We start from the raw sequence: 72,089 nt of genomic DNA, 5'->3' as shown, positions 1-72,089 counted from the left end.
CATAGCGCTTCCAACTGCCTACCAACGTCACCAAATATACTGGGGAGACAAATCCCGGTATATGGCTCAAAGACTTTTGGCTCACCTACTGAGCCAGAGGAATGGACGATGACCACTTCATCATTCAATATGTCCCCATCTACGTGGGGGAGCATGTTTGAGCATGGCTCAAATTCCTCCCGCCTGACAGCATCCGTGACTGGGCGGACCTCAAGAGGGTCTTCATTAGGAACTTCCAGGGGACGTATGTCCACCCTGGGAATTCCTGGGACCTCAAGAGCTGCCAATAGGAGCCAACGAGTCTTTACGGGATTACATTCGTAGGTTCTCAAAATAATGCAACTCTCTTCCTGATGTCGTCGATGTAGACATCATTAGAGCATTCCTCTTTGGGACAACCTGCAAGTCCCTAATCCACAAGCTTGGCTGCATGAAGCCCCGTATCACCCGTGACCTACTCGATGTCACCATGAACCATGCCTTCGACAAGGAGGCGATCAAAGCAGTCTTCAATGGAGACTGGGACAAGGGCAAGGCCAAGCGTGAGGACCAAGACATGGCCCCCTCCACACAAAGGGGCAAAAAGAACAAGAAGGATCGGCGTCGATCGGCCAACTCCACGTTGGTCACCACAACTGATCGCACGGGCAAGCAGCCCTAGCAGGGCCTACCTGACCACTTCGACAAGCTCATGAAGAGCCCATGCACCAACCATGACTACCCCATCAAGCACCTCTACAAGGACTGTGAACTCCTCAATCGCTTTCTATGATAGGCTGGTGGGTCAAAAGTGGGAAAGGGCAAGGAGGCAGCAGCCAAGAAAGGAGGCACGGCGGGCAAGGATGGGGATGGCTTTCCTAATCCTGAGGAATGTCTCATGATCTTTGGGGGATCTGATGCCATCTACTCCAAGTGCTAGCACAAAGTGCGCTATAGAGAAGCATGCATCGTAGAAACGGCTGTCCCCTCCTTCCTTAGCTGGTCAGAATCTCTGATCACTTTTGATCAAAGGGACCATCCTTCCCACGTTGCTAGACTGGGTTGCTACCCGGTCATCGTTGACCCCATTGTCCACAAGAAGCGCCTCACCAAGGTGTTGATTGATGGAGGAAGCGGCCTCAACATCCTCTACATCGACACCCTCGATGCCATGCGCATCCCCCGGTCAGAGCTCCGCCCAGTGAGCTCTCCCTTCCATGGCGTGATCCTAGGAATGTAGGAGTACCCGCTCGGGCAGATCGACCTTCCTATCACGTTTGGTGATCGAGCCAACTTCCGCTCAGAGGTCCTTACCTTCGAGGTGGCAGACTTCCCGAGGTCCTACCATGCCATCTTGGGGTGGCCATGCTACGCCAAGTTCATGGTGATCTCCAACTACACCTACCTCAAGCTAAAGATGCCAGGACCGAACAACGTCATCACCGTGGGTAGCACATTTTTGCATGCCTACACATGCGACCGTGAGCATTTCAAGCTCGCCATTGCCATCATCAACTCAGCCAAGCTCCCTCAGCTTAGAGAATCATCAACTCCTATAGTCCCGGACTACAACAAGCCAACCTCCTTGACTGCCTTCAGCCCACTCGAGGAGAGTAAGGCAGTGGGAATCGACCACACCGACCCAACCAAGACAGTACGGATCAGGATCTAGCTCCCGGCCAAATAGGAATGCGAGCTTGCCGACTTTCTATGCGCCAATCGTGATGTCTTCGTATGGAAACCTTTTGACATGCTAGGCATACCACAGGAGGTCATTGAGTACGCATTACACCTCGTCCTGGGCTCCAAGCCCACCAAGCAACTCCTACATTGTTTTGACAACGAGAGACATAGGGCCATAGGCGAGGAGGTCACCAAACTCCTAGCAGACGGATTCATCAAGGAGGTATACCACTCTGACTGGCTTGCCAATCCTATTATTGTTAAAAAGAAGACTGAGAAATGGAGAATGTGCGTTGATTATACCAGCCTCAATAAGGCATGTCTAAAGGACCATTTTCCTTTGCCATGCATAGACCAGATAGTCGACTCCACCTCAAGATAAGAGATCCTCTTCTTTCTAGATGCCTACTCAAGCTATCACCAGATCACGATGAAAGAGTTCGACCAGCTCACAACCTCATTCATCACCCCATATGGTTCGTACTATTATGTAACCATGCCTTTTGGTCTAAAGAACACTGGCGCCACCTATCAACGGTGCATGCAGCAATGCTTCGCTGATCAAATCGACCCACTCGATCAGTCTAACCAAGATGAGCGGCCAAAACTAACAATTGTCATCTATATTGATGACATAGTGGTCAAAATGGCTCAAGCTTGTGACCTGATCGTAAACTTGGCCGCAACGTTCATGAACCTCCGAAGGTTCAACATCAAATTGAATCCCGAAAAGAGTGTTTTTGGGGTTCCAAAGGGGAAGCTGCTTGGATACATTGTGGCCGAACGTGGTATCAAGGCCAACCCTAAAAAAATCATGGCCATCTCCAACATGGACCCTATACACAATGTCAAGGGCGTACAAAGGCTCACCGGCTGCTTGGCCGCCCTGAGCCGGTTCATCTCCTAGCTAGGCGAGCGGGGGATGCCTCTCTACAAGCTTCTCAAAAAGATGGATGCTTTCATTTGGACTAAGGAAGTACAACACACTTTGGAGAGCCTCAAAGCATCATTGACGTCAGCCCCAATCCTTGTCACTCCTAAACAGGGAGAACCCCTCATCCTCTACATTGTGGCAAGAAACCACGTGGTGAGCGCCACCCTAGTCGTCGAAAGGGAGGAGCTAGGACACCACCTTAAGGTTCAACGACCATGTACTTCATCGAAGAGGTACTCACCGATGCTAAGGTTTGGTACCCCTAGGTGCAGAAACTTCTATACGCCGTGCTGATGGTGACCCGGAAGCTCCTACACTACTTCACCGACCATGAAGTCTCGATCGTCACTTCATACCCACTGGGAGACATCGTCCACAACCACGACGCCATGGGATGGATCTTCAAGTGGGCACTTGAACTAATGGGCCATGACATTAGGTATATCCCCCACACCGCTATTAAGCCTCAGGCTCTCGCAAATTTTGTCACCAAATGGACGGAGGTCCAGCTACCGACTCCGGATGTCACCCATGAGTACTAGACGATGTACTTCGACGGGTCCGTAATGGCGCCAGGCTTAGGGGCTAGAGTGGTTCTGATCTCCCTAGATGGGAGCAGGCTTTGCTACATGATCCGCCTCCACTTTTTGGCCTCAAACAATGCCGCGGAATATGAGGCCCTCATCAATGGACTGTGCATCACCATTGAGCTCGGCGCAATGTGGCTCTACATTTGCAGTGACTCGGAGTTGGTCATAGATCAAGCCACGAAGGAGTCCTCTTGCAAAAGCCCCCTCGTGGCAACATACTGCCTAGAGGTGCGCAAGCTCAAGGACAAATTCTAGGGGATCAAGCTACACCATGTCCCCCGAAAGGACAATGATGCCACCGATTTTTCTCATAAAATTGGCTGCCAGATTGGTTCCATCTCCGAACGGGGTCTTCATCAATGACCTTCATGAACTATCTGCCCGCATCCTAGAAAGTCTGATCTAGACACACCCCAATGCCAACCTGGCACTCGGGAGCTCCGAACCTGGTGCCTCCATAACGACGGCACCCACCGACGTCAACATGGTAGCACTCGATCAAGTCGACTGGCGAGCACCGCTACTCGCCTACCTCTTCAAGGAGGTTCTCCCACCCGAAAGGACTGCAGCGCGATGAATCGCTCGACGCGCCAAGACATTCATCGCACTTGGTAATGAACTTTACAAGTGAAGTCCGTTGGGAGTACTCATGAAGTGTGTCCCTACCGACCAAGGCAAGCAGCTCCTCCTTGAGGTCCATGCTAGAATCTGCAGACACCACGCGGCCCCGAGGTCGCTGGTCAGAAAAGCCTTCTGCCAAGGTTTTTACTGGCCCATTGGGCTACAAGATGATGAGGAGGTCATCCGTAGGTGTGAGGGATGCTAGTTCTACACTCGGCAAACTCATTTGTCAGCACAAGAGCTCCAAACCATCCCCATCACCTGGCCGTTCACGGTCTGGGGTCTCAACATGGTAGGACCCCTCAAAAAGGGCCCAGGTGGCTTCACTCACCTACTCGTAGCCGTGGACAAATTCACCAAGTGGATAGAGGTGAAGCCCATCACCAACATTCATTCAGAAGAGGCAGTCAAGTTCTTCCTTGACATCATCTACTGGTTCGGCATTCCTAACTATATCATCACTGATCATGGAACTAACTTTATCGGGAAGAAGTTCCTAGACTTCTGTGATGAATATGGCATCAGATTGACTAGGCCTTAGTTGGACATCCTCGTACTAATGGTCAAGTTGAGAGAGCTAATGGCATGGTCCTCTAAGGACACCAGCCATGCATCTTTGACCGACTCAATAGGTACACCAGGCAATGGGTTGTAGAGGTCCCAGCGATCCTTTGGAGCCTAAGAACGACCCCGAACTAATCCACAGGGTTCACACCCTTCTTCCTAGCCTACGGAGCTAAAGCAGTGCTACCCTCTAACCTCGACCACGGTGCCCCAAGAGTGAAGGCCTTTGACCATGACTGAGCCACGGAGGCTTAGCAAGATGCAGTTGACCTACTCGAGGAGGCCCGCGAGACGACCATCATCTGCTTTGCTCGCTACCAGCAAACTCTCCATAGGTACCACGAAAGGAAAATCAGAGGGAGGATCTTTGAGGTCGGAGACCTCGTGCTTCAAAGGACCCAATCGACCAAGGAGAAACACAAACTCTCTCCACCATGGGAAGGACCCTATACAGTGACCGAGGTGATCCGACCAAGTGCCTACCAACTAAAGGATGATAATGGCGACGTTCTCACCAACACTTGGAACATCGAACAGTTACGTCATTTCTTCCCTTAAAATTTGGTCTTAACTGCTTTCTTTCATTCAACATTTGCTCCTACAAAGCACCCTAGCCCGAACCCTTTCACCCCGAGACGCTCGGGGGCTCCATGAGGGTGCGATACCACCTCTCTTTTTTACTATCATAAGTAAATACTTTTTACCAAAATGAAAGGGTAGTCTATTCCTTTAATTACCCTACATAACTTATGCTTTAAACATTCTAACCAATCACACCCCGCCATGATCTATGGTTATGAGCAGCTGAGCCTCGCAAGGCTATGCCCAGGTTCTTAAGGTTGTAGCCTACGGTTCAAATGGGCAGGTGCGAAAAAGAAAGAATAAGAAACAAAGCTATGCTAGGGTAAAAATAAGGAACGAATGGGACAAGCTTCCCCGTACGAAGTGATTCGTCACAAAACAAAATTAATGTATTCATCAATACAAACTATCCACATGGGGGCTTCCCCCAAGAACTTATCATTTACATATGCTAATTACTTTTACTCTAAATACTATTGTGGCCGCCCGGTGGCATCGGCTGATGGCGTGACCGATGAAGATAAAGGCTACTCGTTCTCCAATGGGGCGATGTTCGGTTCGGTCAGAGGTAGGACGACGTTTGCTTCTGACTTAGGCTCCACTCCACCCGCTGGCTAGGCGACATCTTATTAACGCATGCCTTCAGCCATGCTCACACAGCGAGCCTCCATCACCCACTACACGGAGACTTGCTCGGCCAGCAACTGTGCGTGTGGCAGCAAGCTATCCCTGAGCACATGGATGGCATACGTGCTCCATCCGTCGGCATACCGCTGCAGATGGCGGTGAAGTCTAGGTCCAGGTGGTGCATTGCCACTGAAGTCAGCACCACCAGCGTCCCATAGAACATCCCATCAGAGATAAGCGCCCAAACTTCATCCAGGACCTCCGCCAGTCGAATGGCGAGCATGCTAGTGCTCGGTGCTAACCCGAACACCTTCAAGATGATGACTAGGGCAACATTGCGGATCTGGTCAAGCTCCCCCTCAAGAGCACGTCGCTCTTCAAGGGACTTGGATAGCGCCTCTATGCTCTGACCAATCATCGCCTTGGCCGTCTCCAGGTCCTACTCCAAGGAACCAACCCTTCCACCCAGTTCTAGAAGAAGCATGACAAGCTCAGAAGCAAGGGAAAGGAAAAACCAAGACATCAACCAAAAGAGGAACAGGTACATATCAAGGTGGGTGTTCTCAAGGATGGAGAGTCCTTCCTCCTGCTGGGTCACCTGCTCGCGTAGTCAGGCGTTCGACTCCTCTAGCCCAAGCGCCCGCCCCCAGAGCACAAGCACTTCCTGGTCAACCTTCGACCGGGCCTTCCGCTCTGTCTCTAGTGCCTCCAAAGACTCCAAGAGCACCACCTCAGTCTCCACCAGCTAGACCTCTGTCACCTCAGTCTCTGCCAGCCGGACCTCCGCTGCGTCGAGTCCCTGCTCAGCGGTGGTTGCTCGTTCTACCTACGCTACCATTGCCTCAGCCGCTCGGTCTTGAGACTCATAGAGGGTGGACTCCAGCTGGTCCTCGAGCTTGGTGACCCGCTGCGACATTATGGCCTCCCGCTCCATCTGAGCGTGCTCCTCCTGAAGGAAACAGGACTTACGGCTCGACATCTCCTCTAAACTCTGCAAAGCAAGAAGCAAGCATGCTGAGACAACCAGTAAAAAACTAAGGAGTCATGGACAAACGCAAAATACTTACCTCTACGACACAAGGCAGGTCGACCATAACTACCTATTGGATGAGCTTGACCTGCTCTAAGGCCTCCTCGAGCCTCGCCTTGGTTTGGGCGAGATCGGACTCCATCATGAGTCCTCTCCTCCCAAGCACGGCCTAGAGCTGCACCTCCTCCTCATCCCAAAGGATGAACCAAACCTTCCTCGAGTCACTGGGGTGGGGCCACGCTAGGTCATCGGTCGCACCCAACCTGCTAGAAGGCCTAGCCGATGACTAGACCACCACTAGCTCCTCCAATGGTGGGATCGCCAGTGGCTCCACCTTGGTACCTATCTTGCTGGAGGGGGGATCTCCATTGCCTAGACCACATGGCCCACTAATGGAAGTTCTACCTCTGGCATGGCCACGTCACCCCCCGACACCTCCAACTCCAACCAGGAGGGCAAGCCATGTGTCCCTTCATCGGGCGAGGCAGGGAGCCCGGTCTCCCTCCTCTCTTCCACCATGATGATTAGGGGAGGGACCGCGAGGGTCACCTCTAACCCAACCTTTGTCGTTGCCACTAGGATTGCTGCCATCACCGCCGCCGCCACTATCGCCACACTCGTGACTGGCTGAGAAAGCTCAACCCTCGAAAGGGAAGGTTACACCGCCACTAGCCTGCTCTCCTTGTCGCTCATCGTGGCTCGTTGTATGCTGGGCCTCCACTCCTCCCACACGGGAGGCGATGCTCAATCCCGCCACTACCTAGCCATTGTCAAAAAGAGTACATGTTAGTCACGCTCAAAAAACTTAACTATGAGATAAAAGAAACCTAGGTACATACCTAGACACAAGGGGCAAGGCCCTAAAGCCCCAGCCCATTGGCAATAGGCCCGCTAGACAGGGACCACTCATGGGTCGCGACCCGTGCTCCCCTCACATAGACTGAGGGGGGAGTCAATCTGGCTGGTTCCCTATCGGCCCGAGAGCCATCATGACTGTCGGCTCATGACACACCCACCAAAGCAGCTGGCGGGGCATCCCCCCATTGTGGGTCACGCACCAACGCTGGCCCCAAAGATGCGGGGGTGTGAGCCCACTCCTCCGATCGACTGGGCTGCCCTACCACACTTAGAGTAGGGGAGGGCAACGCCGGCGATGCCTCCAAGGGCTGTGGCGACCGCGGCTGCTTCACCCCTCGCTCGGTGGCGGCATCCGAGCTCATAGCGCACTTCCTTGACATGGGAATGTCACCGTGCCTCTTAGCATCCTGCCCGCTATTGGTGGACATGGCCATAGGCTCATGATGCTCTGATGAGGTTGCGACAACGTCCCAGTCTCCATCCTCAGAGGAGCTCGTGAGGCCACCCAAATCTATGGGCTCCTCTAACTTGAGCTCTGTCTCGATGTCGCTCCTATTTTCCCCAGCCCGCACGTGTCAGGCGATGTCCTGCTCCTTCTGGTGCCTCCTCCGAGCCTTCTTAGCTCTATTCTTCTTCCTATCATCCACCGCCTCCTTTAGGGTAGCTTGTCGAGCCACGCCCTCTAGCCCCCTCGGAAGATGCGGCTAGGATTTGTAACTAGCAAGTCCCTACGAAAACAGATGACTCGAAGTCAAAATACGGGAAAGCAAAAGAGAAAAAGGTATAGAATAAGGAGAAGGGAGCATACTAGAGTGGATAGCCTTGAGGCATGGAGGGGTCTGGGCTTTCCTTCAAGGGACTCCTTAGCCTTCAGTTGTAGCACCCAGTCAAGCCGACTCTAGACCTCATCCTTTGCCAACTCCTCCGGCGACGCACGGTCGGGGTCTATCGGGCCCAGGTAGTGCCACATCAGTCACCTCCTCTCTGCCAATGGGGCAACTCGATGGCAGAAGAAGGTGTGGAACACCCACACCCCATCAAGGCCTTGCTGCACTAGCTTCTAGAGCTCTGGCTTGATGACCTCTAGTTTGTTCTGCCAACAGGTGGGCCCCCACAACCAGCAATCCCGCCTCTCCAGCCTCCTTCCACTGAACAGCGGGAATGGCACCTCCGTTGGGCTCCTAATATAGAACCACTCCCCATGCCACCCCCGATTGGAGTCATAGGGTGTATACATGGGGTAGGAGCTCGACGGCCTCAACTTCTTCTATAGGGCAAAACCCCTACTAGCAATCTAGGGTGGCTTCCCCTCTAACAAGGCTCACCCGGTGAAGATCCGCCTGAAGAGGTCCACATGCAGCTCCATCCTGAGGAAGGCCTCATAGACAGTGACAAAGCTAGTGACGTGCAGCACCCTAGTCAGATTGAGGTGCTATAGCTCCAGGCCCCACTCATTGAGGTGCCTGTGCAGGAACTAGTGTGTGGGGTATCCTAGCCCACGCTCATGGAAAGTGAGGAAGGAGACGACCTCGCTGGCCCCAGGATGTAGAAAAGCCTCCCCCATATGAGCCCTCTAGTGTGCCACCTCCTTTGGCAGGAGCATACCTTTCTCATCAAAGGCGGCCAGCACCGACTCATCCACATTGGATGGCCTCTAGCTCGACATTGTGCTTTAGACTCATGAACGGATCTATGAGTTCTCCCCCTCACTTTACCCTCTTTCTCCTAGGAACCACTATGGCGCACGAACATGCTTGGCAAGAAGGAAGAAGAAGGAGAAGCAGTAGTTGGAGAATAGGCGAAGGATTGGGATGAAAACCCTCTCCCTTCCCCTATTTAAGGAGGAGACATGGTGGTTGGAGAAAGGCGAAGAATTAGGGCGAAAAACCCTCTCCCTTCCCCCATTCAACACATATGGGATACGATGGGACATGTCCTAACTAATGGGATGCACCCTGCCTGACGAAACGGTGCCTAGTTAGATGGCACGTGGCTTGGGCATGGCCCACCACTACCACACACCGGGCCCATGAAACAAGGCACAACCGCATGTGGGTGGCCCTCTGCCTTCCCAAGCTAGACTTGGAAGGGCCCAACAACGGGATCTCTACCAAGAAGAAACTAATGGGCTTCCTGAGTCGATCGGATGGCTAAGGTGAATGCCGAGAGATAGGTAAGGAGCTGAGGGACGCCCCATGTGGGCCATGCCGACTCTGTCATGAATGACAAACATGGATCCCTTTCGGACATCAAGGTAACTTTATTTTCTGATGTGTGATCATTCATTCATCCATAACACACACACATGCATTCATACCATCATTCATTCACATAATACATCCAAAGCATCGCATATGCAAATTAATGCATCACAATGCTTCGTGTTGCATCACGAGGCGGTAGTTGCCTCATTCAAACATGAGCAACGACCGACTGAGGTTCAAAGGCCAGCCCATGAAGGGCTCGAGGCCACCTTGCATCAAACAGAGCTAGGGGAGAAAATTCAAATGAGCCCCAGCTGCCCTCACCCAATCTGCTCAGAAGCAGACAAGGTCAACACAACCTTCTCATTTGATCCTAACCTCGAGCCATGCCCATAGAATCTCCATCGAGGGGAGGCCAGTGAGCCACCTGAGTCGGTCTCTAGAATGACTCGGGCATCTACCAGGACATGGGTTAAGGAGCAGTGGAATGCCAAAAGAGGGCTATGTCGACCCTGTCATGAACGACGGACCTGAATTCCACTCGGACGTACCCGTTAGCGAGCTCACCGAGCGCGTCGCTTGAGCCATCGAGGCAAGCAACGTTAGCTCAGCCCCTCTAGTTGTGGAAACCATGGGTGGGGTAATGCATGAAACTAGACCCACCCCTACCAAGCCCAACAGGGCTTAGGGGCTCAGATCGCTTGACACCGACTTGGGAAATCAACCGACCGCGCAGTTTGCGGGTGGGACAAACATGGATAAATGCCCCAAACAACAATCTATGGCCCCAAGAAAGAGTACCAAGATGCTTAGCCTCCAACCAACTCAACAGTCAGATGTAGGCTCGGGGGCTACACCTGCGGGTGCGCTCGCACGCACCTGTTGTCAAAACAAAAAATTCCCCCACTAGCGAAACAAAAAAACCCCTAGACGATTCTACCCAAATCGCACGGGAGCTCAAGGGCTACACCCATGGGTGTGCTCGCATGCACCCGATGTGAAAACAAAAAAATCCTCCGCTGGCAAAATGAAAAAAAAACCCCAGACGATTCTACCCAAATCGCTCGGGGGCTAGTGTCAAAATGAAAAATCCCCTAGACGATTCTACCTAAATCGCCCGAGGGCTCGTGGGCTCCTATCGGGTTCCCTAATGGACCTACTTCCTAGCAAAAGCTCAGCACAACAGACGACATTGTGAATGACGCACAACTCCTGGGCTGGCCCGGATACCTAATGATAGGCTAGAAAGGCGATCCAGTCTCTAACCAGAAGGCCTGGCCAAGGAGGAACAATGCTCGCTTCTGACTCCAACCTGCCTCTCTAACCAAAAAGCCTGGCCAAGGAGGGACGACGCTCGCTTCCAACTCTGACCCACCTCTCTAACCGGAAGGCCTGGCCAAGGAGGGACGACGCTCGCTTCTGACTCCGACCCGCCTCTCCGACTGGTTTTCATAACTATCAAATGTGCCCGTGCATTGCAACAAAACCAAATATACTGATCGATGCAAGTTGTTCTAATTCATGAGTCTAAACCACATACGAGATACAGAGGACTTGACCCAATACGTCTTTGAATCAGACTCCATATAGACGTGAATTATTCTAACTTGTATGAGCATGTGTCTTAAGTCCAGATCACATATGATACGAAACATGGAAGACGTGAGTGCAGTTTGACAAGTAAAAAAATAGGATGGAAAAATCGTTATTATCTGAATAGTTTGGGGAAAGTGGATAAAAGATAGGAGACAAATTTTACCTATTTTAATATAAAAATTAGGTGAGGCTTGCGCTTGCCCCCATAATACATACTAAAGTAATAGGGATTTTAACAGTTGCCCTTGCCTTCCTTGGAGGCATGAGAGAACTGGCTTCAAACAATGCTGGGTATTATGGAGTCTTGTATATATATCTCAAAAAGTATAATAAAATTAAAGTAAAACAAATTTTAGATTAAATCTATACCTAATAATAAAGACACAAAATTTCTATCTCTTTTTTTTGTCTAGGCCTTTTTGGTCTGGCTCGTTCATTAACCTCTCATTCGGCACAACGATACTCTTTGGAGAAGCCCACTCAATGGCGTGTGTGGATGACGGCAGACACACTCGCTCATGTGTGTTCCCCATGACCCGAGCACCCCACCACCTCCCTCGCTCCCTACCGCACACGGAGGGCCTTCTCCCTAGCCACCGCCACATGGCTTCCATCATGGCCGCATCTACAACCTACGAGCGGCATGAGGCTATGGCAACCTATGCGATACGATGAGCGGCGCGGCATGGCAGCGCCAGCATGACTACTACGAGTGAAGCGGGCGAGTGGCGTGCCAACAAGCACTAGGCGACAGCAGCTGCCGCTGGGGCCTCGGCCCTTGGGTGTAGCTGCGCTCACGTAGGTGTGGGGTGTGCCCCATGCAGTCGCTGAGCAGCGAGTGCGATGGTGGATGCCAATGCAAAGACTGCTAGGGTCGTTTATGCCCTGGATTGGGGATTTGGGGCATTATATTGTTGGGCCAGCAGGGATATTGGACCTGTTTTCACCCCTCGACGCCAGAGACAACCCTCCGCATGGAATCTGACGTGACTTCCTGGCCGTCCTACGGAAGGAGAAGGAGTTGAGGGAGGAATTAGAAAGAAATAACATGGTTCCATATGCAAAGATACTAGAGACAAGAAAATAGTGAAAGGGTGAAAGCCCTAGTTTGGTTTTGGATAATTGATGAAACCTAAGACTAACCTTTGATCTAAGTGTGATTTAGATAAGGTAGTCCAATCCAAGTGATGAAGCTAGATGATGGTCATGGTGAAGATGATGGCCACAAAAGAGATAATCAAGTGCTTCATATTTAGAAAAGAAGAAAGAGAAAAACAAAAATGGACTCAAGGCAAAGGTATATTGATAGGAGCAATTTTTGGTTTGCACTCAAGACACCATAGATGGTGTGAGTGATTTACGATCGATAGCCGTTGTCGGGTTCATAAACCCGGGGTCCCTAATGGACCTACTTCCCAGCAAAAGCTTGGCCCAGCAGATGATGTTACGAATGACACACAACTCCTGGGCCGACCTAGATATCTAACAACAGGCCAAAAAGGTGATCTAGTCTCCAACCAGATGGCCTAGCCATGGAGGCATGACGCTCGCTTCTGACTCTAACCCACCTCTCCGATCAAAAGGCCTGGCCAAGGAGGGACGATGCTTGCTTCCGACTCCAACCTTCCTCTCCAACCAGAAGGCCTGGCCAAGGAGGGACGATGCTCGCTTCCAACTCTGACCCGCCTCTCTGACCAGAAGAACCGAGAGTATGCCAAACCTCTGCTTATAGCTCTTCTCCAACCGACATGGTTGGAGACAACTGGGAAACGACCGAATGGGGCGCCCTCTAGGTAAGGACCCAAGAAATCAGGTGGAGCAGATAAGGTAAGATGCACAAGTCAATCGCAATACCGAGGACCGTACCCTTCACACCAGATAGTACTGTTAGGCTATGTCAGAAGGGTACTTTGCAACCTTCTGACTTGACAGGACATGAATAGTGTTGTGGGCACCAACATTTGTCCTACAGTATGGTAGGCGCCGACATTTGCTATACCAGAAGAACACAATGGAACCAACCACATGCATCAGGGCATCAACAGTATTGTAGGCGCTGACTAACCATCTCATACCTGATGGCATGGGCAACAAGACTAGGTAGCACACACTCCCTCTCTCTCACTTGTAAGGCCATCCCCTTCATCTATAAAAGGGGACGTGCCCTCTCCCCAAAGAGGGACCGATTCGACAAACAACAGACACCACATGGATCATTCTGACTCACTCTCTGCTAGCTATAGACATTCTAAAGCTACATAGAGCAGATGCTCGAACACTTAGTGCATGTCAGAGCTCTTGTCACTCTTGGCCCTTTGGTCCAGAGTTCGACCGAACCTTTGATACCCCCCATCTTGCTCCCTCTTGTTTGTAACCCCAAAACAAACTTCGAGCACCTAGGCTCTAGAATAAAATTACTGACCGACTCAAACTGGACATAGGGCATGTTGCTTGAACTAGTATAAACCATATGTCATTGAGTGCTAGGCCACATCCGATCATAACGTATGGTAAAACGGCAAATATTTACTAGTTGGTCATTTTTCGCACCGATAGTCGTACTATTAAAAGGAGAAATATTTGGCTAAATGGATTATTGAGTGCCACTAGGTGACATGATTCTTGCATATGCATTAGGAACCTAGTGTGCTAACAATTAACCCTTGAAAAATGCTTGGAAAATGCTAACATAGTGCACACAAGTTCTACACTTTGTGGTTAGCAATCTAGAAGCAAGGGTGAAGTAGGTGTGGACTTGGATAAAGAAAAGGAGGACAAGAGGAAGGACCGGACGCTGCTATCAGGGTGGACCTACATGTCTGATACCTAACCCTAGGTCTCAGTCAGCCACACTAGCTTGACTAGACATAGGGATCAGATGCCAGATGTGCCTTCGGTCATTGGATCTAGAGAAGGTGCAAGGTGACCTCACGACTGGACCCTAAATAGTGCTTGTGACTGAACATGTAGGGGCCACATCAGGTCATCGATGATGTATGCTGCCATCAGCCTCATGGTGGAGCGAAGTGAAGAATAGATGCACCGGAGCATCCAGTCACCCTTGACCTGACATGTTTGGTCATCAAAACACGCTCTAGGAGCTCTCTGTTGTTGACCGGACCCTAGAGTGGTCTGCGTCCTGTCCGACATAGAGGCATGTCCAGTGAGTGGCTAACACACACGCAAAGGCGTCAATGGTTGGATTCAAACATGTGTGACATGGCGCTCGCTGGTGGGCTCGGAAGAGCGACCGGACGCAGGGGCTATGTCCAATCAGTGCGTCCAGTGCCCCTTCGATAGCCCAACGGCTCTTTGTGCTTTGGGACTCTATAAATAGGAAGGTACCGGCTTTGGGCTCTCTCTCTTGGCACTTTGACATACTTGATATCCTTGTGAGTCTAAGCAAATACCTCCCACTCTCATCTTCATCATCATAGTTAGATTGGGAGTGATTCCAAGTTCATTTGCTTGAGTGATTGCATCTAGTGGCACTTGCGGATCATTGTGGCTGTAGATTTCTTGTTACTCTTAGTGGTTGCTGCCACCTAGATGGCTTGGAGAAGTGGACGAGCTTTGGCACGTGTTGGTGATTGTTCGTGGCTAGCTCCGGTGATTGTGATGGGTCTTGCACCTTCCCTGGCAAAGAGCCGCAGGGTAGCTCTAGTAAATTGCTTGTGTCATTGAGTTACCTCACTTATGGGTAGGTTCTTGCATTGTCCAATTGTGTGGATGAGGTTCATGCAACACCTCTTAGCCATTGAACCACCAAGTGTTGGTTGACACAACAGGGACTAGCATGCCAGCAAGCACGTGAACCTCGGGAAAAAAATCTTGTGTCTCTTATGTGATTGGATTTCTCTCGGTGATTGATTGGCTTCATCTTGTGATTGGTTCATTCCTCTACATGGTGGTATAATCACCCTATTCACTCAATTACTTTCTTGCAAACTAGTAGTAACAAGCTCTTTAGTGTAACTAGTTTTGAGAGCTTGCTTGGTAGCTTAGTTTCATCTGGTGGAACTCTTTAGTGTAGCCTTGTTGAGAGCTCTTAGTGAGTAGTGACTTAGTCTCTTGTGTGACAAGAGATCATAGCTACTAGAATTGTTGAGTAGGTGACTTGCAACCCTTGTAGAGCTAGAGCAAAATTGCATTACCCCATTTGTTGTACTAATCATTTGCTCTAGTGCTTTGTTATGGGGGGTATGACCCCTGATACCCATGGTAGACCACATGGGCTGCGCCCCCAAAGGCGGCCCAGCCCACAAGATGAAGCCTTGTGGGGCACGACGCTGCTCGGTGCCTCCCGCAAGACACAAGGAAGATATCCTAAAGATACTATGAGATCTGTTAGGATACATATGATCCCATGATTTCTGTAATATGTTATTACTTTCCGGTTATCTCCTAGATCTAACCAACTTGTAACCCTGCCCCATGGACTATATAAGGCAGAAGGGAACCGCTCTAAACTCACGCAATATCATACGATAGCCAATACAATCCAACAGACCATAGGAGTAGGGTATTACATCATACTGATGGCCTAAACCTATCAAACTCATGTGTCTCTGTTGCCTTTTTATTCTCGATTACACACATCTCTGTCGATCAATCTACCTTTGTGGGATACCCCTCAGAGGACTATCGATGATATTCTGTCGACAGTTGGTGCGCTAGGTAGGGGTGTGCATGTTGTTTCCATGTCAAACAAGATGGTACATTCCGCAAGCTCTTCATCACTCCCATAGCCTGGTCAGATCTTCATGGTTGGATCGATCTCATGGATCATCAATGCTGACGAAGTCAAAGAGCTCATCGAGCCGGTGTAGATCAATGCTGCGCCGATCACCCCAACACCTATGACTGCAGATCTAATCTCAGAACCACCTCTGAGGTCACCTTTGCTGACAATTCGCTGCCTACTCCCCCGCTACCAGAGGAGGTGAATCAACAACAATGATCTAATTGCAGCTATTGATCAGGTCGGCCAGAAGCTCACCGATTGCCTCTCAATCATAGAATTGGCTCTAACCACTCTGGTTCAGCGCCGAGCACCCTTTGATCTAGATCTATCAGAGGCCACTTGGAAAACTCTAGGGGTTATAGCCCTACCCTTTGGGCTCACCAATGCCGTCATCGTCTATCAAGATGCCCTCAGGGGCAAATTCACCGACTAGGTTGGAGATGTCCATCTCTCCCTGACTAGATTACCGACCAGCTCTCGCTAGCTATCAACATGCTACTTGTCGGCCAATGCCCTAGAGCATCCCTCCAAACCATCTTGGAGGAGAATCCAGACTCTGAGTCCTAGGGCACTATGGAGACTGTCGCCGAGACCACCGCCGAGCAACTTCCTCTCACTCCTTTCCATGAGGGCACAATCTTCAACATCAGCGTTGATAGCCCCTCGTGGGAAGGGGAAACCTAGGACAACCATGCCACTTGCATCAATAGGAATGTCAATCATGTGCAGCGTTGAGCAAACAAGGCTACCCTTGTGATGGCTGAGGCTCAGCTTGACTCACAAGGAAGGCCACGCCAACTCCACCGCAACCTCGACGATGAATTTGTCCATGTTGATGGCCATGATGTCTACAAGACCCCAACCACCAACCTAGCCATGGCCGCCAGCAAGCTCGCTAGGCTCCCATAGATACCGGAGGTCGCCAAGGTTGCCACCATGCTTAAAGCGGCGCACTACTAGGTCAACGAGATCCGCTAGGATCAGAGGCCTTCATACTCCACAAGCTCAATTCACTGATCAACCATGCCAAGATCTGATCGCTGCCCAAGTCATTTCACTGACTAGCACTACGACAATAGACAACCCCTCCAAGGGGAGCTAGGGGCAACCACATCGAACATCTTCACCAACATGACTAGGAGGTCGACCAGGATGTCTGAGTGCACCTCAATAATCTCTGAGATGCACGATGACATATCGACGAGCGCTGCTTCGGTCGCCATGAAGAAGAAATATGCCACCATCAAGAGTATGAGCAAGAGTTTGGTAACCTAGACTCAGCTCTTGAGCCGCTCAATGCCAGCAACGCTGCAGATCACGGCATCGACAATCCCGAAGGGCCCCCAGCATTCATGAGGGCACTCTGAGCACTCTAGTGGCACCATGGTTTCAAAATCACTGGGGTCAAGCCTATGAGGGATGAATGAATCCCACATAGTGGCTACAGGCTTACGCCACCACTATTCGTGCCATCAAAGGAGATACCAGTGTCATGGCAAACTATCTTCCCATCATGCTCATGCCAACCACAATGAACTAGTTCACCAGTCTTGCCCTGGATTCCATCGGATCCTAGGAAGAGCTAAAAAAGTCTTCACCGACCACTATATGGCTATGTGTACTCGGTCGGGCACCAAGCATGATCTGAACCGCATCTACCAGAAGTTGTCCAAGCTCCTCCATAGCTACATCAGACGCTTTTCCGAGATGAGGAATTCTATTCCTAACATCATGGAAGCTGAGGTCATCTCCTCCTTTGTCCGAGGACTCCATCACCATGACCTCGCTCTAAGTTCAATCACAAACCGCTAATAGGGATTAGCGAGATGATTACGACTGCCAACCAGTACATAGACACCGAGGAAGCCAAGGTGCGTTTCAATGAGGACGTGGGCACTCATCGCCTAACACACCACATTGAAGATCGCCTCAATGACTAGCACCACAGTGACTACCGCTATGATGACCGCAGTCATCATTGGGACAGCGGCCGTGATCGACTCAAAGGATCCAAATCTGGCCAATATTGCTACTGCCGGTCAGACCACATCATCGCCTCCATTGATGAACCTTGAGCCAAGCGCAACGACGATGATCAATACAAGAAGATCCATGATGGCCCATACCCTCTCCACAAGAATGTCAAGCATAAGATGAAGGATTGCCTCAGCTTAGCTAAGGAGTTCCAGGCCAAAAAGCCGGACGATGACAACAATGATGGAGCCGGAGGCCGCCGACCACCTGGGGGCAACAATAATGCCTTCTAGGATAATGACAAGGTGGTCACCACCATCTTCGAGGGCCTTGCCTCCGCTGAAAGCAGAAGAGAACGGAAGCTCACCGCCCATCGAGTGCTCACCGTTAACACGAAAGACACCGCCGCCAACCCTAGCTATCGCCCCTGGTTCGATGTCCCCATCACTTTTAGCAGGGCCGATCAGTGGGTGGACATCCCTTACATAGGGCGTTTCCCCCCTCATCCTCAACGCAACCATCTAGAAAGTGCTCTTCAGAAAAGTGCTCGTCGACGGCGGGAGCGCTCTGAACCTCCTCTTCGCCGGAGCCCTAAAGGAGCTAAGGCTTGGGATAGGAGATCTCACACCCTCTGACTCCTCCATCTAGGGTGTGGTACCTAGTAGGGCATCCAAACCACTTGGAGAGATCACCCTACCAGTACAGTTCAGCATGGCAAGCAACTACCGTGTTGAGCACATCAACTTTTATGTTACCGACTTCAACACCGCCTACGACACCATACTTGGTTGGCCAGCTCTGGCCAAGTTCATGGCTATACCACACTATGCCTATCTGGTGCTAAAGATGCCTTTACCTATAGGAGTCCTAGCCCTACGAGCCAACCTCTTTATCACCTACGCATGTGAGACAGAGAGTCTCGCCCTCGCTGAAGCCACCGACCTCTCCATCCAGATGGCCAGTGTGGTCACCGATGCCAAGACAGTGCCCATCGATGACCTAGAGATCCCATCATTGGATCCTCCTTGCACCTTCACCAAGTCCAAGGAAACTAAAGAGGTCGTCCTCGGCCTCGACGACCCCTCCTAGACCGTGAATAATGGGGCTCACCTCGACCCCAAATAGGAAAGCGCACTCGTCTCCTTCCTATGTGTCGCACCCAATTTTGCAAAGCAAAACCAAGTACTCATATATGTGCGACTTGGATGTCCAAACACACACATATATCACAAATTGCAATAGTATCAAAGTAAAGTACTTATTACATCGCATATCTCATCATAAAGTTAAATACAAAGTTTGCTCGAAGGCAATATTATTACAAACACAGCAGAATAACTAGCCCAACTGCCACAAGGACTCCAACTGGTGAACATCTCCCTAGTAGTCCTGGACATCGTCCGGAAACTCTTCATATCCATTATCTGGTACCCATCCGGGATTTTCATTGGATGTAAAGCAAGTGTAAGCTCACCATGCTTAGCAAGTATAATAAAGGGATCTATGAGGCTCAGATAGGCTTGACACTGTTTGACTGCGGTTCGCAATTTTAGTTGATCAATTTTTTTAGCAACCTAAATTACTACTTTAATGAACAGTCCCAATTCCCAAGTGGTATTAAAGTATCAAAGCTTTATCTCATAACCCATCCATCCATCAACCACAGTAACCACTAATCTCAAAGGACCCAGACCGCTCGTATCCGTGAGCACAGCTATTATAACAGGTTAATTATTTCTACAGAAATTGTACATCTTTACCCACCGAGCCATGATTCCCAATGCCAGGGTTTGCAAGACCCACTACACCTCTTCCTAGGAAGTGTGGTAGAGTTTCACTATGAAACCCTTAGCTAGTTGCACTAACAGGTCGTAGCTACAAAGGAATGGCACCCGTGGGCATCGCAGCACAGTGCACACCCTAACAGAAAAAGGAAAGATACCCTCTTACCCCTTATTAGAGCTACAGACGAGCTAGTACAAACTAGATAATAGGTTAAAGTCAGAGCCATTTGACACTCGGGGTTGTATGGTCCCTCCTAGGTTGCCGCTTCAGGATTAAGTCCTTATGGAGAGGCACTAGAGTACTCAACCCTATACTCTAGCCCCCTATCTATTGCTAAAAAGTTCAATTTTATCACATTGCATATAGTCTTTAAATATGTTTAACAATTACTTCATGTTAAGCACTGCAGCATCTATCCAAAATGCCTACCCAATAAACCCAGGTATCAAGGATATGTGGTACAAGGAATCATCTAGGTAAAGTCCTTAAAGGCAATTCAAATTAAACTCATGCATGAATGTAAGTGGTAGTAGTTCATAGGTAACAAGGGGCCTTTGGTACACTTGCCTTCCTCAAAGCTGTCCTGGGAGTACTACTGATCCTGCTAGGGGTCCTCAGTCACCTCGAATGGCTCACCCTCTAATTGTGATCCAATTATCAATCAAGCATCATTCCAATCATTACATGCATACAAGATAGAACTCCATTAGAATAGTACACCAAATAGTGAAAACATATGTTGAAAAGCTTACAGATCTATTCTACGCATTGCTATGAACACATGAGCGAAAGAATCACTCAAATTAGACTTAAAACATGAAAGTTATGCATGAAATAAGATGTAATGGCAATTTTGTAAATAAACTAACCTATTTTTGAATTAAAACAATTAAAAATCTGAATTTAAATGAAATTTGGACCTAGCATACTATTTCTGGAAATGATAGGGTTCTAAACGAATAAAATTAGGACCAAAAAATAATTATTTTGAACTAACCAGGACTGCGGGTTGATTCACTAAAAACCAAGGGGCTATTTTGTAAAACTAGCATGGCTGACCACATGTTGACCGGGGCTGCTGACTCATCTGACATGTGGCGCACTGTGGTTCGCTCGGTGCACCACATGGCGTGGACCAGTGCTGACGTAGGCACGGTGCGCCGGGTCCATGGTTCATCGTGGATCGGCCACTTAAGTCCAACCAGTATCTAATCTAGGCCATCCATGCTAGATCCAACGGCGCAGGGGTGAGGGCCGGGTGGTGGCGCACCAGGGAAGAAGCCCATGGCGGCAGCGCCATGGCTGGCGATTCGGTGCTTGCGGAAACGACATTCTACGGCACCATTTGACCATCTAGGGGCACGGAAAGATGGAGATGCTCATCGTGAGTCGTCTAGAGGGGAACGCAGCATCCAGGAAGGCTCCGAAGCTAATCATTGATGGCGGCCATGAACTAGAGAGAGAAAAGGCGCATGGGTGAAGGTGAATCCGGGCGAAACAAGGCCAATTCGAGTAATTAGGGGTACCTTTAGCTGCGGTGAAACACGGTGAGGCCTCGGGTGGCTTCGGTGATGGCGTTCACGCTCGAGATGGGGGGGATTCACCGGTGGCGGTGGCTCACGGCAGTGGGCAGGGGATGGAGAAGGGCAGAGGGGAGGGGCTCGGCCTTTATAGGTGGGCGGCAGCGGCGTACAAGGAAAGGGAGCAAGGCGGGTTCGGCGCTTTCCATACGGGCGCCGATGGCCTTCCATCGAAGCCGCGCCATTGATGGCAGAGAAAAGGAAAGAGCGTCGGGGAAGAAAGGAAGGTGGACGACGCGGCTGATAGGTGAGACCAGCGTGCAGTGAGGGAGAAGGGAGTGGTGCATGCGGGCGAAGCCGAGGCGGGCCGCGGCTGAGCTGGGCCAGGCGAAACGGTGGGCCGCCGAGCTGGCTGGAAGGGCCGTGTGCGGGGGGGGGAAAGAAAGTCTCGGCAGCAGGCTAGGCCGCACGGGGTGCGGGCCATAGTGCTGATGCGGGGCAGGCCATCGGTTGATGCCAGCGTGGAAAAAAAAAGAAGGGCTGGGCTGGGCTGCTTCGGTTGGGCTGAAAAAAAGAGAAGATGAATTCTTTTCAAATCCAATTTTTTTTCCAATTCTATTTTCTCCATTTTAAGCCAAAATCAAATAAGTTTTGAATTCGATTTTCAAATCATCTAGCCCTACACTCAATCAAAAACCATATGATTTGGCTTGAATGCAACAAACAAGTTTCTAAACTTATGGTTTATTTTATTTATACAATATTTATTATTTGACCTATGTTAGAAATACCTAGAAAATGTATAAATAGGGCAAGAATTTAATTGCTAATTGTAGTAGAATTTTGGGTGTTACAAACCTACCCCCTTAAGATGAATCTCGTCCTCGAGATTCGGATGGTTCAAAGAGATTGGGATAGTTAGTTCTCAGATCTTCCTCTCTTTCCCAAGTTGCCTCATCCACTGAGTGTCTATTCCACTGAACCTTGCACATTCTTATTATTTTGCTCCTTGTGATTCTCTCCGCTATTTCCAGGATTCTTACTGGATATTCTTTGTATGATAGATCCCCTCAGATATCCAGTTCTTCCAAAGGTAGTTGTTCCTCAAGTACTCTCAAACATTTCTTAAGTTGTGACACATGGAAAACATCATGAACACCTGAGAGCTGCTCCGGTAACTCTAACTGGTAAGCAACTTCTCCTCTCCTGTTGATGATCTTGAATGGTCCCACATACCTAGGTGACAACTTTCCCTTGGTATGGAATCTCTTTACTCCTTTCATAGGTGAAACTTTGAGATAGACAAAGTCACCAATTTCAAATGCCAAATCTCTTCTTCTTGTGTCCGCATAGCTTTTCTGTCGGGACTGTGCAACCTTTAGGTTTTGCCTTATTGTTTGCACTTGTTTTTCTACCAGCTGCAAAACATCTGGTCCAAAGACTTGGCTTTCCCCCGTTTGATTCCAAAACAATGGTGTTCTGCACTTCCTGCCATACAATGCCTCAAACGGTGCCATCTTAAGACTCTTTTGGTAGCTATTATTATAGGAGAATTCGGCATATGGTAAACTCTTATCCCAACTTGTCCCATACTGCAGAGCACAAGCTCTTAGCATATCCTCTAAGATCTGATTTGTTCTCTCAGTCTGTCCATCTATTTAAGGATGGTAAGCTGAGCTAAAGTTCAACTTCATATCCATTGACTCATGCAATTTCTACCAAAAATGTGATGTGAACTGTGTACCCCTATCCGAAACAATCTTATTTGGTACACCATGTAAACATACAATCCTTTCCATATATAACTCTGCTAACTTTGCACTCGAATAAGTTACCTTGACCGGAATGAAATGGGCCACTTTTGTCAGTCGGTCAATAATCACCCAGATAGAGTCAAATCCTCTCTTTCTTCATCCATTGGATCCTCCAACAAGTCCTCTAGAGGTTCCCCCATGGGCACCTCCATAGGTGGTTCCTCCTCTTGGTTCCTTAGAGCCTCCACAAGGTGTGCCGGGATACGCTTGCCCAAAGTGAACCTGGTCCTCCTAGTGGGCATCAGGATGGTCCTCTTGCGTAGGGTCTGCTTGGTACGGGCCATCTACAAGAATGAAAAGGTTGAGTATTAGAACAAAATAATTTTTGGCAACAGATAAAGAACAGAATATAAGCAAAAATTTTATAGCAAAGTAAAGGTAGTAAAATAAAGATAATGAAATCCTAAAAACGTCCATTTCTATCTAGGTTGTTCGTCCTACAGTCAGTTATAGCTCTGATACCAATTTGTCGCACCCAATTTTGCAAAGCAAAACCAAGTACTCATATATGTGCGCCCAGGATGTCCAAACACACACATATATCACAAATTGCAATAGTATCAAAGTAAAGTACTTATTACATCGCATATCTCATCATAAAGTTAAATACAAAGTTTGCTCGAAGGCAATATTATTACAAACACAGCGGAATAACTAGCCCAACTGCCACAGGGACTCCAACTGGTGAACGTCTCCCTAGTAGTCCTGGACATCCTCCGAAAACTCTTCATATCCATTATCTGTTACCCATCTGGGATTTTCATTGGATGTAAAGCAAGTGTAAGCTCACCATGCTTAGCAAGTATAACAAAGGGATCTATGAGGCTCAGATAGGCTTGACACTATTTGACTGCGGTTCGCAATTTTAGTTGATCAATTTTTTTAGCAACCTAAATTACTACTTTAATGAATAGTCCCAATTCCCAAGTGGTATTAAAGTATCAAAGCTTTATCTCATAACCCATCCATCCATCAACCACAGTAACCACTAATCTCGAAGGATCCAGACCGCTCGTATCCGTGAGCACGGCTGTTATAATAGGTTAATTATTTCTGCAGAAATTGTACATCTTTACCCACCGAGCCATGATTCCCAATGCCAGGGTTCCGAAGACCCACTACACCTCTTCCTAGGAAGTGTGGCAGAGTTTCACTATGAAACCCTTAGCTAGTTGCACTAACAGGTCGTAGCTACAAAGGAATGGCACCCGTGGGCATCGCAGCACAGTGCACACCCTAACAGAAAAAGGAAAGATACCCTCTTACCCCTTACTGGAGCTATAGACGAGCTAGTACAAACTAGATAATAGGTTAAAGTCAGAGCCATTTGAAACTCGGGGTTGTACGGTCCCTCCTGGGTTGCCACTTCAGGATTAAGTCCTTATGGAGAGGCACTAGAGTACTCAACCCCGTACTCCAGCCCCCTATCTGTTGCTAAAAAGTTCCATTTTATCACATTGCATATAGTCTTTAAATATGTTTAACAATTACTTCATGTTAAGCGCTGCAGCATCTATCCAAAATGCCTACCCAATAAACCCAGGTATCAAGGATATGTGGTACAAGGAATCATCTAGGTAAAGTCCTTAAAGGCAATTCAAATTAAACTTATGCATGAATGTAAGTGGTAGTAGTTCATAGGTAACAAGGGGCCTTTGGTACACTTGCCTTCCTCAAAGCCGTCCTAGGAGTACTGCTGATCCTGCTGGGGGTCCTCAGTCACCTCGAATGGCTCACCCTCTAATCGTGATCCAATTCTCAATCAAGCATCATTCCAATCATTACATGCATACAAGATAGAACTCCATTAGAATAGTACACCAAACAGTGAAAACATATGTTGAAAAGCTTACAGATCTATTCTACGCATTGCTACGAACACATGAGCGAAAGAATCACTCAAATTAGACTTAAAACGTAAAAGTTATGCATGAAATAAGATGTAATGGCAATTTTGTAAATAAACTAACCTATTTTTGAATTAAAACAATTAAAAATCTGAATTTAAATGAAATTTGGACCTGGCATACTATTTCTGGAAATGATAGGGTTCTAAACGAATAAAATTAGGACCAAAAAATAATTATTTTGAACTAACCAGGACTGCGGGTTGATTCACTAAAAACCGAGGGGCTATTTTGTAAAACTAGCATGGCTGACCACGTGTTGACCGGGGCTGCTGACTCATCTGACACGTGGCACACTATGGTTCGCTCAGTGCACCACATGGCGTGGACCAGTGCTGACGCAGGCACGGTGCGCCGGGTCCATGGTTCACCGTGGACCGGCCACTTAAGTCCAACCGGTATCTAATCTAGGCCACACGTGCTAGATCCAACGGTGTAGGGGTGAGGGCCAAGCGGTGGCTCACCGGGGAAGAAGCCCATGGCGGCGGCGCCATGGCTGGCGATTCGGTGCTTGTGGAAACGACGTTCTAGGGCGCCATTTGACCATCTAGGGGCATGGAAAGATGGAGATGCTCACCGTGAGTCGTCTGGAGGGGAACACGGCGTCCGGGAAGGCTCCAAAGCTAGTCGTCGACGGTGGCCGCGAACTAGAGAGAGAAAAGGCACATGGGTGAAGGCGAATCCAGGCGAAACAAGGCCAATTCGAGTAATTAGGGGTACCTTTGGCTACGGTGAAACATGGTGAGGCCTCGGGTGGCTTCGGTGACGGCGTTCGTGCTCGGGAGGGGGGGATTCACCAGTGGCGGTGGCTCACGGCAGTGGGCAGGGAATGGAGAAGGGCAGAGGGGAGGGGCTCGGCCTTTATAGGTGGGCGGCAGCGGCGTACAAGGAAAGGGAGCGAGGCGGGTTCAGCGCTTTCCATACGGGCACCGGTGGCCTTCCATCGGAGCCACGTCATTGACGGCAGAGAAAAGGAAAGAGCGTCAGGGAAGAAAGGAAGGTGGATGACGCAGCTGACAGGCGGGACCAGCGTGCAGCGAGGGAGAAGGGAGCAGTGCATGCAGGCGAAGCCGAGGCGGGCCACGGCTGAGCTGGGCCAGGCAGAACGGTGGGCCGCCGAGCTGGCTGGAAGGGCCATGTGCGGGGGGGGGAAAGAAAGTCTCGGCAGCAGGCTGGGCCGTGCGGGGTGCGGGCCATAGTGCTGATGTGGGGCAGGCCACTGGTTGATGCCAGCGCAGAAAAAAAAAGAAGGGCTGGGCTGGGCTGCTTCAGTTGGGCTGAAAAAAAAAGAGAAGATGAATTCTTTTCAAATCCAATTTTTTTCCAATTCTATTTTCTCCATTTTAAGCCAAATTCAAATAAGTTTTGAATTCGATTTTCAAATCATCTAGCCCTACACTCAATCAAAAACCATATGATTCGGCATGAATGTAACAAACAAGTTTCTAAACTTATGGTTTATTTTATTTATACAATATTTATTATTTGACCTATGTTAGAAATACCTAGAAAATGTATAAATAGGGCAAGAATTTAATTGCTAATTGCAATAGAATTTTGGGTGTTACACTATGTGCCAACGCTGATGTGTTTGCTTGGAAACCTATAGACATGCCAAGGGTACCACAGGAGAAAATCGAGCACTCCTTGAATGTCTCACCGATCGCCAAACCGATCAAGTAGAAACTCTGACGATTCGCGCCAGACAAGAAGGAGGCTATTAGGGTAAAAATAAAATGGCTCCTAGCCACTGGATTCATAAAAAAGTGTATCATCCTAAGTGGTTAGCAAACCCTGTTCTCGTTTAGAAAAAGAATAAAGAATGAAGAATGTGTGTTGATTACACTGATCTTAACAAACACTGCCCTAAAGACCCCTTCGCTGCCTTGGATAGACGAGGTTGTAGACTCCACCACTAGCTATGAACTGCTCTCCTTCCTCGACTGTTACTCTGGCTATCACCAGATCTCCCTCAAGGAAGATGACTAGATCAAGACATTGTTCATCATGCCTTTTCGAGCATACTGCTACACCACCATGTCCTTCAGACTCAAGAATGCTGGGGTGACATACCAAAGGGCCATCCAGATGTGCCTCGGTCAACAGATAGGCCACAACATTGAAGCTTACATTGACGATGTGGTCATCAAGTCCAAGACCACCAATAATCTCATCGCCGACCTTGAAGAAACGTTCGCCAACCTAAAAAGGTACCGATGGAAGCTGAACCCTTCAAAGTGCATCTTTGGAGTTCCATCTGGTATACTCCTAGGCTACATCATCAGTGCCCGCCTCATTGAACCCAACCCCAACAAGGTCTCCGCCATCACCAACATGAAACGGCCAACATCCATTAAGGATATATAGAAGCTTACAGGTTGCATGGTTGCTCTCAGCCACTTTATATCATGCCTCAGCAAAAAGGGACTACCGTTCTTCAAACTCCTTAAGGCTTCTGAGTGCTTTTCCTAGTTGGAGGAGGCAGATATAGCTTTTGAGCAGCTCAAGTTGTTTTTAACGAAGCCTCTGATCATGACGACGCCTCAACCAAATGAAACTTTATTGATCTACATCGCCGCCACTTCTCGCATTGTTAGCACAGCTATCGTCATTGAACGTGAGGAGGCCGAGCATGCCTACAAGGTGCAATGTTTGGTCTACTTCATTAGCAAGGTCCTTAATGAGCCTAAAACTCGTTATCCTCATGTCCAAAAGCTCCTATATGCTATTCTAATCACGTCACGCAAGCTCCACCATTATTTTGAGTACTATAAGATCGTCGTGGTCACCGAGTTCCCTCTAGGGGACATTCTCCGCAATAAAGAGGCTAACGGCCACATTATCAAGTGGGTTGTTGAGCTCGGCACTTACTCCATTGAATTTAGAAGCAGGCCTACCATCAAGTCATATGCGCTTGCTGACTTTGTTGCTGAGTGGACTGAGATCCAAGAGCCCATCCCTGCTACTTGACCCGAGCACTAGGTGATGTACTTTGACGGTGCCTTCAACATCAACGGTGCTGGTACTGGCATTTTGTTCATTACACCGACCAAGGATAAGCCCCGATACGTTCTCCAAATACATTTTCTAGCCTCCAACAACACCGCCGAATATGAAACATGTCTCCATGGACTCCGTATAGCCATTGAGCTCGGCATCAAACTCCTAATGGTATATGGGGACTCTACGCTAGTCATCAACTAGCTCAACAAAGACTGGTCCAACTCCAGTGAGAAGATGGATGCATACTGCACCGAAATCAGGAAGCTTGAAGGAAAGTTCTATGGTATTGAGTACCACCACATGGTACGAGATCAAAATTAGCTCGCCGACCACCTATCCAAGATAGGCTCCTCTCACACCACGATTTCATAAGGGGTCTTCATTCAAGACCTCTTTACGTCGTCTATCAAGGAAGAGAAGGAAGTGCAAGAAATTCCCCTCACCGAGCAGCTGGTACTTATGATACCATCGCTGGTCGCCGATTGGAGGGAACAGTTCGTCAAGTACCTCACCAGCGCCAAAGTACCCACCGACAAGACTAGAATCGAATGCCTAATCTGTCGAAGCAAGCATTACATGCTGGTGGATGGGAACTTGATGAGGAAAAGTGCCAAGGAAGGGATACTGCAGAAATGCATCACCCAAGAAGAGGGAGTGAAACTACTTCTTGAAATTCACTTTGGTTCCTACAGCAACCACGCGGCCTCAAGAAACTTGGTCGGCAAAGCTTTCCAAGCTGGTTTTTACTAGCCCACGGCCATCGCCGGCGCTAAAGACCTCATCCGACATTGTGAAGGATGCCAATTTTTCACCAAGCAAATACACGTGCTGGCACAAGAGCTGCTGACCATCCTAGCTTTCTAGCCCTTCGCATGCTGGAGACTGGATATGATTGGGCCCTTCAATCAAGCACCAGGTGGCTTCTAGTACATGTACATCGCCATTGACAAATTCTCCAACTGGATCGAATACAAACTGCTTGTTTCGACCACTACAAAGAAAGCAGTCGAGCTCTTTGAAGATATCATCCACAAATTCGGTCTCCAAACAGCATTATCACCGACCTCAGAACTACATTTATTGGCCATCGTTTTTTGGGACTTCTATGAAGACCATGCATCTCCGTCAAATACGTCTCCGTTGCCCATCCTAGAGCCAACGGCTAGGTCAAACTAGCGAACGGCATGATACTTGATGCCCTCAAAAAGAGGCTATATTAGAAAGAAGAAAAGCATCCAAGTAGATGGCTCAAAGAGCTACCAGCTATGGTCTAGGGACTATGCACTCAAGCTAGTCGCAGCACCGGTGTGTCTCTATATTTCTTGGTCTATGGCTCAGAAGCCAACTACCAGCGGACATTGCCTTCTGAGCACCTAGGGTGGAACATTATGATTAGGAGCAAGCCGCAGCTATTTGGATAGAGGACGTCGATAGGGTCGAGGAGGAATGCCTGATCACCTGTGTCCACACAGCCAAATATCTAGAAGGCTTGCAGAGATACTACAACCACAACATCAAAGGTCGTTCATTTGCTATCGGCGACCTCGTTCTCCGTAGAAAGCAAAGAACCAAAGGGATGCACAAGCTCTCCTCCCCTTGGGAAGGACCTTATGTGGTCAAAGAGGTTACCCGACCAGGGTCTTACCAGCTATGTGACTTGGACAAAATCGATATCCCCAATTCATGGCACATCGAGCACCTTATACATTTCTATCCTTGAAACATTCCAGATATGTATTCACCACTCCATGATAAATAAAGTTTTGGTCGCCATAATTTGTATCCATTATTTATCCATTATGATTTAATCTCCACTTACGATCATCGAGCTCTAAGCTACTCCTTAACGAACTCCAATATGAGATCACCATAAACACTCCACCGTGTTTCTCTAGATCTCCGAAATGTTTCGCCAATCGCCAAGTAGCACACATTTTGTTCTATGCTCTATGGAGAAGACCCAGTCTCCAATCTCTCCCTACACGTGCTACGGGCTCCATGCTCTATGTTATGGGTGGTCGGCTGTGGTTCCTTGGTCATGCCTGTTCCTCCTACATGTGCACGGGCTCCGTGCTCGACATTATGGACTATGGGCTAGCCAAGGCCAAGAGCCTAGTAAAGATCTAACTGCTCGAATGCTACAAACACTACGTATATCTCCAAGTTATTTCACCAACCACCGAGCAGCATATGTTCCACTCTGTTCTCTATGGAGAAGGCCTAGTCTTCGATCTCTCCCTATACATGCTATGGGCTCCACGCTCTGCGTTATGGGTGGTCGGCTATGGTTCCTTGGTCACGCCTATTCCTCCTACGCGTGCACGAGCTCCACGCTCGACGTTATGGACTATGGGCTAGCTAAGGCCAAAGAGTTCAGTAATGAACTAACTGCTCGGATGCTACTTATACTACATATAATCGCGTTAGGGTTAACACTACAACAATTTTTTCACTGCAATACTAGTAAACTGCATAAACATGCACTTGTCACTTTACAACATTTATACATATCCATAAATGTCTATCTGCGCCCTTGCACATTCTAACTACTCTCTCCAATTAATACAGCATCTCTCCGAGCAGATCATTGGGCTTCGGCATCACTGTCCATCACGCCAAATAGGTCGACATTGCCGACCAGCTTCTTCACTGCGTCTTCCACCTCATCTTCTAGCTGTTGTTGCTCTGTCGCCTCCATCCCTCTAGCGAATTCATCCCCTATCACCTGAAGGTCAATGGCTAGGTAGTGGGACCGAATGACCGCAAGGGCGTGAGTAACGGCGGTAACAATGGCGTCGCGGTTGAAGCTCTTGAAGTTCTCTCATGCCACCTTGCACCTGTCAATGATGGTGTCCAGACATGGCATCCTACCATCGAGCTGAGGAGCCACCTCTAGGTCGACGTAGTCGAGCACCGACTTGACTCTGGCAACCATGGCATCGAGCTTGCTCCGCTGGGTTCTGGCCTCCTGCTCCAACAAATTGAACTATGCCTTGACCCTTCGGTGATAGTCTACAAGCATTGCAAGGGTCCGTCAAGTCAAGAAATTACTCTAGCATTAACTCAGACCATGAAGAACTCACCTTTTAGCTCCTCGGCTAGCTTCTTTGCCTACCTAGTTTTATTATTCTCCTCCTAGAGTTGCCCAATAGTTTGGTGCAGCTGGCCGAGCTCCGCATCTTGCTCTACAAGCATAACCGTCATCAACAACAATATGACTTCAACAATGCAAAAGCAAAATTGCCGATACGCCATACCTTTTCTCTGCTCGAAGACGATCCTGAGCTGCTCGGACTTCTGCTCCAGCTACGTGGAAAGACTCGTCACTTGCTCGAAGCTATGTTCTAGCTACTCAGACTTCCCCCATAGCTACTTGGACATAGTCACCAACTACTCGGACAGAGCCCCCTTTTGGTATTCTAGATCCCACGCTTGAGACTCAGCAAGATCCCGCTTGCGCTGGGCCCTCTTGATGTTTTTCTCCATTAACTTCATCACCTCCTTTAGCTTGGCATTTTCTTCGGTGAGGGGCTCCATCCTTTTGATTAGCTGGCGTCGTTGCTCGGTAGTCCAAGCAATCCCCTACAAATGCACCAAGACTATGAAGCAAAGCCGATCTATAACGTCAAAGATGAGCATTGCAGGCGCCGTACTGACCTTGATTTGCTTCATTACTCCAGAAAGGGTGGACTCTAGTCTCCTAAGCTCCCTGGTGGTGTCCTCCTCCTCAACAACCACCACTTCGTCGCCCCACTTGTAGAGGATTTAGACAGCTTGAGGTCGTGATTCCTCACGCTCGATCTCTTCTACCTCATCCTCCTCCATAGTGGAAGGCACCACTAGGGGGCTCGATGGCTAGACAGCATGTCCAACCATGCCCTCTGTTGCCTTAGGGAGCACCATTTGCTGTTTGGGTGCCACTGGCTTATCCGCTATAGACTCTAGCATGGCGTCCACAACTCCAGCTACCGCCTCCGAAGACCCGGCGGTTTCCACCGTTGCCACAGACATCGCCATCGCCACCAACCGTTCACCGCTGCCAAGTACATCAGCGGTGGTGGCCAACTTCTTCGTAGGACACCGAGCACTCAGGGACTCTAGGATGGGGTCTACCGGCATTGCCTCCACCCTAGGACTAGCCCTCGGTTGCTCGTCAGTCTAGATGGCCGGGGTAAGATCCTCCGTATGCGTCACTCTGCATCAAATCAGCTCGTCAATCACCAAAAAGATAAGGATATGATAGCAAAATAACTCTAAGGCAAGGATACTTATGTGTCGGACTACCGGTACACTTTCCTAAACCGGCACTACTTACCTGAGCCTGTAGACGTGGCCCTAGGGTTGACTCCCGCGCCCTAGGGTGGAGGTCTCATGGCATCCACTATTGGCCTCACCTCCTCCTATCGCTCTAGGACTCCCATCACCTGCTGCTCGAGGACTCCTCTTGCCTGCTACTCAGGGACTCCCTTCACTTGCTGCTCAGGAACTCCCTCCCCTCCCTTCGGTTGCTCTTCCACGCGCGAGCTGTGCGAGGGCGCTTTAGTGCTTGGAGGAGGAGCTACTAGAGCCCTATCATCATTTGACCACTCGGACATCGCCGCCCTCCATGTCCGAGTGCTCTGGTCACCGCCAAGTGAGATGTCGCTCAGCTTGCGGGGAACAACACTCGTTATCTTCCTCTTCTTCTAGGTCAGCTCATCTGCTGCTACCCTCTTCCCTTGGACTTTCTCTGACACCGAGGGTACTCTCTGTCTGACCAGCATCTATGCCTTCGTACTTTGATGAGGCATTGGCCACATCTTCTTTAGGCTGAGCCGGTGGCTGGGCACCTACTGCCTATGGCCAATTGCCCCTCGGCATGCTCGAGAAGTACACCGCTCTTTCCTACAAATGGATCTTTACATAAGTGAATCAGTTCACTGCTTGGCAATGGTAATGGATAAAAAGCATCACGAACAAAATAAATGGGATGGTTACCTGAGGAGCCGGATTTGTATAGTTCAAGGCCCTCGTCTTCCTTGACACACTAAATGAGGCATTTGGAGCGAATAGCTCTATAGCCCACTCTAGCATGTCATCCTTTGATAGCCTCCCCATGCTCTCCTGGGTGCCATCGTTGTTGCCTTTGAAGTCAAAGCCCGGGTGGGCCCTCTCCTTATAGGGCTGGACGTGGCACACTATGAAGCCTGGGTCCGCCGTTAATCTCCACACCTTTTATTAGGTCAAGGAGCTCCCTCACCTGCTCCATGTTAGCATTGCTTGGTTTCTCCAACTAGCTCTTTTGGCTCTCTAGGATGTGGTCGACGTCGCAACGGATTGCAGGATGGCTCTATTTCATGTAGAACCACCTAGCGTTCCACCCCTTCAGCGAAGTATTCAGTGGTATAGATATGTACTTGCTCGCCATCCTATCCTAGAGTTGAAGATATATGCCGCCGACCACCTTGGAACCACCACTGCCCTTCTTCTTCAACTAGAATAGGTGTCTGAAGAGATTGAAGTGTGGCAGAAGTGCATAAAGAAGTGCATAAAGTGCATAAAGATCAAGATGTGCAAGATGGTGTTTGGGTGGAGATTGCACAGACTAATTACCTAGAACTCCAATGGATCCCTCGGGAAAGGATGAATAGGAAATCCTAACCCATGCTAGAAATAATCCTCAAACACCACTACTTCATCAGTATGAGGCATTAGGAAGGGCTCATTGCTAGCTGGCCACCATCTAGCGGTGACTCGGTCAGAAAGAACACCCACCTCCACCATCATGTTGATCTCTACCTCCCCCATCCTCGATGGCACCCATTCCTCATCATGGCTGGCTACAGTGGCCGCCTTCTTCAGTGCCATTTCTCAGATCTGATTTGGGATTGGCGGTGGAAGCGTGTATGGATCTGGAAGAGTGAGGGCTGAGGAGGAAGATGAAGTGGCAAAGTAGCAGAGGTGGGAGCATGGGGTGCGGCGGCGCATTTATATAGCACTCCCCCACTCTTTTGCATTCAAGGGTTTTTGGGAAACCGCTCCACAAATTGCATCCCTCCGAATTCTCCAAAACTGCATGGTGGCCGTTACCTAGACTTCTACGCAACCACAGCCCGTATCGCCCATTTATCGCCGCAATTTGTTATTGCTCACTGAATATTCGCTGATTTCTCCGCCATCTATTATGGCTCAGTACTTACTATTGTACAGCCATTACTCTAGTTTTTTCCCCAGGATTTATTTTCTCCAAGATTTCTTCTTGTGGCTTGGGGACTGCGTTGGCACTATGACTTGGTTCCTCACCGCACTAGGGACTTTTTTCTGTTGACTACTGTTTCTAACCCTGGCACCACATGACCACATCACCTACTGTCAGGCTCAGGGACTAAGTGGGCACACTTCACCTAGCGGTGAATGTGCTTTTCTCATCTCGAGGCTATGACCAGGGACTGGCTGCCTCCTAGACTAGTTTTCTACTTTTCTTCTACTTTGGACCCTAGCACCATGTGACCACATCACCTACTATCAGGCTCGAGGACTAAGTGGACACACTTCACCTTGCGATGAGTGTGTTTGCTTTAATTTGGAAGACTCCACGCCTCTTGAAGCTGAAGAAGATTATCTCTCTTTCTCATGGTTGGACTCTAAGTGGGCACACTTGGTCCACTACGAAGAAATTTTCAATTCTAAACTTGAGCTCCTTACATCCTTATGGCAAGCCATACTTGGGTCACACTACTCGGCGATGGTTCATGCTGCTCTGCGATAGTTCACACTACTCGGCAATAGTTTACGCTGCTCGACGATGGTTCACGCTGCTCGACGATGGCTCACAACTGCTCGGCAACTCATTATGGTGGTCGGACCATGAGTTTGACTGCTTGGCTTCGTTCGAGCCTGCTCGGACAAGCTCAAGACAGTGTTGCATAATGGATCCAAGGCACATGAGGACTAGTTGTGGGGGTATGACCTCAGATACCATGACAAACCACATGGGCTATGCCCCTAGGGGTGGCCTAGCCCATAAGATGAAGCCATGCGGGGCACGACGCTGCTCGATGCCTCCCGCAAGACACCGAGAAGATATCCTGAAGATACTGCAAGATCTGTTAGGATACATATAATCCCATTATTCTTGTAATCTGTTATTACTTTCTGGTTATCTCGTAGATCTAACCAACTTGTAACCCTGCCTCCCAGACTATATAAGGCGGGCAGGGATGCCCACCAAACTCACGCAATATCATACAATAGCCAATATAATCCAACAGACCACAGGAGTAGGGTATTACATCATACTGATGGCCTAAACATATCTAACTCGTGTGTCTTTGTTGTCTTCTTGTTCTCGATTACACGCATCTCTGCCTATCAATCTACCTTCATGGGATACCCCTCGAAGGACTACCGACGATATTTTGTCAACATTTGTGGAGATTTTAATAGGCTATTCACCCCCTCTAGCCATATTAGGACCTTTTATTTGGCAAACTGCCATCCTCCGGATGAATCCTTTGTGAATACCCGTGCAACCAACATTGGTGAGGCGGTGGGAACCAACCGACCAAAGCTTGGGTGGAACGGAGCCTATAGGGGGTTGGGTTCCCCCATGGGTCGATCGTCCCCAAAAGACGCCATCTTGGCATAAGTTTTGTCTGGTGGGCCTCTAGGGATGTGTGGGCCATGCCTGTAAAGTTCACGCCATTTGGAGATTGTTTGGTTTGTTTTTGGGCCCTTTTTCTCAATATGCTTGGCCCTGATTTGGCCTGGTAGTAGGCCTTCCCCCCTTGGGCTCTTTTGCCTTGCGCAATATGGTGTCACATTTTGTTTCTTTGTACATTTTGAATGTATTTTCTATGTATTCCATGAATGTCCTCCTGCAAATGGTTAAACACCAAAACTTGTGAAAATTATTAGTTCCAAAGCCCTATGTCTAAGCTTGGTGTTATTTTAGCAGTTTTTTATATGGAAGTTGGCAATTAGAAATGTGAGTTAAGCACCACCAACAAGCTCCCCCACACTTACCCCTTTGCTCATCCTTGAGCAAAGTTTATAGATAAAAGTAATCATGAGCATAACATCCTAAGATATATGGCTTACATAAAAGTTATTCCAACACATTCCTTACACAAGTAGGATATGTGGCTTAAGCTAACATGTTTCCTTGGGCTATTGAAAGGCGGAACAATTCTTGAAACAAAGTCCTCTTTCCAATTTCACATCTTAGCAACTTGGAGTTTTGGAAGTTTTTTCTCAAGAAAAGCATAGGTCACATTATACTCCTCAAATGGCACTCTCAAATCACTTAATGGTGTATAAATCCTTACCAAGGCATAGTAATGTTTTGCCTTGTTTTGTTTTCTCCTATCTCTAAAAAGGTTTATGTGGGGCTTTAGGTAGGGATAAACAACATAGCATACTTGTATTGCATATGTTATAAAGTCAAATCAAGGATCCAAGGAGAGAAGTGCCATACTCTTAGATCAAGATGTGCATGTGTGTGGAAAAAGGGAAACTAAAACTATACTCCTTTTGTAGATATGATCTCTCTCTATAACTTGTTATTTTGAAACATGGCTATCTCTCTTTTTTCAATACATGAGCCTTCATGTGCTCATCATTTTTTTCTTTTGTACTTGGGCCTTTATGTGTCCATATTTTTTAAAGCTTTTTGCATAGCCCATGTCTCTCCTTCTAAACAATAGAGGTCATTATCTTTTTAGAAGAGGGAGTATTTCCCTAACAAACTTATTGTTGTCTACCCTAGTGTAGGAGCAGAATTTTTAGTGGATCTAGATGGAAGCATGTTTTTGCGTACTCCCAGTATAGGAGCAACTTGTATATGTGGGTGTACGTGATCTTGATCTTGGGAGCATAATAAATCTCTCAACAAGGGTCAACAAGACTTAACCAAACTCAATACAATAACAAGCAGCATATGTGGAAGGCTTAAAACTTGCAAGATGTCATATTTGGCTTTGGTAGAAATTGTTCACCAATTGAGGAGTATGTGATACTATGGCTTTATAACATTTTTATCAAAACAAATTCTCCAAGTGCTTTGACTAGAAATGGTAGGATTTCTAAGTCAGAACTATATCACACTTCAAAACAACTTAGTTCATATGATTGTCCTATTAGAATATTTTCCCACAAGCATAAGTGTATGTATATGGAACAAATTTTATGCAAGCTTATATCTTAAACATGTTATGAACATGTCACTTTTCAAAATTTTAAATGAAGTGCGGTTTGTTGAATTGCATAGGGGCATTGTTCATCAGGAGGTGACTGTAGGGGTAAATTGAGTTTAATTTTAGTGACCAAGATTTGTATGTGTTCAAACTCAAAATTGGAGGGAGTTGATAATGAGGACATTCCTAGCATTCACTCATCTCCAAATGAAACTACATTTGATATAGCTGGTCTGATTACAAGGAGTAGAGCAAAACAATTGGAGAAGGAAATTCATTCTCAGGTGAACGCTAACCTTATGCTTAATAATCAGATTATGTTGAATGGGCCTATGCTTTTGAGTACTTGTTTCAATGTTCTTAGGAATGATGGAGTGCACGAACAAGTATGGGATGATGATGGATTCTGCCCGCCAAATATAAGCAAGGAACCTGGACGTGCAAGAGAGAGAGAAAAGAACATTCAGCTACCATGAATAACAGTCGTTGGAGTGCAAGCAAATATTTCGGAAGTTAGGAATGCATACAGCCAGCAACCGGGTTGCTATCCACACACGTTCCAGCATGCATGCAGAAGAATGCCAACCATCCATGCATCCCACTAGGCCTGGCTATTAATAAAAGTAGTGTTACAACTTTCCACTACATATTCTCATGTATTTCTTCCAAACTGAAACTCAACTAGTATTATATATCCCTGTAATGGGTGATGTGAACAGTAACTTGGAGATTGCAAATTCAGAAATACAAACTCTTTGAGTTCTTGTTCCAGCGTGAGTCTTGAGAAGCTTGCAAACTTGTTCTTTTGATTCCTGAGGGAGTTGTAGAACGCCGAACTGCGGTTCACCCAGTTTGTACCTTCACATCTATACGGTGTGATTGCGTGGGCTGTTTTGTTGGTACGTGGAAGGGTGATTGTCTCGGTAGTTCATCGCGTGGGCAGCCTCTCGGTGCATTGCCTCTTCACTAGGTCATGCAGTGACAAGTTATCAAGTTCACGGATCCTTCGAGAAGATCGGGACACAACTACTCGTCACACGTGATCCATAGACGTGTGCCCATCATCTAGTACCAGAGCCTCCGTTTACTCATTAGGATCATTCTTATTTTGGTAGGATAGTTTTTTATATACCTACAGTCCACACATAGACAAATAGAAAACCTACAGCCTCTCATTTGTGCCTGATTTGTAGTTTGCATTATCGAGTTTTCAATCCTTTGAGACTTGTCTAGTTGCTGAAATTTTTTCTTTTCCACATCGTTCTAACTTTCATCCTTGATCAGCTGAATATATATATATTAAAAAAACCCACCCCATCCCACCCTTGATTGCTTTTTAACCACCACAAATTCCTGCCCTTTCCACCTGAGTTTTCTTGTTCTTTGGGATGCGCCACCCCTCTATGTTGTCTTTGTTGCGCACCCTTAGTTGAAAGTTGTGCTGCATTTGTCTCAGAAGATATCAAAAAAAGCGAGAGAATATATATAAAAAAAGAAGAAACAAAAGAGACTTGTGATCAGCACGCCAAAAGGGGCTTGAGCAGCACTTTGGTTAGGTGCGAGTTGTTTCCACTTCTTCCATATTGTTCCTTTCTTTTGCATCTTTTTCTTTCTATTTAGCAACTTAGACTTGTGTTATTTCTCTTTTGGATTATTATTCGATTTTGCATCACTACATTTCAGCGCACTACTTGTACATTTTATCCCCACCAAGCTCCACTAAAAAGCACCATGAGTTGTTGCACCGTAGTCTCTGGTACAATCACTCTTCCACTACAGATTGTAGCCCTGGTTCTTGCCCTTTCTAGGAAGAGAAAGAACTTGTTCAGTAAGTGGTGAGGGAGTGATTCCACATATATTCCACATATATATTGTCCTATTTTTCCCCTCTACTAATATGGCAGGACATGGAGATGGTGCCGCTGTTTCGGTGGAGGAATTCCAGGAGCTGCGTACACAAATGAATGATTTGATGCAACAACTACAAACTCTCCAATTGAACATGCCTCATAGAGAACCACCACCAAATGAGGATGATGACAATGAGGATAACGAGGCACCACGTCGTGCCGCTGGTCATGGACATGGATGTGGTGGGTTTGGCCATGGTTTTTGTCGTGCTCGGTGCGTTCTAGTTGGAGGTGGAGATTATGATGGTGATGATGATATGTTGTCCGACATGGATGATCATCGGCATGGTGTCCATCATGGTTATCGTGACCGCTATCATCATCGTGATGATGATGGTTTAAGCAAAGTGAAAGTGTCTATTCCAAAATTTAACAGAAAGGAAAGTGTTGATGATTATTTTGAGTGGGAGACCAAGGTTGATCAGATCTTTGATTTCTATACTTACCCTCCTGTCAAAAAAGCAAAGCTTGCTGCAATTGAGTTCATAGGTTATGCAATCACTTGGTGGAATCAAGTGTGTGCTGATTTCCGCCGTGTTGGACATGATCGTATTACTTGGGATGACATGAAACGAGAAATGAGGCAGAGATTTGTTCCTGCCCATTATTCTCGTGAGCTACATTTGAGGCTGAAACGTCTTGTCCAAGGTCATCGTAGTGTGGATGACTATTTTTAGGAAATGGAAATGTGTCTACTTCGTACCGATATCACTGAAGATGAGGAATCAATGATGGCTCGATTTCTGGTTGGTCTTAATAAACCAATCGCAGACAAGGTGGACATGACTAATTACAACACTATGGATGAATTGCTACATTTTGCAAAAAGGGCAGAACGGCAGCTTGCTGAGTCTTATAAGAACCGTGCTTCATTTTCAGCTCCTCATAGTTCTACTCCATGGCGCCATTCACAGCAGCACGGGTCAGGGGTGCACACACCTTCATCTCGTGCAACTTCTCGTTCAATTTCAACATCTGCCAAACATTTTGATTCAAGAGGCAAAGCTGAAAATTTCAATCAATCCAGCTCCTCTGTTACAGCAGCCCAACGGAAGACAAGCAAGATTGAGTGTTTTAAGTGTGGTGGTCATAGACATAAGCAAGCTGAATGTCCCAATAGACACACTATTATTGCACTTGCAGATGGTTCTTATGATTCTCAAAGTGAAGAGGAGGATGAGCCTATTACCCAAGCACTCGCAGACCTTTCTCTTGACACTTGTGAGTATTCAGCAGAGGATGGTACTTTTGAGCTAGGTCTGAATTGTTTAGCCATTCAATCTCTTCCAGATTTTGCTCAAGATGACTTATCCCAAGATGATGTTCTTCAGCATCCAGCTGAGATTACTTGTGCTGATCTTGATAAGTTGCTTGTTGATTTTTCTGATTTGGCGCCTTCTACTCTGAATACACCAGCCCCTTCTTTGGTGGTTCGGCGGGTTCTTTCAACACAATTTGTTGCTACTGAGCAAGGCCAGCACCATAATTTGTTTCAATCACAATGCAAAGTGAAAGGACAGGTGTGCCGCTTCATCATTGATGGTGGGAGCTACAACAATATTGTTAGTGCTTTACTTGTTGAGAAGCTTGGTTTGCAGACACGTCGCCATCCACATCCGTATCACATGCAATGGCTGAATAATTCTAGGATAGTGAAGGTTTCAGCTATGGTTCGCTTGTCATTCTCCATTGGTGACTATCATGGAGAGGTTGATTGTGATATTGTACCCATGCAAGCATGCCATTTACTGTTGGGTCATCCATGGCAATTTGATATGGATTCGGTGCACTTTGGACGGTCTAACAAATATACTTTCATTCACAAAGACAAGAAGGTGGTTCTTGTTCCATTATCTCCAGAAGAGATCTATGCTTCAGATGTGGCTCGCATGAAAAGAGAAGAATCTGAGAAAAGAAAATTGAGTGAGGCCCCCAACACTAGTAAGGGAGAGACTCCTAACCCATCCAGCCACATAAAGCCTCATTCCACTTCAAAACAGCTATGCCAAAATGAGTGCTTATTTGTGAGCAGGAGTGATTTGAGAGAAGTAAAGAACACCACAGCCCCATTCTTTGTGCTCTTGCACAAGGAGGTCCTACTTTCAACTACCGATTTACCTTCATTGCTGCCTAGTGTTGTTCTTGATCTCTTACAGGACTTCGAAGATGTTTTTCCCGATGAGGTGCCAGCTGGACTTCCTCCACTCCACAGAATTGAGCATCAAATTGATTTGGTACCAGGTGCTTCTCTTCCAAATCATCCAGCCTACCACACCAATCCTGAAGAGATAAAGGAAATTCAACGACAGGTAAAAGAGCTTTTGGACAAAGGGTATGTTCGTGAATCCTTATCACCATGTGCTGTTCCTATTCTTTTAGTCCCAAAGAAAGATGGCTCTTGGCGCATGTGTGTTGATTGTCATGCTATCAATGCTATAACTGTTAGATATTGCCATCCCATTCCACGGCTTGATGACATGTTAGATGAATTGAGTGGTTCAACTATTTTCACCAAGATTGATTTACGCAGCGGCTATCACCAAATTCGCATGAAAATTGGTGATGAATGGAAGACAGCATTTAAGACCAAATTTGGCTTATATGAATGGCTTGTGATGCCCTTTGGTTTGATGAATGCTCCTTCAACTTTTATGCGTTTAATGAATCATGTTTTAAGAGCTTTCATTGGCAAATTCGTGGTTGTATATTTTGATGATATCTTGATCTATAGTAAATCATTTGATGAGAATCTTGATCATATCCGTGCAGTCCTTGCTATTTTGAGAGTCGAGAAATTGTATGGAAATATTTCTAAGTGCACCTTTTGCACAAATCGTGTTGTTTTCCTTGGCTTTGTTGTGACTGCAGATGACATCCAGGTTGATGAAGAGAAGATTAAAGCGATAAAGGATTGGCCTACTCCTAAAAATCTGAGCCAAGTTCAAAGTTTACATGGTCTTGCAGGTTTCTACCGGTGCTTTGTTAAAGATTTCAGTGCAATCACTGCACCCCTTAACAATTTGACAAAGAAGGATGTTCCATTCAAGTGGGGAGATGAACAGGACCAAGCCTTCGAAGAGTTGAAAAGAAGCTTTGTGAAGCATCGCTGCTACAACTACCAGACTTTGGTAAGACCTTTGAGATCGAATGTGATGCAAGTGGTATTGGCATTGGAGGTATCGAGAAGCTACATGATGAGACAAGAAGGAATATCGAGAAGAAATTAGCACAATATGCAAAGCAAGCGAACAAAGGTAAGAAGAAGGTTACATTCCAGCCTGGAGACCTCATGTGGTTGCATCTACGTAAGGATCGATTTCCCCAATAGCGCAAGAGTAAGTTATCTCCTAGGGGTGATGGTCCGTTCAAGGTTTTACACAAGATAAATGATAATGCTTACAAAATTGAGCTGCCACCTGAATATTCCAATGTGAGTACAACATTCAATGTCAAAGACTTGCTTCCATTTGTTGGTGAGCCCAAGTCGAGGATGACTCCTTCTCAAGAGGGGGAGGCTAATGAGGACATTCCTAGCATTCACTCATCTCCAAATGAAATTACATTTGATATAGCTGGTCCAATTACAAGGAGTAGAGCAAAACAATTGGAGAAGAAAATTCATTCTCAGGTGAACGCTAACCTTATGCTTAATAATCAGATTATGTTGAATGGGCCTATGCTTTTGAGTACTTGTTTCAATGTTCTTAGGAATGATGGAGTGCATGAACAAGCGTGGGATGATGATGGATTATGTCCGCCAAATATAAGCAAGGAACCTAGACGTGCAAGAGAGAGAGAAAAGAACATTTAGCTACCATGAATAACAGTCGTTGGAGTGCAAGCAAATATTTTGGAAGTTAGGAATGCATATAGCCAGCAACCGGGTTGCTATCCACACATGTTCCAGCATGCATGCAGAAGAATGCCAACCATCCATGCGTCCCACTAGGCCTAGCTATTAATAAAAGTAGTGTTACAACTTTCCACTACATGTTCTCATTTATTTCTTCCAAACTGAAACTCAACTAGTATTATATATCCCTGTAATGGGTGACGTGAACAGTAACTTGGAGATTGCAAATTTAGAAATACAAACTCTTTGAGTTCTTGTTCCAGCGTGAGTCTTGAGAGGCTTGCAAACTTATTCTTTTGATTCCTGAGGGAGTTGTAGAACGCCGAACTGTGGTTCACCCAGTTTGTGCCTTCACATCTATATGGCGTGATTGCGTGGGCTGTTTCATCGGTACGTGGAAGGGTGATTATCTCGGTAGTTCGTCGCGTGGGTAGCCTCGCGGTGCATTGCCTCTTCACCAGGTCACACAGCGACAAGTTATCAAGTTCGTGGATCCTTCAAGAAGATCGGGACACAACTACTCGTCACACGTGATCCATAGACGTGTGCCCATCAGTTGAGAGTTGTGTTGCACAAACCATTGAAAAAGGAGCTACGTCAGAGGTGGTTTGACTAAACCAAAGGTTCAGCCAATCTTCTCTGGAGCCATCTGTTCCGTCCTTCTGCAAGTCGGATCATTTGATGTTGTGCAATGTGTTGGTGGGAGATCTTGAATGTGTGTTAGTTATGCCTGAGAGATCTCCCCCCACACTTATTCTTGTACCTAGTTTTTATTTAACAAAGAAAGACAAAAAGAAACAGATAAGGGCTCTACCAGTTGAAATACTAGAGAGCCTTAATTTTATTAATAATTATCATTATTGTATATTTATTTATTTATTTATTTTGTGTTCAACCAACTTTTTATTTTTTTAGCATAGCTCAAACAAGGATAAAGTAAGGTTGCAATTTTAATCATAGCCTTGATTCATCTCCATTATAAATTACTTCCATTGGTTATGACAACAATCACTCAAAGTTCATTAATCAAAATTAACACCATGTCTAATTTTGATTAAAGAAGACCATTTTAACCTAAGCACCATGCTTAATTTAAAAAGGCCTATGGATGTACCATGCACGATTGCATCCAAACCAGAGCATATATCATAAACAAGGAAAGCATAGATTTGCATGAGCAAGTTAATTCTTATGGAGACGAATATGAGTAAGGAAGTTGGTGAACATTTTATTTACCTTTGCATACCTGAGTGTTCTTACCAGTAGCATTTGTAGATAGAAGCTTCGAAGTTGCTGCAGCGGCGGCTTGTACATGGTCCATCTCAAGTTATCACTAAGGCTAGCCACACACGCAACTAGTGTGTATGGATCATGGGCCTTAGTGATAGCAAGGATCTAGAAGAAGAGAATGCTCCTTCTCTCTTCTTTTTTTCTTTTTTTCATTATAGATTTCTTTTTTTCTACTTTCCCTTTTTTATATAGCAAGGTGGAGCTGACATCATATTTTATTTTATTTTTTTTATTTATTTTTTCTTTCTTTTTGACCTAAGATGGCCATTGGTGTGGATGGAACTTTGTAATGGGATTTTCACCACCCTCCCCCACTCTTGAACTTTTGTGTAAAAGTCAAGTGTTTAATGTCGGGGTCTTCTTTTTTGAGTGTGTTCCATTACCAAAGATCATCATGGTATATAGTCAATGCAGCTCCCATGTTTTTAGGCATCTTACGTTCCCCTATTCTTCTTGATCTTCGCCTGAAAGGGTTAGCGAACAAGAATACTCGAAGGTGCATACTATCCTGACAACATGTTCTTGCTTTTATTAGTAAAGGTTTTTTTAATGATAATCTAGGGTATCTTCTGGTAGTGCTTTGTTTACGGTCACAAGCTCGACCTGTGGGAACTTCATCTTGCAGCCAATAGTGGTGGTTCAGTTCCTAGCTTCACCACCAGGCATTTAGCATTATCGTTCAAGCTGCAAAGTTAGTACCACAACGCATCCATGAGATTTTCAATATTTGTGATAAACATATGCATCCACAACCATTCTTCTAAAAAGTGTGTAAATGAGGACTAAGAGATGGTTGTGGTCCTCATAGAAGCATGTGGCACTAAGCGTGATCAACTTTGGAGACTCTAGAAGTGAGCATGAAATGCGAGGGGTCTCTAAAGAGGAACCTTCATGCTTGTTAATGGAATCATTCTTTTTGAGCTCTAGAGTTGGTGCTCCGAGATTGTCCATGGTACAGAGGTTTTGGCCAGAGGGACATGGTTTTGGTTTGAGTGAGGTTGGTGATCGACGTTCGGTTTCATAAGCAAACTTTAGATGAAACGAACGAAGATAAGAATTTCACCTCCTCAAATAGGTCATTGTTGGGATGATGCTTCGCCATTGGGATTTCTAGGTGAGAGATAGAAGTGGTGGAAGTAGTTGTTCCCAACTTTTTGTCAAGGCTCCCATGGGAAGATTTTTCTTGAAAAAGTTTTTCTAGAGGGTAGCCTATGAGAAGATCAAATTGGAGGATGGCAAAGATGTGGAAATCTAAGTGAACCTTAGTGTTATCTATTCTGACGGAAATGGTCCTGGCAATCCCACTACACTCAAAGATGAGTTCTGATGGACTTTTGAAAAGTTTGTTGGTCGAAACTAATGACATGTCGCTCAAAAGATTTTTTGCAAGGAATTCTGACATGATGCTAGTCCTGACTATGGGGTTGTACAGGGCTTATACCTCAGTTCCTCTTAACGAACAAGACATGGCCGTGGAAGGTGAAAGAACCCGAATTGCTTTGGAAGAACATTTCACTTCCATTAACCATTCCTTTGATGGTTCTACCTTGGGGGAAGGGAGTGTAGACTTTTCATGCCTAAAGTATCTCGAGGTATTGCCATAATCCCCAAATTTGATAGGGTACTCCGAAGGATGAAATACTCTTTCCTTCAGTGTTCGTGGTTTGGGTGAGGGTTCATGAGTCAAATCTAAGGATGGTATGTGTTTGGATTTGACTGATGAGGACTCCTCAACATTCGACGTAACTTTTGCTTGGAGGGATTTAGTTCTTATGATGGAAGAAGAGTGGTTGTGTATGAAGTGCTCAAGGAATTATACTTGTTCCGTCATAGTTTTGTGTGTAAAACGACCTCCGGCAGTCACGTCTAGGCACAGGTTAGCATCCATACCCAAACAAAAGAGTCGCAGCAATATGTTGTTGGGTAAAGACAAGTCTGGGCCACCATGTATTAATGCTGAAAACTTGGCCCAGGCTGCACCTATAGACTCCTTCCCACGCTACTCGAGGATTGCCCTTGGTAGAGAGTCGATATGGGACATAGGGAAGAATGCAAAGTGAAACTTGTCTTTAAGTTCATCCTAGTCCCTATTTGTATTTTCTACGGCATGTGTGTACCATTACTTCACCTTCTCTATGAGAGAAAAGGGAAATAATTTCCACTTTAGAGTTTCCTGTGTCATGCCTGAGATGCTCAGGCACGAACACATTTCCTCAAACTCGTGCATGTGATGGCAAGGGTTTTCATTATAATGCCCAGAGAAGGGTTGTGCCCAAACCATGGCTATTAAGCTAGGGCTGAGTTCACAGATAGATGAAATCTTTTGTTTAGAAGATGGCTCAGGGAACTCACCCTTTGAAGCAGACCAGTATTGGATAGGAGTGGTTTTCATGGTGAAAATATTATTGTGTTTTTTATGAAAAGAAAAGATACAGATACGAGGATGAATTAGGTTCGAAGAAAATGCAGCAACCATTCCCCGGCAATGGCGCCAGAAATTCTTGTTGGTATTTCTTAACGCATACAGAAATAATCTACAAGCACACGGAAGTACCGTTGTAGCACTTCACCCAGAAATATTCAGGGTATCGTATTCTCCATAGGGAACGGAGGTACTCTTCTAGCTAGTTCATCCAAGGACAACACAAGGGTAGAGTTAGTAGAGGTTGAAATGGATTCCTATGGTTTTACGGTCTAAGGTTAGATAAACACTACTCCTACTTGCTCACTTTGGGCACCGAACCGCACCTGGTCTACCAAGCGATACCGGCCTGTAGCTCTATGTTGAACCCGGACATGGGGGGTTACAAAGGATGGACGGGGCTATCACCATTTGCCGTCTACCCCTCAACCGTGGGGAACGAGGCAAACGAAGGTAGCCTCTAGCCTATACACCACGTCTACGCTATCGACTACTACTCTAGAGCACTAGTAAGGGTTATCTGTCTTTATCAGGGCCCTTCTACTAGAGCATCTGCCATGGGGACGGATGACGATCCTGCAAACAAGTAAAAATAAAGTTTAACTAAACAAAAGACTTTATACCATAAGAATCATGAATACTCACTTAGCGGAAAACCCCATTGAGGCACAAGTATCTGTTGAGGTGCAAAGCGGGGAGACACCGATAGGCTCGGCTCTTCCCTGAACTCTCCCTCACATCTCTCCCTTGCAACTCTAGCTAGCTACTAGGGCCTAAGCCCTTTGAAGTGTTTCTCTAACTCAAGTGAGGAGTGCTCTTCTTCCTTGTTGTGGTGTGTTGAATAAGAGGGAGTGAGGGGGTATTTATAGGTTGAGAGGAGGAATGAAGGCCACTCAATGCGCCATGTTAGCAATCCGTGTGCCTCTCCACCATAGCCCTTGGATCAAACCATCATATGATGGATGGTGGAGATGGAGTGGAGTTGTGCTTCCTTGCATGCCTTCCTATCTTGAGCAAACCACCATCCTTCGAACGAATCCTTTGTGAATACCCATGCAACTGATGTTGGTGAGGCGATGGGAACCAACCGACCAAAGTTTGGACTAAATGGAGCCTGTAGGGGGTCGGGCGCCCCCATGGGTTGGACACACCCTGGAGACATCGTCCTAGCCCAAGTTTTGTCTGGTGGGCCTCTAGGGATGTGTGGGCCATGTTTGTAAAGTTTCACGCCATTTGGACATCGTTTGGTTTGTGTTTGGGTCCTTTTTCTCCATATGCTTGGCCTTGATTTGGCCTGGTAGTAGGCCTTCCCCCCTTGGGCTCTTTTGCCTTGCGCAATATGGTGTCACGCTTTGTTTCTTTGCACATTTTGAATGTATTTTCTATGTATTCCATGAATGTCCTCCTGCAAATGGTTAAACACCAAAACTTGTGGAAATTATTAGTTCCAAAGCCCTATGTCTAAGCTTGGTGTTATTCCATAAAATGTGAGTTAAGCACCGCCAATAGTGTTGAAGCTAGATGATGGTCATGGTGAAGGTGATGGCCACAAAAGAGATGATCAAGTGCTTCACATTTGGAAGAGAAGAAAGAGAAAAACAAAATTGGGTTCACGGCAAAGGTATATTGATAGGAGCCATTTTTTGTTTGCACTCAAGACACTATAGAGGGTGTGAGTGATTTAGGATCGATAGCCATACTATTAAGAGGAGAAATCTTTGGCTAAACAGTCTATTGAGTGCCACTAGGTGACATGATTCTTGCATATGCAATAGGAAGGTAGTGTGCTAACAATTAACCCTTGAAAAATGCTAACATACGTGCACACAAGTTCTATACTTTGTGGTTAGCAATCTAGAAGCAAGGGTGAAGTGGGTGTGGACTTAGATAAAGAAAAGGAGGAGAAGGGGAAGGGCCGGACACTGCCATCGGGGTGGACCTACGTGTCCGGTACCTAACCCTAGGTCTCAGTCAGCCATGCTGGCTTGACCGGACGTAGGGATCGGACGCTAGACATGTGTCCAGTCAGTGGATCTAGAGAGAGTGCAAGACGACCTCGCGACCAGACCCTGAATAGTGTTTGTGACTAGACGCCACTACCCTAGATCTTGACATCACTGTCGGTTCAAAAACCCCCTTCACTGCTAGATTTTGAACCGATAGTGGCATACCGGCAGTGATGGGGGTTTGATATCACTGCCGGTTCTTATAAACCGATACTGATATGAACCAACAGTGATGTGGTTTCTAGGAAAGCCAAAAAATTCATCGAGAAAATGGGGTATTTTTTTAATATCGTGAGAGGCCCCAGACAGCCACACGGTCGCACGTCGCAAGTCACAAGTCACGCGATTTTTCACGCACTTTGCAGCCACCAGTGCTCAAACCCCTGATCTCCTACTTCACGTCTTCGGCCCCTAACCACTCCACCTGCAAGTTATTTGTGTCCAATGAGGTTTTCGTCCTAGCCATTTTATATTTATCTGATTTTGAAATGAGTATTTGGGGCCCTAAACAAATTCAAATGAAAAAGTTATCAACTACAAAGTTTTATAACTTTTTGAGATCTACAACTTTTATTTTGATAGTTTCTCCATCCGAGGTCGTTTACAAAATTTGAATTTCAAATTTAAGAAATTCAAACATAGTTTTCCATGACTAGATGATTTCAAATCAAAACGTTATCAACTACAAAGTTTCATAACTTTTTTAGATCTACAACTTTCGTTTTGCTGTTTGACCATCTAAGGTCATTTAAAAATTCAAATTTCCAATTTTTTGAAATTCAAATGTAGTTTTCCTTGAGAAGATGATTTCAAATCAAAAAGTTGTCAACTACAAAGTTTCTCCAACCGAGGTCGTTTATAAAATTTAAATTTCAAATTTTAGAAATTCAAAAGCAATTTTCCTCTACAAGATGATTTCAAATCAAAACGTTGTCAACTACAGAGTTTCATAACTTTCTGAGATCTATAACTTTTATTTTGGTCATTTGATCATTTATTCATCTGACATAGTGGTAGTAACATTTATGAAACTATAAGAGAGATATGTAGATTTTGTGAACAATGTTACTACCACTTTATCGGATGAAAAAATGACCAAAATAAAACTTATAGATCTTGATAAGTTCTACGACTTCTATATTTATGACTTTTTCAGCTGAAATTATTTAGTGTTCTAAAATGACGTTTGAAATTATATTTTTTGAAATTCAAAATTCAAATAGATAAAACACAGTCACATGAAAAGATAGATAAAATAATAGCGGTAAGAATATAATAAATTGATAGACCATTATTTTAGAAATTTTTATGAAAAAAAACATCTAATTTGAAGCTAGTATGAGGGAAAAAGACTAGTTACAAGTTTTAGCCGGAGATTAAAAAGAGAAATCAGAGTTCTTTAACAATTTCAAAATTTAATTTCAAACAGCATTTTCAAGTAGTAAATGATCTCAAATGAAAAAGTTTTTAACTACAAAGTTGCATAACTTTTTGAGATCTACAACTTTTGTTTTGGTCGTTTCTGCATCCAAGGCTGTTTGAAAAATTCAAATTTTAAATTTTAGAAATCAAACGTAATTTTCGTTAGATAGATTATTTCAAATGAAAATATTTGGACATCCAAAGTATCTCAAATTAAAAATGTTTGAGCTACAAAGTTATAGATCTCATCGAGTACTACAACTTTGATATAAAGTTCGTCTTTATCGGACATCATATGGGAAACTTATGAAGTTTTCTTGCAGCATATCACTGTCGGTTCAAGCCACGAACCGACAGTGATAGTATCAGTGTTGGTTCTTGGCTAAAACTGGCAGTGATGACCCAATATCACTACTGGTTCTTTGCTAAAACCGATAGTGATATGAACCGACAGTGAATACCCAAATATCAGTGTCGGTTGGTCCTATCACTGCTGGTTTTAGCCAAAAACAGGCACTGATGGACTATTACTGACGGTTTTTTAAAATTCGATAGTGATGAGGCCGACAGTGATGTCCAATTCTGTAGTAGTGCACGTAGGGGTCGCGTCAGGTCATCGATGATGTACACTGTCGTTAATCTCGCGGTGGAGCGAAGTGAAGAACGGACGCACCGGGGCGTCCGATCACCCTTGACCTGACGCGCCCGGACGTCAAAAACATGCTTTGGGAGCTCTCTGTTGTTGACCGGACGTAGAGGCGTGTCCGGTGAGTGGCTAACATGCGCTGGCAAAGGCGCCAATGGTCGGATTCAAACATGCGTGACATGGCACTCGCTGGTTGGCTCGGAGGAGCGACTGGACTCAGCGATCAAACGCAGGGGCTATGTCCAGTCAGTGCGTCCGGTGCCCCTTCGATAGCCCAATGGCTCTTTAAGCTTTGGGACTCTATAAATAGGAAGGTACCAGCTTGGGGCTCTCTCTCTTGGCACTTTGACATACTTGATATCCTTGTGAGTCTCAGTAAATACCTCCCACTCTCATCTTCATCATGGATTCATCATCATAGTGAGATTGGGAGTGATTCCAAGTGCATTTGCTTGAGTGATTGCATCTAGTGGCACTTGAGGATCATTGTGGCTGTAGATTTCTTGTTACTCTTGGAGGTTGCCGCCACCTAGATGGCTTGGAGCAGCGGAGGAGCTTCGGCACATGTTGGTGATTGTTCGTGGCCGGCTCCGGTGATTGTGAGGGGTCTTGCACCTTCCCTAGCGAAGAGCCATAGGATAGCTCTAGTAAATTGCTCGTGTCATTGAATTACCTCACTTGTGGGTAGGTTTTTACGGTGTCCAATTATGTGGACGAGGTTCGTGTAACACCTCTTAGCCGTTGAACCACCAAGTGTTAGTCGACACAACGAGGACTAGCATGTCGGCAGGTACGTGAACCTCGGGAGAAAAATCTTGTGCCTCTTGTGTGATTAGATTTCTCTTGGTGATTGATTGACTTCATCTTGTGATTGGTTCATTCCTCTATATGGCGTTATAATCACCATACTCACTCAATTATTTTCTTGCAAACTAGTTGTAACAAGCTCTTTAGTGTAACTAGTTTTGAGAGCTTGCTTGGTAGCTTAGTTTCATCTAGTGGAGTTATTTAGTGTAGCCTTATTGAGAGCTCTTAGTGAGTAGTGACTTAGTCTCTTGTGTGACTAGAGATCATAGCTACTAGAATTATTGAGTAGGTGGCTTGCAACCCTTGTAGAGTTAGAGCAATATTGTATTACGCCATTTGTTGTACTAATCATTTGCTCTAGTGCTTTTTAGAGATTTTAATAGGCGATTCACTCGCCCTCTAGTCATATTAGGACCTTTCAAAGGGCTTAAACGGTTTTAGAAATAAACTTTGGGTTCCTAATGCAAAACTTACTTTTTCAATTTATTTATTTTTCGCTTAGGCCGGTTGTGGTCGGCGGCGGATTCGGTCCCAGCTGGCTGTGTTGTGTTCTGGGCCGAAGCCCATGGCCCAGCCGCATAGTAGCACTTTCCTTTCTTTTCTGTTTTCTTTTCTTTTAAACCAGTTGAGAATTATAAAAATCATAGAATATCATAAAATCACAAAAATACCAAACCAGTTTTGTTACACTAATTTTTTACTATTGCTACACAGTAAACATATAATATCATATGTTTTAGTATAAAGTTTTTTGTTATATCTATAGATCTATGTTTTTATGTAGTCTTGTTGTTGTGAAATTTTTATCCATACATGTCTACTCTCACCGTGCTCCAATTTTTTTAGGTGTCGTAGATATACCTACACCTAATATAGTTATTAAAGAGCCAAAATTTCAGGCCCTTTTTTTTGGTCCACCTCCCCCTAATAACTACTTGATAGTGTAGTTTCTTTCGTTCAAAATTATATAACCCATACTTATGTGAGTTAAAATAGCTCACGTCTAGAATGATATGGAGTCTGATTCCAAGATGTATTGGGTTGTGTATATGATGTGAACTCATGAACCATGTTTATATGAGTAAGAACAACTCACGTCTAAAGATGATTAAGTTGAGTGTGAGCCAATGGTGGTAGCTTAACTTGGTCCGGGTAATTGGAGGGTCGCCAGAGGGGTCTGACCGTAGCTAGTGGCTAGCTGGCGCGGCTGGGGGCAGCCCTGAGAAAGCTAGCGCCAGTCAGGTGCAATTGCATCCCCCACCCTAAATGGCACGGCCAATATAAGGGGCTGGGACAAAGAAAATACGCACGTGACGAAAAAACCCTTAAGAGAGGAGGAAACAACTTGCTATTGAATGTGGAAAGTTAGTTGGAGAAAAAAATTAGCAACTTCTTATTTGTAACTCTGTGAGTGTGAAAACTGTCTCTGCTCATGCCACCGATAATGCAATAAATTGTTCTCCCATTGCAACGCACGGGCATGTTTGCTAGTAACGATTATTTTACGAATTTGATTTGCCCTGGCCAATAATAAGTATCCCCAAGCTTTTGGGTACTAGAGGTATACAACTAGAATAACTAGTTGAATTCCACGCGCGTTGCTACGGGAATTTGGGGTTACAATTTAGAGAACATATCTGGAGTTGAATGGGGAAAAGATGTGAATGAGATATTACTGGTGATATCTAAAGTCAACAATTTAGTTTGTAGATGATGGTTGACTAAATTCATCATCATATATATATATATATATATATATATATAGAACTACTATCCTGTAGCTGGCTACAAAATAACTTATTCTGTAGCCACTTTGAGTTATGATAATTACTATGTTAATTTACGAGATTATAGTAACTTCTTACTAAGTGGTTTAATATAACGTTATGGTAAATATCCCCGTGTGTTATAGTAACACAACTATCGTAAATATGTATTGACATTATGGTAAATTAGTATATAAAATTATAGTAAATGGAGGTGGCTACAGAATAACTTATTCTGTAGCCACTTTGAGTTATGATAATTACTATGTTAATTTACGAGATTATAGTAACTCCTTACTAAGTGGTTTAATATAACGTTATGGTAAATATCCCCATGTGTTATAGTAACCCAACTATCGTAAATATATATTGACATTATGGTAAATTAGTATATAAAATTATAGTAAATGGAGGTGGCTACAGAATAACTTATTTTGTAGCCGGCTACTGAATAGCCTCTCCCTATATATATATATATATATATATATATATATATATGTATATATATATATGTATATATATATATATATATATATATATATATATATATATATATATATATATATACCGGCATATACGTATAGGCTGTGAGCTTTGGAATACACGTGGTTTTAGTAGAAAAGCCAAAAAGAAAAGATAAAATGTAGCAGTATTCAGATTATACTACATATCCGGTAAACTAATCCTTAAAAGCTATGAAATACGAAAGCTTAAAAATGAAAATATATGATCATATATAGAGGCACAAACTAAGGTAAAACTATTATCCAGTTTGAATCCCAGCTAAAGATTATCGAGTTTAAACCCGTGACCCTGCCTGCTCTCCTTTTCTATCTTTTCACACATCTTCGGGCACTTGCTCGTTCGGCGATACGGCACCTCGCGCACATGACGGCCTTGACCTAGTGACGACGGAGGTGGAGGTGTCTGGAGGAGCAGGCCGTGGTGACCGATGCTCATTGTGCCGGAGACGGCAAGGTGCCAGGAATAGAGGCGACTGGAGGAAGATGTGGTGGTGCTCGCTCACGGTGCCGGGAATAGAGGCGGCTGGAGGAAGATGTGGTGGCGCTTGCTCGGTCGGAAGCAGCGCTACGCCGGAGGAGAAGGTGGAGATGGCATGGCATTCATGGCGTCGTGTGGATGCTTCCGGTGAAGGTACCGATGGGTTGCTTGGCTCGGAGCATGGACATGATGGGGAAGGGCGGTGATGGTACGTTGTTGGCGTCCAGACGTCTAGCGTCGTCGACACCATCTTCCACGCCTCTTTGGCATCCGACGCCCAAGGATCACGGCTTGGAGCTGCTACCGTCAATGGCTTGAGGCTCCACTACCGGGTGTGGCGCTGCCATACCGATGGCCTGGGCAGCCGGATCCACTGCCGAGGAGAGCAGTAGCACACTATTTAAATGCAAAGGCGACGACGATGGTTCACTTCAGGTACATAAATTGATGTGGCAGATGAATGGATGCGGCAAATGGCAATAATCAGTTTGTTTGTTTGGCCGTGGCTTGTCATAAACGATCGTAAATTTTCAACCGAAACAGTATTTTTTTCTCACACAAACCAGCCAGCAGTACTTCTTCACGAACCAGCAACGATATAAACCAGCCAACCGAACAGGCTGAATGCGTGTGTGGTTGTGCCCGTTCGCTTTTGTGGCAGATGAATGGATGCGGTAAATTGCAATAATGCCTGTATGGCTGTGCGCTTGTGTGCAAATTGTGCAATTGAACGTACAATGCGTTAAGCTGAGGGAGGGAGGCTAATAGGTGCTAGGGTAGGGAGGTGAAGAGATGAATTAGCAGCTCTAAAAACTGCTGTTGACATCAACTCTGTAAATTGAAAATTGCCACACGGATGGATAGATGGAACTCTGGATGCGTGGGCCAAGAGGGAATGATGACGTAGAGCGTTGTAGATTGAGAAAAATTGGTTAATGGAGTTTTGCTTTATAAGAGTATATAAGATTAGAACCATCACAATATTAGAGATGACAGGCGAGTGGTTGTCGTGGTGAATTGGTGATGCATCCGCATCAACTGAATGTGTTTTGCTTTACCCGTACGTTGTAATTGGAAGCAGAAAAATTAATGTAAAAATGTATGCAAAAAAACAAAGTATTTTGAGAGATGGACAGACAACAATAAATCTGATCTTATTAACAACATATTGTTTTTGAGTCATATTGAAACTTGAAAGTAAGCACAAACTAGTTTCTTTTTTGTGTTAAAACAATTTTTCTATAATTTTTATATTAAATCAGATTTTAGTATTTTTAGGCGCATATTTATCTGAAAAAAGTATTTAGATAGTTTTAAAAATTATTTCTGTAATTTCTATAAACTTTATTGATCCCTCCGAACTATCGTGAAAGTTCAATTTATCTTTCTCATGGCTCATGTGGTCTCACGTAGACGATTAATGTGGTACTATATTAGTTTTCCTTTTTTTTTTTTTGAACCTAGGTACTACTTCATTAGTTAAAACCGCTTTAACCGTTCACAGAAATAAAATCGGATGATTTTAAGAATCGAACGATCGAGTCACATCCAGTTTTCTAATTGAGTAAGGACGTAATAATCGAGAGAGGTCACCTAGACATTTCTCCTGTAATTTGCTCGACACAAGTTTAGACTATGTCTAGCCAACAATCGGTTGTTTTAGCCTCTCCTAATAACTGAATTTTTTCATGCACTTACACTGTCTTTTAGTTATATTTACACCACCTTTTTACTACATTTACAATGATATATTCAGTGTAATTTATTGGACAGAGTGATGCAATTTAGGGATAACACAAGATCTTAGACAAATATATGTCAAATTTTCAAAAAAAAATTACAAAAATTTTCTATGGATTCTAGATATAGAGAAAAATATATATCAAATTGTTCACAAATGTTATCAAATTGTTCACAGACTTACAAATGGAAGAACAGATAGCAGAGAAAATAGTGGCTTGTACTATAGGCAGTGCTCAGCTGGTAGATGTATATGTATTCCCTTCATATAGGAAAAAAATGACGTCCTGGCTCCTCCCCTGGATTACGATTAAAACATCGTTTTAGCCATGCAGCCGCTAAGCTAGACTTCTTTGCCACCGCCTCATCGATCTATGCACGCATGCAGTTACTCCACGCCGCGCATGGGTTGCTCGCCTCGATTCTCATGCGCCGCACAGCTCTCCCTCTCGTATGCTCGTCCGCGTTCGGTATCTTAAAGCCGCTCGCTCACATCGCAGCTCGCCGCACCGCTCGCACTTGCCTACCTGCTCGCCGGTCCATTCGCCGCACCTCTCCGCTCGCCGGTCCTCGTGCGCATGGCTTCATCGCATTCTAGGGATGCGGCACCGGCGGACTCGACGTCGGAGGAGTTGGCGCCGGACTCCATGGAGATGGCGATGGAAGACGTCGCCGAGCAGGACTCTAGCGCCATGGAGATGACTTCGGAGTCCTTCGTGCCGGACTCATAGATGGCACCGAACTCCGTCACGCCGGAGTTGTAGGAGCTCGCGCTAGACTCAGAGATGGTGCTGGATTCCTTGCCGTCGGGCTCTTTTGTATGCGCTCGCTGTCATCTGTCCATGAGGACCGCCAAGCATGGAACCGTGTGCATTCGCGGTTCTAGCCATGCTCTCGCTGTGGTCTCGTCCACGCGGACTACATAATCGACGCCATGGTCGGCCTCGTCAAGTTGGACTACGAGCTTTTCATCCAGCATTACAAGGACTTGCTGCCGAGAAAGGATGACGCCAAAGCATCGGTAAGCATTACTAAGATTGTTACATGCAGCAAGAGTAGCCTCGGCTAAATTTAGTTCTAATTAATTGTTACAAGAATGTCTCTACTAATTAAGCTAACTAGCATCCATCTAATTGTTTCATGCAGCAAGAGTAGCCTCGGCTAAATTTAGCAAAGATGGATCACGAGGGATAGAAGTTGGCAGTCGATCTTCTCTTTCTAGTGTATCTTTTTTCATGAGAGGAATCTTAAACTTGTTGCATCCTTTCACCTTCATAGCTTCAATGTAAACACTTTGCAGTGTTACAAACATTCGGTTAGCTTTGTGTGCCAAGTACTCTATGAATGCCGACAAAACAAGTGTGCAACAAATGAATGAATGAGCAAATTTGTAGTTGATGAAACAATGAAACATGTGTCAACAATTTGATCAAATTACCTCTTGCACTGCTAGAACTAGAGCTTCTATTGTTTTTGCATTCTTCTTGTATTGAATTGCTTGAATAGCTCGAAAAAACCCTAAGTCAAGAATGTTGAAATCCAGAGAATTGGGTGGCTGACAAATTAGGCAAATATCAAATCCTTCTTGCTTAGCAGCCTCACAAAAATCCGGATCATCCAATTTCAAATGGGTAGGTGCATTATCTTGTTGAATGAAGATTGGTTTGCCCACATCTTCTCTTGGCCATTTGGCTCGAATGGCAGGCAACACTTGGTTGATCATGAAATCTCTAATCACTTCTCTTGTGATCGAAGTTATGGGCTTAATAACCAAGTTTCCACGGACACGGCCGGTTCTCTCATTACCTCTCATAGCCGGTTCATATCGAACAAGTGAAAAACAGCCAATCCTACCATCAAAAATACAATTCCCATCCCTAAACATTGGTCGAGCAACAACACACAAGAACATGAGCCTAGGGATGTAGTTCTTGTTCTTACAAGTCCGATGGGGTTCATCTTCGTCGGGTAGCAAATAATATTTTTCAGATTTTTGATAGAGTTAGAACCATTTTTCATCAATGAACACAAAGTCATACAAATCCTTAAACCTTGGATCAGCAAGCAAATCCCTCGTAATCATGTCAACACACCACTTTAATCTAGACCTCTTGTTAGCTTGCGTGAGATATGGTTTGATGCTACTAGAGTGGCGCCTAAGCAAACCTTTTTTCAAATACCTTTGAATATTCCATTTGCTCATGTTAAGTTTAGCACACACATCTTCGATGGTCATTCTTTCCTTGATAGGAATGCTACGCAATAGTTCCAAATCAACATGAGATGCCTTATGACCAACTCTACCCCTCTTACGACTATCAAGGTCAACCGGAATGTTATTTGCATGTGCTATTTTACCTTGCTTCCACAGGCGCTGAATTGCACGAATGTGTACACCAAACTGAGCAGCAGCAACTGTCGTATATTTCTTGCCTAGCTTCCCATTGTTGCTTTTTGCCAACAAACCTTGATAAACTTGCTTTCTGACTTCTTCGGGCATGTCTTTCCTTCGTTGGTTAGCTTGAACGGGAGCATCAAAAGCAGGATCTACAAAAACGAAAAAAAACAAGCACATTAAAAATAATAGCTATTCCTTAACAAAAAAATAGATGGTATCAAACAATTACGTACCTGTTAGGTTTTCTACAAAATCGAAATCTACGGCACCATATTCATCTAGTGGCAAGTTCAAATCAAATCCTGTTAAAAAACAATGATATAAGAAACGATTGAGAGAAAACTGATAGCAAAGTGCATGCACAAGATAGGAAGAAGTGCATACCGTTGTCGTCGCCGTCGTCATATACAGGTTCGTTGAGATCAAACATAGAAAATGAATCGGCCATATATAGCTAGAGGAGATGGCTTAGTACCATGAACAAGAGAAGAAGTGGCGTGGAGAATAGAGAAAGAAAGTTGGCACATAAATACAGTAGGCAAGCAGGTAACCCAAATGTCGGTCTTCTTATTCCAAATGAGCGCCATCCACCAGCCATCCGAGTGCGCAGGCAAAAAACGCACCATGCTACGAGTGCCAGGCCGAAAAAATTGAAAAACAAGCAGGCACAAACATGCCATGCAGCCTCCTACGTGCTCCATGGCAAAAATGCACCTCTCGCCATGCAAAATGAAGCATGCAGCAAAAAACTATGACCACCAAGAATCGAACTCGGCTCGCTAGCCTCACGCCTCAATGCACTAACCGGATGATCTAGGAAAATTTCTCGTATGGAATGCACCCGCAGCAGTAATTAATAGGGTAAAACAGAGAAAACTCTACCATAATTAATCATTTCTGGGTATGCTAACTGTCCTAAATGTTATTTTTTTCTATATGGAGGAAGTATATAAACTGTTCCTAGCTGCACTGAGGTAGCTAGATATTATCCATTCATCCATGAGTATGTAACCACGCATGTGTGTCTCTGTACGGGTGGTCGGCCGGCCGCAGCCGCCAAATTAGCATATCCAAGCATGGCAAATAGCCTAGTGAGGGGCACGCGCGAGAAAGCATGCGCATGGACGTGCTGTGTCGTCGTGTCGATGTAGGTAGTACGGAGATGGATTGGAGAGGGCCGTAAATGTGCGACGACGACGGCGTCGCGGTCGACCGACGACCCAGGCCACGCCATCGGCTGTTGCGAGCAGCGCGTACGTGGAAAAGCCGGTTGATGGGAAGGCCTAAATCAACCGGTTGATGTATAGCGTTTTCGTTAGACAATCGGAGCAAGTCCAACAACTTGACTATTTTTCTGGTAAAGGCTATTTTAGAATTTATATAGTAAAAAATAGACTCCAATAAATATGCTATTTAATTTTGTAAAATAAGAAACTGACTATCTCTTAATTTTTTGTGATCATATAGCCGACGACGAGCGTTAGACTATATAACTTTGTAAAATAGCAAGGTTATTATAGATTTCTTCTTTTTTGAGAAGTTTTGTATTTTATTATTAAACGATAATACTCTCATACGGGCATCCATCCTTATCTACTTATCCGGACGCCGTGCACCACACACGCCCATGACGCGCTTCCAATTCACTGACGCGTTCCCAACTCACTGTCATGACACGCTTGCTCCAGCCCACGACGCGTTCGACGGACACCGCGCCCGTCCACCAGCTCGCTACCGCCCTGCCCACCCGCGCTCCCTCCCTCCCTTCCCCTCCCCATCCGCGACCTCCATTGCGACCCCGCGCTCCCAGTGACCTGGCTCCCGCTCCCCTGCCAGAGACAAGCATGACGGCGGCGGCTCCAACGAGGTAGGTTGTTCCTCCTCTGAATCTGAGCCCTCCTCCTCCTCCTCTGGATCTAAGCCCTCCCCCTCCTCCTCCTCCTCTGAATCTGAGGGACACGGCAGTGGTTAGGGTTCTAGTGAGCTCTGCGATCCTATTCCCTCCTCCCTCCGGCGAGGTCGAAGGTGATGGGCCAGGGGCTGGAGCAGCCTCTTTTACTGTTTCTCCGTGTTGCAAGGGGATTTTTGGGATGTTGCAACAGATGTTTTTCGAATGTTGCAATAGGGTGATTCATGTGTTGCAGAAAGGGAGTTTTAATTTTGGGATTGTATTTTTCTACTAATGTTGCAACTTGTGAGTTTTTACTTTTTCTACGTGTTGTGGCAAGCGAATTTAATAGTTGAAATTACATTTTTCAAAAGTTGCAGTACTGATGGGTCATTTGAGATGTTTTCATTTTCATGTTTCGTAGTTAGTTTTTGCGAGGTTGCAGTGCTACTGTTTGAGATGTTGCATTATATATTTTTCGATGTCGTAGTACAGAATTTTTGATGTTGCAGTAGATAGTTTGCGATGTTGCACTATATAATTTACATAATTTTACGACGTTGCACTTCAAAGTGATTCGTGCTCTTGAGACGGGCACGGTTGGGAACTAAGACAGGAGCGCGGTGGAGAACGGGACGTGGTGGAGAACGAGGACAGAGGCGTGGTGGGAACAGGGGTTTAGGGTTTGGACCTGGATGTACACGCTCTCCTTGTCTACGCTCCTCGCTGAGCACGCGAGCGGTCCTCATTGCCATCTCGTGCTCTCGTCGGTTGTCGTGATTGAATCTGTCTGGGACGGTGGTGCGGTGGGGAACGGGGCGTGGTGGGGGACAGGGACAACAGAACGAATATGATATCTATAAGTAGATAAGGATGGATGCCGGTATGAGAGTATTATGGTTTAATAATAAAATACAAGACTTCTCAAAAAAGAAGAAATATATAACAGCATTGCTATTTTATAAAGTTATATAGTCTAACGTTTGTCGTCGGCTATATATGATCACCAAAAATTAAGAGATAACCAATTTCTTATTTTACAAAATTAAATAGCATATTTGTTGGAGCCTATTTTTTACTATATAATATTTATTAAATCGCTAAACAATAGAATTTGGCAACTAATTTTAACCGTCCATGGTGTTGGTCAGCCCCACCCTAACAGCGCTCTTGTCGCTCGTCTCCGCCGACTTGCATCGACAGACGACCGTGGCGGCGCGCCAGTCGCGTCCTCGTCCTCGGTGAGGCCCCGACCGCGCAGATCCGCCGGCTAGCTCCCCAGCCCCTAGGCCCCCACTTGGCGGACTCCCGGCCCAGGCGGCAGGACGGCCAGCCCCATCCGGGCCAGCACACTGTGGCCGGCGGCCTGCGGCAGCCACCATCATCCGGCAGACCGGCACTGGTCTCAGCCGGCGGAGGGGCAACAGGAAGCACCGCAGCAGCCCGCTGCGGCCAGCTGGCACTATCAGCCCAGCACCCCACCCGGCACTGACTCGCCGCTCAGGGCTCAAGCTTGAAAGCCTGAGCTCTCCGCTGTTGTTGCTGTCTGTTGCACTTGACTCACTGTGAGTATTGATTAACGACTTGACAATATAATGAATCGACTATAGATCATGAATTTTGATTTTGCTACGAGTATATATCATAAGTGCGGGACTGATCCTGAATGCTGCTAATTTGTGGCTGTGAATCTAAATTATTGGAGATTGAACTTAATATATATATAGGCTCAACCTGATTTTTCAAACACCTACAAGATGTAACCCATGTTCTTCTCTTTGCATTACATTTTTATGTTGATAATTTGGATTTTCGAAAAGTATACTGGATTGGTCCAAGATTTAGTACCTTCATGCTTCATGAATGCCAAAGGATTTCCTATGTCAATAATAATTAAGAAAAATCAAAAGGTTATGTACTTTATATGTTACTACTACAACTTTTCATTATATATTTGTACTCATGTAACCCAGTACTGATGTTTTGTTAATCGTTAGATGACATGGACATAGAATTTCAGTACTTACATCTATGCAATATAGTTCAGCCCCTCTTGCTTGATTTCTCCATCCGCCACTGGGAGCTGTGCTGACCAGAAAAATACCTACCTTTTTCTTAACTGGTTTGGATTAAGTATGGAAGTAATGTATTTCTGTTATATACATGTATGCTATTGTCATGGCTCACAAGCTTAACGAGCTAGCTCAAGCTGGCAAACAAGCTGAGCCATGTAAGCATTTCTGGGGCCAAAGGTTTGCAGTAAATGCAATTGTCAATTTTGACAAAATCTTGGCAAAAAAATTGCCAATTTTTGTTTTGAATCAATGTTATAATTTCTTAGAGAACATGACAGACAGGAAAAAAAAAGCAGGGTGTTGGACTCCACACCTCCACACCTCAAATCTGGTGCCTTACTACTATTCATTTGTTTGTTTCTGTAACCCTTGTGGTTATGAAAGCTATTTAAGTCTCAAATTCGAATTAGTAATATACCAGTTGAAGTAAACTGCCTTTCCCTGCTTTTTTGCATAAGATTTGCTACCAGTGGTCCTAGCTACCAAGAAACTAGTACATAGTTGGAACAAACAGTTTGGGCTGTTCTTATATTGCATTTATCTTCTTTATAAGTTCGCCTAACATTGCAGCATTATCTAATTTCCCGTTTTCTTTACCTACAGTTTTGCAGCATAAGAAATATACCTACACACAGCTCACTGCATGTCAGGATTGATGGCAGATAGGGAGCATCGAACGGTGTTTGTTACCGTGGGGACTACATGTTTTGATGCTCTTGTCATGGCGGTAGATTCTCCAGAAGTGAAGAAGGCTTTATTGCAAAAAGGTTATAGTAATCTTGTTATTCAAATGGGCCGAGGAATATATGTTCCATCCAAGGTTAGTATGCTTATACCTCTAGTAAGTTATCAAACATTTAATTCCTTCCTAGTTTGAATTATGGCAATTCCTACTCTTTCTTATAGGAATCTTCATAACTGGTAATTTAAGTCACCCTAAATGAAAAGCCAACTGGAAACACACCACAGATTTTATGCAAATGGTTTTGTGCAAATATTGATTCATATGTTTAAAGAAAACAGGGTGTGTGTGAACTGATGTTTTCTGAGCAGCGGTTCTTACTTTATGTTTGAGAAAACAAACCTATAGTTGTTTCGCAGCCTTGTTCATTCCTTATTCATATGCCCAACTTGTTTCACCAGCTGCTTGCTTTAATCGAATTAACCTTGCTTTTCTTTTTGAAATATTCACGTAGTTCCCTAGTCCCTTGTTTCTAATTATATAGTGAAGCTAATAGTGTTTATCTATTTGGGACTACAGGTCTCAGGAGATGCTACCCTTCAAGTTGATCATTTCACATTTTCACCAAGCATTGCTGACAATATGGGAACAGCTTCTCTAGTTATCAGCCATGCAGGTAAGTATAGTGTTTGCAAATGGTGGTAAACAGAAAGATGTTGGAATATTTTCCATGATTTTTTTTTTTTTTTTTTTGCTAAATCTTGAAATTCTAGTTTGATGTGCGGGTGAATTTTCCAGTAATTTGTATTTAGACCATAAAATGTGGAGCAACATACTTCCTTTAGCTTGTTCTTCTCTTTCTATTTGAGAATGGTGAGCTAGGAAAATCTTCCAATACGCACCAGTTTATCATATGCTTTGGATCTGAGCTATTTCACCCTGCCCCACTTCCCTATTCATCTGATGAAGTGATTGAGATTTTACCATCCTTAATAGATGGGGAAAAAAAGCAGTAAATGATTAAGGACTACAACCTCTAGTGTTAAGAATCATGCCGCTACAATCAAGAAAGATTGCTGGTTACCCTAGAGGGCTTAGCATTTATAAAAGGGGGGCTTTATAAAAGCTACTCAAATCCAGGACAGTACAAGGCAATGTAAAAATTACCTTTGTTAATTGTGACTACAATTTGTTTTTAACTTTTTTTTCTGTTTGGAATTTGCTCCATCTTTTGTTACTATCAAAAGTTCTTCATTTGCATATCGCCGAATAATTTTCATAAGGACTATTCTGCAGCAATGTATCACAAGTTCCAGGTAGTATCAGTTTTTTTAACTTCGTGATGCTCAAAATGATCAAGTTGCCCTGTTGCAACTTGAGCAGTTGTGCATATCTGGTTCAAGAAGCCTTCAACTGCACTCGAAAGCCAGACCTTGGGATTGAATAAGTTTTTGTTTGAAATATCTTGTCTGTTTATATTATTTATTCTTTAGTTTCTCAAAGATTTAGCTCTGGCAGGTTCAGGAAGCATATTTGAAACGCTACGACTCGGCAAACCACTAATCGTTGTTGTAAATGAAGATTTGATGGACAATCACCAGAGTGAATTAGCAGAAGAATTGGCTGAAAGGAAGCATCTCTTCTGTGCACGCCCACAAACATTGGGAGAGACCATCCAGGCAATGGACCTAGAGACATTAGTTCCTTATGAGCCAGGGGATGCCAAACGAGTTGTCACCCTGATCAACAAATTTCTTTGCTTTCCCGTTGACTGACAAATAACTTTACCTCCATTAAGGCGTTGGTCCCCATATCTGTTCGATTAAAAATGGATTAACTGACATCATGATCACTGATGCTTTTATATTGTTATAGTGACAAGAAAATAGCAATACTGTCCTCTTTGCCATTGGGTCTAATTAGGAACACATGGTTCATGGCTTCTGTTGTTTCTCCGCCGTCGCCCCGGGCCCCGATTCCAAAGGGCTCCCACCCCAAGTATGTACTATAGGTATATCGTATATCGTATATGTATATGGTCTGTCAACGTCAAGGCCCAGCGAAGAGTAGCTGGCTTGCCCAAGGGCCAAGGCCTAGACTATCTCCAACGGCATGGGAGATGCATTTGATGATTTGGGTCATGCTGTGTTAAAAGGTCACGGACCTATATGTTGTTTTTTCCAACAGCGAACCCAAAAGTCACGGCAACAGCATTTTGGGTGGGTGTGTGTGTGTGTGGGGGGGGGGGGGGGGGGGGGGGGGGGGGGGGGGGGGGGGTGACCGGAGCCAGCTGCAGCATGCGGCGCGACGCAGATTTGCGTTCTCCATCGTGTCCCACGTCATTTTGGACCGTGTCTTCTTCCGATAAAGCGACGTGGAGTAGACATTTTGGGGTTTGGGTGCCACGATGCATCGGCGTCCACGTGAAGCCATCCCTAGCCGGCGAATCGCGACTCATTTCTTCCTCAACCTCAAGTCCTTGTGCGCGGTGGCGACGCAAGATGCAATCGTGCGGTGGGCTGGTGGCGACACGCGCGAGATGCAAATCTGGGATCACCAGAGGGCGGCGACGCAAGACGTGATCACCCGAGATGCGAGACGCAAGCTTCTGCATCTGCTCCGTATGAGTGTGAAGATGAAATTGCACTGCAGCAATGAACAAAACTAATGGATATGACAGCTAACTGACAGGAGAAAGTAATTTATTGGCTAATGGACAACTAAGTGGCCTGTTTGTTTGAACTTATCAGTCGGCTTATCAGTTAGAATTTACAGTATTTTTCTCTCACAGCAAAACAATATTTTTCTATGTGTTTGAATGACATACACAAAAATTCATTTTTCTAAATGTTTAGAGATGTAAATGAGCTTGCAGAACAAAAATGAGTAAATATGATTTTCCTCATATGCAAGGAAACCAAATTCTGGTAGCAACTGTATTAGTTCTATATGCGTATAGGACACAACAATTTAATTAGAATAAATATGTGAGTCCTTTGTTGGCCGGTGATGGAATTGACCGCTGTAGCACTTAAGCTTGCTGGATTCCTTGCTGGAGACAAAAGATGCTCGACAGTTTACCGAGGGGTATTCCACGATGGTAGATTTGTCGTAGAGGTGAGCGAGATCAGGAGCGAGATGGTAATACAAGCACCAAGACACAAGATTTAGACAGGTTCAGCCGTCGGTATGACGTGATACCTACATCATGTGTTCTGATGTATTGCATTGAGATGTATCATCGTGTCCACTAGGGGACCCTTGCCTCTCCTTATATACTCTGGAGGGGTAGAGTTACAAGGAAAGTAGCATATTTGGTACTATACAATATCTTGTGGTGCACGCCGAGCAGCGCCGTGCACGTTTTGATCTTATGGGCTGGGCCACCTCTGATGGTGCGACCCATGTCTTGTCTTGTGGATACTGGAGGCCATATCCCCATAGCTAGTCTCCGAGCCTAACAGTAGGTGACGTAGTCACGTGGTGCCAGGGTCAGAAAGTAGAAGACCAGCCAAGCAGGCAGCCAGTCCCCGGGCGTAGCCACGAGATGAGAAAAGCGCACATTCACTGCAAGGTGAAGTGTGCCCACTTAGTCTCCGAGTCTGCTGGAAGATGAAGAATGAATCTTGTAGCAGGGTCAAAGAAAAAGAAGTCTGAAAGCTTACCGACGTCGTCTGACATGCGCGTATCAAGACCACAGACGTGTTGCACAAGATCAGCACCCTGATCCGAACAGCATGGAGCAGCTTGATAGCACACCGATGAGACGTAGCAAGATCCAAGCACCGAGGAGTCCCCGATGTAGCTAGCGATGTCTGAGCACCGAGGAGCGAGGAGTCCCGACATTGCTGGCGATGTTCGAGCATCGAGGAGCGAGGAGTCTCCGGCGTCGCTGGCGACGATCGAGCATCGAGGAGCGAGGAGTCCCCGGCGCCGCTGGCGACGACCGAGCACCGAGGAGCGAGGAGTCCCCGACGTCGCTGCCGACGTTCGAGCACCGAGGAGCGAGGAGTCCCCGGCGTCGCTGGCGATGTCCGAGCATCGAGCAGTGAGGAGTCCCCGGTGTCGCTGGCGATGTCCGAGCACCGAGGAGCGAGGAGTCCCTAGCGTCGCTGGTGATGACCGAGCACCGAAGAGCGAGGAGTCCTCGGCGCCCCTGGCGATGACCAAGCACCGAGTAGCGAGGAGTCCCCGGCGTCGCTAGCGATGATCGAGCACCTTGGAGCGAGGAGTCCTCAGCGTCGCTGGCGATGTCCGAGCACCGAGGAGCGAGGAGTCCTCGACGTCGCTGGCGATGACCGAGCACCGAGGAGCGAGAAGTCCCCGGCGTCGCTGGCGATGACCGAGCACCGAGGAGTGAGGAGTCCTCGGCGTCGCTGGCGATGTCCGAGTACCGAGGAGTGAGGAGTCTCTAGCGTCGCTGGTGATGTCCGAGCACCAAGGAGGGAGGAGTCCTCGACGTCGCTGGCGATGTCCGAGCACCGAGGAGGGAGGAGACCCCGGCGTCACTGGCGATGACTGAGCACCGAGGACCGAGGAGTCCCCGGCGTCGCTGACGACGACCGAGCACCGAGGAGCGAGGAGTCCCTGACGTCGCTGGCAACGTCCGAGCACCGAGGAGCGAGGAGTCCCGACGTTGCTTGCGATGTCCGAGCACCGAGGAGATAGGAGTCCCCGGCGTCGCTGGCGATATCCGAGCATCGAGGAGCGAGGAGTCCCCGATGTCGCGGGCGATATCCGAGCACCGAAGAGCGAGGAGTCCCCGGCGTCACTGGCGATGTCCGAGCACCAAGGAGCGAGGAGTCCCCAGCGTCGCTGGCGATGACCGAGCACTGAGGAGCGAGGAGTCCCCAGCATCGCTGGCGATGTCCAAGCATCGAGGAGCGAGGAGTCCCCGGCGTCGCTGGCGACGACTGAGCACCGAGGAACAAGGAGTCCCCAGCGTCACTGGCGACGACCGAGCACCAAGGAACGAGGAGTCCCTGGCGTCGCTGGCGATGTCCGAGCACCGAGGAGCGAGGAGTCCCGACATCGCTAGCAATGTTCGCAAGGTGAAGTGTGTCCACTTAGTCTTCGAGCATAAAGAATCCGAGTGCCAAGGAGTAACCGACGTATCTAGCGATGAAGCACGAGCGACGAACAGTCTGGTCAACTAATTGGCGGTGAAGTGAGCATTGAGCAGAAGCGACCGGCGAATAGTCTGATCAACTGGTCGGCGACGAAGTCGATGATCCTCGCGGTCCGACCAGTTGATCGGTGATGAAGTCCGAGCACCAGGTGATCCGATCACCAAGACAATGATCCTGCAATACAAATATGTAGAACGGGTAGTACATGGTGTACAAATATATGAACTCCGGAGAATAATCAGCAATGGCGATGAAATAGCGTAAGTAGCTCGGCGATTAGTTTGTTTGAAGACGTATTTAATATAAATTGCCTGAATAGTTAGTGTGTAGCTGAGTCTCCAGCCCTAGCTACTCTGTTAACCATAACGCAGAGCGCGGAGCTCGTGCATGTGTAGGAGGAACAGGCGTCGCTAAGGAGTCGCTGTCGACCACCCATAACGCAGAGGGCAGACGCTCGTGCACGTGTAGGGAGGAGCCGGAGACAGGGCCATCTCTGGAGGCGTCCGAGCATCAATAGGATTGTTCGAGGGTTCAGAAAATCGTTTGGAGAGCAAACATGGAGAAAAACAGCTCGGAGAAACATCATGGCGATTAACGAAGATTGGAGAATATTTAGAAAAAATATTAAAGCGTGACTTAGCTTTAGACAAAACGACGGGTCGGCGGTGTATGGCGCTATCTGGTCGGTGAGAGGATGGACGTCTTCAACCTGGTTGATGAATTTGCCCCTTAGGGCATCTTGGAAGGTGGCGGCGACGTTGGTAAACCCGAAAGGTTGGGCCGTAACCCCTGGAGTTTCCCGAGCAGCCTCTAATAGATCTGATCGATGGATACGATCAGATCGTCGTTTTTTATCTGCCTCCTCTGGTAGCGAGGAAGCAGGCGGTGAGTTGTTGATGAAGGTGACCTCGGAGGCGGTTCCGAGATTGGATCTGCAGTTGCGGGGGCTGATGTAGCCAGCGATGAATCATCGTCGTGGACCGGTATGGATCTCCACGAGATTGATGACGAGAACGCGTTGTTGATTTGAGGTTCATCTGTGATGAGGACATCACTACTTCATCACATACAAGCCAAGTAGAGGAGGAGATCCAGCATGGGCGTCCAATTCATCTTTTTCATGCTGGAAGCCCAGTCCAACTCAAGTTCGAGTCCGGTTCGGGCTCTAGGACTAGTCTACCTTAAACTGGTCACTCAGGATACATCTGGACTCTGTTTTCAACGATCCATATATGGTTGAAAAGCTAATTTGATAAGGAAGCCCATCTAAGTGGTTTCACATCAAAATACCTTTAGAATCAATGGGAATTATTGAAACAAGTCAGTGTCCAGAATTTGCCAAGGTACTGCGACACCGTCTTTTGGTCCGTTGGACTGTGTATCGTATTTGGGCCCATTAGGGGACGCGTCTAGGGGGGTGACGCCCAAGACTCTATAAATAGCAGTCGTCGCTCTCCTTAGGGTTTGGGTTTTATTTAGTTCTTAATTTTCTCGTGAAACAGACATCGTTTTGCTGCAACTGTCGCCGCCAAGGCCACTTGCTGTGAACCAGGGCCCCAGTTCTTGATCTTGTTCGCCTGTGGCGTTTAGTCCTTTCGAATAAAGACTTGAACTCCTTCTTGATTTTATAAGCCTCATATTTATTTGCAATTTCATATTACGTTCATCATGTTCTTACTTGTGTTCTTGATTCGCTTGTAGGAAAGCCTTCTTGGCGAGGTCAATCGCGTTCGCGTGGTTGATAACTAATGGAGCAGTGGTGTAACAGTTGTGGGGGGTCCGAATCAATCTTGGTTCGAAGCCTAGATCGTGAACGTTGAGTCTCCATCAATCGACGCTATCATACCTTTCGGAAGATCAGGCCTAGTCTATATCAAGTGGTATTAGAGACCTTGTTGCCCGTTAGGTATAACTTTGTTTTCCCCTTTAGATTATTAATATTTTTGCATTACCTACAGTCCACAAAAAGCCAAAAAAATATACATCGTCACATATTCCCTGTCCTATAGCCTCATTGTGCCGTGCAAGTTTGTCTCTGATTTGCGTTGTTGAATTTGTGCCCTAGGTCAAGTTCTTGTTGCTGGTTTTAGATCGTTTTTAAGTCCAGTTTGTGTTTTTCCCTTTGTTTTTCATTATAATCCGTGAACACCTTCAAGTATTGCTGTGATTACTTTGTATTCATCAAACCCTAGTCCACGCTATCTTATTTGTTACACTTGTCTTCACTGTTTTCATCAAATCCTTGCTGCCGTGATCAATTTTGCGCATATTGTTCTCATTTTATTCTCTAATTCGGAGTCCGTTCTTAAAACTGGTCTAGTTTTCGCATACGAACTCGGATTTCGATGTTCCATATATCAAAATCGATCAGAAAAAAATTTTGGATCCGTCCATCCCTAGCTATGCCGGGGTTAGAGATTTTTATTTTGGTCAAAAAGTGGTCATAAGATTCTCTTTTTGTGGTTACAAGGTCTTTGTCGATTTTGAGCACGTCTTCTGGAAATTTCATAGGCCACATCTTTCACTTGTTTAAGCTCATATTTTCTGTGGTTACTTCTTTTGTGCTCCTAAGTGAAGAAAAAATATCAAAAAAATAAAAAGAAAAAGTCAAAGAATCCCAAAAAATAACGACAGCCTAAAAATAGAGAAAAAAAAGAGAAGCAAAAGTAGAACAATATCTAGAGGAATACATAGAGAGCGCCATTTGAGCTGTGTTTGTGTGTGCTGATTTCTACCTTGTTCCTAATCATATTCTTGCTGTTCACATCACTTGATACATCTGGTACTTGGAACGTGAGTAGGCCAGCAACTAAGACAAGTACTTGGGATACTTATTCAGCTTTGTTATTCAGTTGCGAATTTTGTTATTCCTTGCTACTATATTGTGCCTGTCCAAGCTCCACTTTCTTCTAACCAAGTACAGGTTCGCCTTGCAACTGTTACACTCAAGCTACAACGATATCACAATCAGCGACCGATTGCACCGCCTGTTGCTTTGGTAAGAACACTTGTAAGACCGTGGTAAAACGTTTGAGAGTTGAGTGCCTTATTTTTCCTTATCCACAACCTAAGTAGTTGGTAGGGATAATACTATTTGTGTTGTCTTTTTCTTTCTACTAACCATGTCAGGAAAAGCCGAAGACAGCGGCAAAGGAAACGAGGATGCACCTATAGATTTCAATGACTGTGTTTCTAAGAATAAGTTTCATGCCGTTCTTGATGACAAGTTCAATGAGATCCTTCAACAAATCACCAATTTGGCCAAGAGGATTGAAGATGTTGAACAACGACAACCTGAACCATGTCCTAAAGAAGAAGATGATGATCTCTCTAAGGAGGATGATGCCGACGCGGAGGCTGAAGCCGAAGCTCAACGACGTGCTGAGGATACACATAACCGTAATCGGTTGAACTTTAACCGACGCGGTATGGGAGGTAACAACTAAGGTAATAATGATCCTTTCTCTAAAACTAAGTTTAAGATACCTCTTTTTTCTGGTTTTGCTGATCCTAAAGTATATTTAGATTGGGAGATGGCTGTAGATCAAAAATTTAGCTCCCATCAAGTACCTGAAGAATATAGAGTTAGACTTGCTACTAGTGAGTTTACTAGTTTTGCTCTTTTCTGGTGGAATGATATTTGCAATAATGCTAATGCTAATGCTCAAATACCTCAAACCTGGAATGTACTTAAACGACAAATAAAATCAAGATTTGTTCCTCCATACTATCAGCATGATCTACGATTAAAACTGCAACTTTTAAATCAAGGTAGTAAAACTGTTGAGAAATATTATCAGGAGCTTTTAATTGGTCTAGTATGTAGTAACATACAAGAGGATGATATGGATAAGTGTTCTAGATT

The 72,089-nt window shown here is 45.8% G+C and overlaps 3 protein-coding genes across 4 annotated transcripts; all 3 read left to right on the top strand.

Moving 5' to 3' along the window:
• Positions 1-18,697: 18,697 nt before the first annotated feature.
• LOC136469918 (uncharacterized) lies at positions 18,698-19,075 on the top strand. The gene has a single exon (XM_066467935.1). The coding sequence runs from the start codon at positions 18,698-18,700 to the stop codon at positions 19,073-19,075; it is 378 nt and encodes a 125-aa protein (XP_066324032.1).
• A 20,010-nt stretch (positions 19,076-39,085) lies between these two features.
• On the top strand, positions 39,086-56,783 carry LOC136469917 (uncharacterized). The gene is made up of 3 exons (XM_066467934.1): positions 39,086-39,746; positions 39,870-42,226; positions 56,553-56,783. The coding sequence occupies exons 1-3, from the start codon at positions 39,086-39,088 to the stop codon at positions 56,781-56,783; spliced, it is 3,249 nt and encodes a 1,082-aa protein (XP_066324031.1).
• Positions 56,784-61,668: 4,885 nt separating this feature from the next.
• On the top strand, positions 61,669-65,005 carry LOC136473568 (uncharacterized). Of its 2 annotated transcripts, none has more exons than XM_066471216.1 (4): positions 61,669-61,903; positions 63,076-63,233; positions 63,675-63,771; positions 64,614-65,005. In XM_066471216.1, exons 2-4 carry the CDS (start codon positions 63,135-63,137, stop codon positions 64,868-64,870), a joined length of 453 nt encoding a protein of 150 aa, XP_066327313.1. In that variant the 5' UTR covers positions 61,669-61,903; positions 63,076-63,134; the 3' UTR covers positions 64,871-65,005. The 2 variants fall into 2 exon arrangements, with proteins under 2 accessions (XP_066327313.1, XP_066327312.1); XM_066471215.1 differs by having other exon boundaries at positions 63,017-63,233.
• The last annotated feature ends 7,084 nt before the right edge of the window (positions 65,006-72,089 follow it).

The sequence above is a fragment of the Miscanthus floridulus genome, chromosome 8, assembly GCF_019320115.1.
Source record: "Miscanthus floridulus cultivar M001 chromosome 8, ASM1932011v1, whole genome shotgun sequence".
Lineage (NCBI taxonomy): Eukaryota > Viridiplantae > Streptophyta > Magnoliopsida > Poales > Poaceae > Miscanthus > Miscanthus floridulus.
This window is presented reverse-complemented; position numbering and strand designations above follow the sequence as displayed.

What these genes read in the sequence shown, in the direction of transcription:
- LOC136469918 (XM_066467935.1), top strand. Translation starts at nt 18,698, where the DNA reads ATGGCAAGCAACTACCGTGTTGAGCACATCAACTTTTATGTTACCGAC.
- LOC136469917 (XM_066467934.1), top strand. Translation starts at nt 39,086, where the DNA reads ATGGCAGGACATGGAGATGGTGCCGCTGTTTCGGTGGAGGAATTCCAG. An exon ending in GCTGAAACGTCTTGTCCAAG is followed by an intron (nt 39,747 to 39,869) that starts GTCATCGTAGTG and finishes AACCAATCGCAG; the next exon opens with ACAAGGTGGACATGACTAAT. An exon ending in GCTACAACTACCAGACTTTG is followed by an intron (nt 42,227 to 56,552) that starts GTAAGACCTTTG and finishes CTCACATCGCAG; the next exon opens with CTCGCCGCACCGCTCGCACT.
- LOC136473568 (XM_066471215.1), top strand. Translation starts at nt 63,057, where the DNA reads ATGTCAGGATTGATGGCAGATAGGGAGCATCGAACGGTGTTTGTTACC. An exon ending in GAATATATGTTCCATCCAAG is followed by an intron (nt 63,234 to 63,674) that starts GTTAGTATGCTT and finishes TTGGGACTACAG; the next exon opens with GTCTCAGGAGATGCTACCCT. An exon ending in TCTAGTTATCAGCCATGCAG is followed by an intron (nt 63,772 to 64,613) that starts GTAAGTATAGTG and finishes TAGCTCTGGCAG; the next exon opens with GTTCAGGAAGCATATTTGAA.